Raw genomic sequence first — 60,323 nt, 5'->3', positions numbered from 1 at the left:
GTGCTGGTATCTTCTCGGCCAGTGGCCAAGTAAACGGGGTGACATGAAAATAGAAGTTCATCTACATTATTTGGACTCTTTTGCAGAGACTCTTTTGCTGACAGTCCTAAAATCAGTCTGGGTGAGGATTTCTGGAGAAGCCCAGTTAAGCCTTTCTGTGTAGAAAGGGGGTGCCACTTCAGAGGCTGCAGCTGTTTGGGATTCCCTAAAGCCCTGGCCACCTGTGGGTCCCCAGCTCCTCCTCCTCTCCAGCCTCCAATCTTTTAAGTGAAGACCTTCTATTGCAAGTGACTTGTGCACTCAGAGCTAGGAGAGAAGCAAAGGTCCTTGGGGACCACAGTGAAGGAAGGACAGGGTCTGTGGACACTGGGTGGGCCTGGTAAGTCCGGAAGCCACACTGGCATCAGCACGCACAAGGGCAGGTGCTGAGGACACTGGGCTCACCCTGCGTGCTGTGAGTGGGGACACCCAGGGAGGCCAGGAGAAGAGCTGCCCTTCTGGGACTTCTAGGAAGTCTCACCTCAAGCAAGCTAGAAGCCACCCTTGAAGAAGTGAGTAGTCAGGTCTGTCTCCGTCCTCCAGCGGCCAGTCCTGGTTGCTGGGCCTGCTCGTCCGCTCTCAGAGGAACTGGCTGGCGTCCAGTGCAGTGGACGTCCGCGGAGCTGGGCATGAGAGGCGGGGATACCAGGACTCACTCTTCCCCTGGACCCATCTGCGGACACCCAGACCCTTCCTGCAGCTGTGCACCCGGGGCTGTCTGCGGCTTTCCACCTCCTCCCGGGGCGGAGCACCCTGTCCATGGAGACACTAAAGACCCTCCTTCCCCAGGGCTGCACCCCACCCTCTGCAACAGACACGGGGTGAGAACCTCAAGTGGGCCTCGCAGGAGGTGGCGCTTCTATGGCCGTCACCCACGACCAGGGAGGTGCTGACCACACGCACTGATCACAGGAGAGACACAAGGCAATGGCCAGGCCCAGTGCTCTGGGCCTTCCTACTGCACGTCGCCCCTGGTCCCCTGCGTATGGGGATGGTGCCGAGCGCCTGCTCACCTGCCTGCTGTGTAGCATGGAAGAAGACGAACAGAAGAGCCAGGTGTCCCCAACCCCAAACCCCCAGGACAGAGCCCACGAGGCTGGTGTCCCTGGGTGAGAGAGTCCACCACAGAGATGGCCTCCATGCCACCTCACCTCCTGGAACAGACTGCCCGCACCCAGGGCTGCCTGTCCCCAGCTGTGGGGAGCAGAGGTCACATGGTTTTCCACCTCGGAGGTGGGACTTCTCCCTCCCAGGCCATCTTGCCTTCCCGGTCTCTGAGACAGAGGAGCCGATCTCAGGAGGAAACAACGGGCTCAAGAGCCGATTCTTGGAGGAGGGTTTGCTTGTCTATTGATCAAGGGAATGACGAGCTCGGGGCAGGAACGCAGACGTCTGGGAGAGTAGGGAAGGACAGGGACCAGAGGGACTGGGACCCGACTGTGGCCAGAGGAAGGCCTGTGGAGAAGGGCGTGGTCCACACCTGCTGTCCACCTCACCCACAGAGGCAGAGGGTGGCAGGTGGGGGTCCTGCAGCTTGCCCCTCCCCGTGGGGGGCTAGGCAGCTTGGAGAATCTGGGGTGGTGAGGGAGGGTCACCTTGCCCTTCAGCCCTTCCCTAGGAACAAGAGCAAGTGAAAACTGGCCCCAGGGGCCCTGCCAGGCTGACCCGGTCTCCTCGTTTTCCAAGAGCTCAGGGGTGCACTCCTCGCCATCTGTTCTGGGGGTGAGGGTGGCAGAGTCCGGGCACCGCAGAGCTCTCCAGACCCTCCTTGGTGGACACTGGCCTGCGGGCCAACAGGAAGGATGCAGGCGCCCCACGGGGCCAACGCTGGGGAGGCTGGGTGGAGGGGGCAACAGGACTTGGGGACGATGGTCACGCTGACTAGGACATGCAGGATGGCAGGCTCCAAGGGGCCCTGGGGCCCCCGCACTCTGGCCAAGCGTCGTGGCCAGAAGGTTGCAGGACCCGCTCTGGGTCCAGCTCCTCAGCACCTCTGCAGGAGCCCAACAATGCCACGGCTCCTCACCAGCCTTTCCCGGGCCACACGGGCACTGGGAAGCCCTGCTCTGAAAGGCAGACCCTCGGTCCCCGGGACGTGCCCGTTTCCAGTGGGCAGTGCCCTGCCCCGGACTCCCACTTGAATCCTTGGAATCAAAGATGCGGAACATGACGGTTTTCATTTCTGAAAGAAGCATGTGGCCATGTGGAACACGGGACCTGGCTCAAGGTCACGCAGGTCAGGCAGGTCACGCAGGTCACACAGGTGCAATCTTGGCAAAGGACACCACAGGTAGGACCTACAATCCCCACTGTGGCCCCTGTTCTGGGGTCTACTGCTGTGCCCGGCCTATCACAGGAACACGTCCACACTGCCGACACACACACCACACGCACACACACACCTGCACACTTACCACTCCATACACCCACACACACTCACACCTGCACACTTACCACTCCACACACCCACACACACTCACACCTGCAAACTTACCACTCACACACCTACACACACTCACACTGCACACTTACCACTCACACACCTACACACACTCACACCTGCACACTTACTACTCACACACCTACACACACACCTCCAAACTTACCTCTCTACACACCCACACACACTCACACCTGCACACTTACCACTCCACATACCCACACACACTCACACCCGCACATTTACCACTCACACACACCCCCACACACCTGCACACTTACCACTCACACACACCCACACACACTCACACCCGCACATTTACCACTCACACACCCCCCCACACACCTGCACACTTACCACTCACACACACCCACACACACTCACACTTGCACACTTATCACTCTACACACCCACACATACTCACACCTGCACACTTAGCACTCCACACACCCACACACACACTTGCACACTTACCACTCCACACACCCCCACACACTCACACCTGCACACTTAGCACTCCACATACCCACACACACTCACACCTGCACACTTAGCACTCCACATACCCACACACACTCACACCTGCACACTTACCACTTCACATACCCACACACACTCACACCTGCACACTTACCACTTCACATACCCACACACACTCACACCTGCACACTTACCACTTCACGCACCCACACACACTCACATCTGCACACTTACCACTTCACACACCCACCCACACTCACACCTGCACACTGACCACTCACACACACCCCCACACACTCACGCCTGCACACTTGCCACTCACACACACTCATGACACACACACCTACACACTTACCACTTCACACACACACACTCATGCCTGCACACTTACCACTCCCACACACTCATGACACACAGGCAGTCCCACAGCCCTGCTGCCAGGGTGACAAGGGGCCTCCTGAGGGTGCTGGACAGGGAGGTGCCCCCCGAGGCGCTGGCAGTGCCCTGTTGGCTGAACAGAGCCCAGGAGGCTGGTGTCCCTGGGTGAGAGAGTCCACCATGGAGACGGTGCAGCGTGCTCCTCACTGCCCAGCAGGCCGCCCGAGACCAGGCCCTTTGTGGAGTATCACAGGGACACACAGCTCCTGCAGATGGTGGTGACAGTGACCACCCAGGGGTGGGAGCTAGCGGGGGGCCTTCTCATCTCAGGGCCCTGGGAACAACTCACGTGTGCCGCTGGTCCAACTGCCAGGGTGCCGAGCCCTGGACCTGCCCACCCGGGGACGGGTCTCCTGTTCCCCACGCGGGGCATCCCTCGCACAGAGGCCTCTTTTTTCCCGGGAGGTGGGCCCGCCTGCTTCTTCGCACAGCCCGCCTGGCCCTCAGGCTTCTCCCCAGCAGGCTGAGTGGACCTGGGTCTGGTCCTTTCTGCCAATCAGCTGGACAGGTGGGTGTGATTGTGTCAAAGAGGCAGGCTATGAAAACAGCACTGGGTACAGGCTGCTGGCCCTCGCTGCCCCAGCCGCCCGGGCAGCAGCACCCTGTGCAGGCAACTGAGGGGCCAGTGGGGCCCTGGAGGACGGGTTTGCTTACCCAGGGCCTTGGCCCCTACACCAACCCCAGGACTCGAGAGTGCGAGGCCGTCACCCCAAGACATGGTGGACCACAGTCCAGGCTCACACCCACCCACCCACAGGGCCAGTGCAAACTAGGAGCTCAGGCCCACCGCGTCTGGACAGCGACAGCACCTCAGCCCCTGTGGGCAGGCACCCTGGTCCACGGCTGGAGACGAAGCCTGGGGAAGACAGTCTTGCCCTGGGGTGGGCGGGGCACAGAGGCCGTGCAGGCCTGGACGGAGGCTCTGGAGGCAGAGCAGGCCCGGGAGGCGAACACTGGACCCCGCAGTGTGGATTTCCTGGTTTTTAACACACCCTTCTGCACACTCTCTCCCCAAGGACCTCAAAACACGCCCAGGCAGGCCTGCTGCCAAGACGAAGCCCGCCACAGGAAAAGCCCAGGGGAGCTCAGTGCGCGACAGAGCGGGTGCCCGCCGCCGGGCTCTGGCCCAGCAGGACCCAACACCCTGCTCTCGATGTTGATTGATGTGACTGAGGCGCTCTGTGGGGAGCATCTGGGATCTGTGCCCTGAGCAGCCTCAAAGGCACATTCTGAAGGCACGGCCAGCTGTCTCAGCAGAGCTTCCTGGGCACCCTGGGGCCACTGAAACCAGAGTGTCCATCCCCACCTCTCCATTCCCCTGGCCAGAGCTGATAAGGCCCCACTACAAAGAGCCGCTGGGGGAGAACCAGTCTTTCTCATGGAGCAGGTTTCTGAGCGGAGCCACTCCACGGTCTGGGAGTGGACGGAGCACGGTGAATCCCACTCCCACGTCTCACCCTGAAGGTACATGCGTTTTCAGAACAGACAAGGATGTGTGCAGCCCCCCTTTTGCACAAAGCTTGAGGGAAGTTTATCTTAAAATAGTACCATGTGGGGGATTCAGGAGTGGTGAGGAGAAATTACACGTTGAATCCTCGTCAAGGCTGGGATCCACCGAAGCTCCCAGTCAGCCTCTGCGCCCTTCTGTGACCAGCAAGTCTGTGCAGAGCGGGAGAGGGAGGGTGTGTCTGCTAAATCCCTTATTTATATAGCCACAGCCCAGGCGTTCCGGAGCCAGCCCTCTCCTCCTGGGACTGGACTGCTGCTGGACCGGCCGGGGCAGCCCGCCAGAGTGCTCCCCAGCTCTGTTTCCACCCCACGTCCAGCCGGCACCCTCTCTTCTGGGTCAGCTCCTCCGAGGTTCCTGTGGCCTACACAGGCCTGGTCTGGGCTGCTGTGGCTGCCTCCAGAGCTCTGGGGCTAACCTGGGCTTCTGGAGGGGGGAGACCCCCAGAGCTGCTCCTGAGGAGGCCTAGCCTGGGCTTCTGGAGGTCCCCACTGGCCCCTCCCGGGGCCTGTGCTCAGGCCTGCTCAGCCCTCGGGGTGGTGGTCTGGAGACGGCTTTGGCTCCTCTCATTCAAGGAGCTCCAAGGAGCGCTTTCTCTTCTGATGCGCCTGAGCTGGTGTGCAGGCTCCCGCTTGGGCTGGGGACCCTGACTGTGGCCTGGCCTCTGCGGGCCACAGCGCTGGGGAGAGCCGCTGGCCGGTGCTGCTGGGAAGGCCCTGGAGGTCTGGCCCAGCTGCCCTGTCCTGGCCAGCCAAGGCCTCAAGGACAGGAGGCTGCCCTGGGAGCTGTGCCACCCGGAAGGCCTGGGCTCCACCCTGGGTTCTGTCTGTCTCCGTCTGTGCTCTTGGGAGATGGTGGCTGCTGGGCTCCCCTTGGCCCCACAGAGAACTTCAACCCCACTCCTGAGCTGCCCCGTCTTCTACAGCTGGGGCCTGGATCTCCCCCAGGACACCTGACCGCAGCTTCCCACACCATCGACCGGTCCCACTGCGCGCCAGGAGCCTCCCCTAACTGCTGGTCCAGCGGCACCAGGCCAAGGGAACAATGAGAGCCTTGGGCCACGCTTGCTGGCCCTGGCTCTCCCCAGAGCACCGGTCACCCTCCCTAAGCCAGTGTGAGGTACAGCCACCCCTGTCCCTCCTGGAAGTGGCAGCCACCAGGGGCTGGGGTCTCACTGGAAACCCACACCTAGGGAGCTGCTGGGACAGGTCGCAGCCAGGAACGCCCCTCCACTGCCCGCCCCCCCCCCGGGGGGGGGGTTAATGTTTAACGTGTGTGGAGGGCTAGGCCCCGGCTGTGACTGATGTGTAACATGAGAAGTCTCATCTCCAGGGTCTAAACTGCACAGGGCTGCAGGCCGGGGGCGGGAAGCTGTCTTGGGCCCTGGTGTCCTTTGCCCAGGCCACCTGTGTGGTAAGCAGGTCCTGCCTGTGCTCTGTGACGGTCTCTGAAAGACCACTCAAGCCTGGACCTGGGGTGGGCAGGAGAAACGGGTAAAATGCCAGCACATGCCACCTGGTCAAAGCCCCAGCTTCCCGGGCGGGCAGGGGCAAGGAGGTGGGAGCTTGGACGGGCTCGTGTGTCCCCTGAGACACACAGGTCAGGTGCTGCACTGGACTGGTTCTTCTGTGCATGCAGCACTCAGACTGAGAGAGTGGCCAAGACCAGGCACAGAGTCAGGTCCTGGTGCTGGGTCCCCAGGCTGCGGCACCACAAGCTCCTGGATGTCCTTTATTCTCACAGGAACCCTGGAGGGGGCCAGAACCCTGAGGGGAGAGACACTGTCTGCCTGAGACCAGCAGGTGCTGGGCTTCAGCTTGACTCAGACTCCAGCTCAGAGCAGGAGCCTGACCCCATCTTCCTGTCGCTGGTCTGACCCCCTTGGGAGGCACCTCCCGGTCTCCCGCAGGGGAGGACACGTGTTCAGAGGCTATCACCTTCTCCAGGGAAGAGGGTGGGAGGGCAGCAGTGCTTCCGCCTGGCCAGCAGTCTCCATCCTGCATCCCACAATCCTGACAGGGACCGGAAACGTGCCTCTGGCCCAATGCACCATCACCCCCACCGTCCTGGGGTCCCCTTCCCAGGTCTCCTAAGGCTCCTGATCCCCCTCCAGCCTGGGTCTTTAGAGCCTTGGGGTCCTGTGCACTTCAGGGGCCCTCATGCCCCATGTTCTTCCCATTCCGGGGCTCTGTCTTGCTCACCGGGAGCTGGCCTGAGAGACGCGCTGGGAGGGACATTGACTGGAGAGGCTCCAGGCAGGCGCTAGGCGAGGCCTGAGCACTGGGCGCTGGACCAGGTAGGAGGGCCCAGGCCGCACTGGCTCCCGTATCCCGCATGCTCGGAGGCGTTCCAAAGCCTTCTTTGCTCATGGAGAGAAGTCCGGACCGGGCTTGTCCACACCTGAGCGACAGCAGTAGGTGGGCAGGTCGCTGAGCTGCGTGTGGGACCTGCAGCGGGCTTCCCGCCCGTCCTGCCGTTCCACACGAGAGGCGAACCTCTCCGCTTGTCTCCTTGCCTTCCCCCGAGTTGGCTCCGTCATTTCTAACTGAGTCTCACACCCGAGGCTTGCACTCCCTTCCCAGTGCTGGAGGGCAGGAGGCTCTAAAGCAAGATCCTCTGTGGCTGCAACTGAAGTCAGACAGGATGGAAGCCAGGGGCTGGGAGGGGGCCCCGGGGGCCAGGGTCCGTCCTCCGCCCTCCCAGGGCACGTGCTTGGTTCTGCCTGTGCTCACGGGTTGGGGTTGAAGTCAGCACCGGGGCAGTCCTCCCTTCAGAGTCTGCACCCCACAGAGCACAGCCAGCTCTGTCCTCTCCACTCCCCTCCGTGGTGGCTGTCAGGGACCAATGAGGACCCAGGGCCTGTGAACAGCCATCAGAAGTCCGGGGTGACTCAGAGACGGCACTGCTCCTCTGACCACTCGGAGTTAGACGGCAGGGACATGCCACGCGCACACTGATTTCTAGGCGTCCTATCTACACCTGCCTTTCAGCCAAGCCCACAGGAGCATGCCCTGCGGCTTCAGGGCTTCCTGGCGGTGCTGGTTGTTAGAGCAGAGCAGACACCTGGCCACAGGACCCAGCGGCCAGGAGGCCTTGGACTGCTGCAGCCATCAACACCAGGCTTGGCGGGGCACGCAGAACAGCGCTTCAGAGACAAGCATCCTGCCGCCATCAGACACAGAGGCCTGGCCTCAACCTTACAAAACCTGTCCACACTTTTGACTTACTAATAGAACACACGTCTCTTTGCAAGCACTTTACTATTTCACTGAAGTAGTAATGAGAAATGAGAGGTATCAGGCAAAGCCTGCACTGGGGGTGTGGACACTTAGAGGGGTTGCAGATGAAGACCAAGACCCGAGAAAAGAGCCCATCGTCCTCTGAGCGCAGACACATCCCACCTTCTCTGCATTTCTTTTTAAAACCATGCAGACTCTGTGGTCACCCTCATTTCATAAACCAGAAAAATGAGCATCTCTGGGCTCAGCCCCTCCTGGGCCACTCTGGGCAGTGTCCACCCTCCTGCTCTGCTCTCTGCGGCCAGGGAGCGGAGGCTGGCCTCAGAGCCACTCCTCTGGTCCAGTCGCTGGAGCCCCAGTCCCGCTGCGCAGGCCGTGAGGGGCCTGTGTCCTGCCCTCCCTCCCTCCCAGGCCTCCCTCCCTCCCGGCCTCCCTCCCTCCCAGGCCGCTGGGGTTTAGAAACCACTTTTCCTTCTTATCCACGCCTGACTCTCAACTCTGCTGCTTCACAAGTTCAATACGCTGTTTGGTAAGGAAGGCCTCGGGCTGCAGGGCGCAGCAGGAGGAAGCTGGGAAGAGACGGAGTTGGATCTGAAACCTGCCCAGACGACCGCGGAGCAGAGAGGGGCGGCCTCCCGGGCAGGGCGCCGCTGTGGGTGCCTGGACAGGGACTCGCCGTTCTCCTGCATGTTGTCCTCTGCCCTGGACTGTTTCTGGTGCTCTATGTGAGCGAGGGCCTGAGCCCTCTCTCCTGACGTGACCCATGGGGCACCGCGCCCTGCAGGCCGGTGAGGTGGGGCGGGTGGGTGTGGCGCTGCCTGGGTGGCTGTGCGACTGGCCCTCTGGGCATGGCAGCCAGGTGTCATGGGGACCAGGGGACTGTGTCCAGCTGGGTCTCAGTGTGGCTGTGCCTCTGAGAGAGCATCTTCTCTCCCCTGTGAGAAGGCTGTACATGTTCTCATTTGTCCCAAGCACTTGGAAAGTTCCAGAAGGTGTCCTCATTGGAGTTCTCCTAGAGACACGGCCCAGCACTGCCGTACCCCACACAGAGCCCCTCGGTCTACACACTGGACTGAAGAGTCCCTGGTGCAGGTGGGAGATGACTGCAGGGACGTGGAGGGCAGGTGTGTGCAGCCAGGCGGTCTGGACCTGCCAGTCCTGGTCACCCTGCTGCCTCACAGCCTGACAGTGGTGACAGCTGGCACCTCGAGGCTTGCCCCCGCCCGAGGAGTCGGTGGTCTGTGTCTGTCAATCTTGGATCCAGGGGTGGCAGCCGTGTCCTGCACCCAGGCTGCCTTGTTCCGCCTCCCGGGGGGTTTCCGGAACCTGTGCCAGGGCCCCTGCACAGTGGGCTGACCCAGGAGATGTTGAGCCGCCGTGGGGTCGAGAGCCATGATGCAGGCGCCAGCCCTCAGCTGCCCCTTGGCTGCCCCTCGGCCTGCCGGCTCCTGCAGGTGGGGGGACGCTGGCAGCACCTGCGGGCAGGCGGGCCAGGGACCCCACGTTCCGCTCGGCAGGGTCCATCAGGAGGCAGGGCAGAGCTGGCCTCTTACAGGCCTGTGGAAGGCCACTGTCTGGAGGGAGGCAGCCCTCCCCATGCTGGGTGACCACCCAGGCACCCGCCAGGCAGAGCCAGGGTGAAGATGGGTGTGCCGCTGGGACAGCGTGGCTTTTCTTACAGAGCAATTGCATTATCTCACAAAGACACAAACACCAGTTTTGCTGAAATGAAGAACTAAACTAATAAATTTTATGAGTAATTATTTGTGCATAAATAGTGGAATCAAGACAGCAAGCTCTACGGAACGTCAGCAGGCGAATGCTCTGTGGTGAGGGAAGGTCTGGGCCTGCTGGGCTGGGCTGCAGCCAGGGAGCTCCTCTGGAGGTGACCCCTGCCCAGGGCCTAGGCCTGAGTGGCCTCTGTCCATTCTGCAGAAGCTGCGTTGTGTTCCCAGCCTGCTGCCCAAGCCATGGAGGAGGACCAAGAATGACCGTACAGCGCGGCGAGCTTCCTCTCCTCTGTGCATCCCCCTTGGCCTGCAGAACCCTTGCCCACAGCCCAGCCCGGGCACCCTCTCTCGCCCTCTCTGGGGTGATCCATCTGACAGAGGGCTCTGGACCCACTCTCTTCTCCAGTCACCTGGGCAGTGTGAGCATGGAGATCGTGGGCAGTGGCTGGCCTTGCTGGATGGGGGTGTGGACTGTGAGCAAGGCTGAGGGCGCAGGGCTCCCAGCACTGAGCCCACGCTCCCGCCCGCTCACCTTCCAAAGACAGTCAGCTCTCCTACTTGGGGAGCCACTGAAATAGACAACAAAGTTGTCTCTCAAATGCACATTTCTACCCAGAAAAGCCAGCCTCTCTGGAATGGGGGTCTGAAATTGTCGCCTGTGTTTCTGCATATTGAACAAGAGCCTCGTGCACCGTAGCTCCTGCTTCAAACCCAGAGGGGGATGCAGCCTGAGTCCCCGGGAGAGGGTGAAGCCAACAGTAGAGTCCACCCAGCCCAGCTCGAGGCCAGCTGCTGGCGGGCTGTCGGTCACTGTGCCTCCTCAGTTCCTTCCTCTGAAGGGGCAGGTGTGCCTCTTCCTGCCTGTAGGAATTTTTAGACTTTAGAGAAAGGCCTTTGTGGGTCGATCATGTCTACCCTTAAAGGGTGAGTGGGAATCCCACCCTGGACCTCAGATGGAAGCCTCCATAGAGGCTTGCTTCAGTGAGGTCCACAGAGGCGGACAGGCACATGGAGAAGATGGTATAGAGACGGGGAGACCCGGTTCCTGTCCGCCCAGGGGTGAGGGCTGGGAGACCCTCCCCAGCCCTGAGAGAGCAGCTCCCCAATCCCGGTCCCAGATGCCAGGCTCCAGAGCTGTGGACAGCACTTCTCAGTGGTGGCGCTTAGCAACGGCGGCCCTCGCAGACCCACAGAGGACAGGTTCTACCATGCCTGGGAGATGGGGAGTGGGCCAGGCAGCGTGCCACCAGCCACACGGAGTGCGGTGCAGTGGCCCTCATGTACCAGTCCTGTCCCTGGGGCCCACACACACCTGTCACGGTGTCTGTCTGTGGCCAGAACTGGCACCCCAGCTCACTGGAGGAGGCTCTGGTCACCAGGCTGCCTCTGCCCAGGCAGACTGGGCCCCACCCCCCAAGGCACTTCCTGGTGCTGCGAAAGAAAACACCCTTTTATTATTCAAATACAGCCTTCAGCTATAAAAGCAGAACCTTAGAAAAGCAGAAAACTAGAACAAAAAGCACTTTCCACCCTGATGAAGTGAATCTATTAGCATTTCTCACATGCATACATTTTCTCTTAGCTGGAATTTCATGTGACCACGGTTTTCTATTCTGATCTTTCACTCTGCCATCTCATATTCTTGAATATCATTTTCCATTTTAATTTTCTTATTGAGATATCCAAATCTTCCCTCCAATGTCGGCACCATCTTGTGAGCCATGGACCAGCCACAGTCTGGGCAACCTGCCCTCCTCCAGGAAGCAGGTCGGCTGTTTTTCGGGGTGATGAACGACACTGCAGTGGGGTGTGCACAGGGTCCTGTGGACACAGAGCCCAGAACCACAGGGACCACAGAGGTGTGCCGGGGACCCTGGGTCGAAGGTCAGCAACGGGGCTGCACCCCTCGCCCAGCCCCCTTGGCGTCCTTTCCCGCCCCCGCCAGTGCCGTCCTGACCTGCAGGGGCCTCCTAGGCTCCTAGGCTTTGGGGCTGTGTTGGGGAGAGAGTCAGGATGAACACCTCTAGACCTTCACCTCTAGGAGGATGTCTTGCAAACTGATCTCAAGTGGGACGCCTTGCATCGAAGGCCCACGGAGTCTGCGACGTATGAGAACTTCACCGTTTTTAACCATTTTTCACCAGCGTGGCCGGTTAAGTAGCTAATGGAAAGGTGGGACTGGGTGGAATGTCGGGGGCCCTGGGAGTTCAGTGCTAAGAACCCAGCACTGTCAGTCACAGCGGACTCTACCCTGCAGGGCTAGGATTCTCTGCACTGGGCACAAAGTGGACACAGTGGTGTCCCTGAATCTAATTTCTGAAGATAACACATCTGTTTTCATAAATGATACATAGAAAGTGCTAAAGTATGTGAGGGATTTTCTCTAACACAGTAATTATTTACTTTCTTTTTTCAAAAAATTATTTGTTTTAATTAGTTACACTGGACAGTAGGATGCACTTATGCACTTTGATACATCATACGTAGATGGGGTGTGATTTCTCACTTTTCTGAGTGCACATGTTGCAGAATCGTATTGGTCACGTGTCACATATATGCACACAGTAATAATGTCTGTTTCCTCCTACTGTCTTTCCCAACCCCACATCCCCTCTCCTTCTCTCCCATCACTTCCCTCTGCCTAATCTAAGGTAACGCTATTCTTCCCTAGTGCCCCCCGCCTTATTGTGGATTAGCATCTGCATATTAGAGAAAACATTCAGCCTTTGGTTTTGTGGGATTGGCTTATTTCACTTAGCAGGATATTCTCCAACTCCAACCATTTACTGGCAAATGCCATAGTTTCATTCTTCTTTAAAGCTGAGTAATATTCCATTGAGCACATATACCACATTTTCTTTATCCACACATCTGTTGAGGACACCTAGGTTGGTTCCATAGTCTAGCTATTGTGAATTGAGCTGCTATAAACATTGATGTGGCTGCATCACTGTAGTATGCTGATTTTAAGTCCTTTGGGATAGCTGGGTCAAATGGTGTTTCCATTCCCAATTTTCTGAGGAATCTTCATACTGCTTTCCATTTTGCAATTTGTTCAGTTCCTTAGCCCATTTATTGATTGGATTTTTTTTTTGGTGTTAAGTTTTCTTAGTTCTTTATATATGCTAGAGATTAATGCTTTATCAGAGGTGCATGTGGTGAAGATTTTCTCCAAATCTGTAGGCACTCTCCTCACATTATTAATGTTTCCTTTGCTGAGAAGAAACTTCTTAATTTGAATCCATCCCATTTTTTTATGCAATTTGCCAGAATTTTATTGAGAATTTTTGCATCTATGTTCATCAGGGATATGGGTCTGAAGTTTTCTTTCCTTGATGTGTCTTTGTCTTTGCCTGGTTTTGGTATCAGGGTGATATTAGCCTCATAGAATGAGTTCGAAAGGGATTTTTCTATTTCACGGAATACTTTGAGGAGTATTGGTGTTAATTCCTCTTTGGAAGAATCCTTCTGGTCCTGGGCTTTTCTGGGCTGGTAGGCTTTTGATTGCTTCTTCTATTTCACTACTTGAAATTGATCTGTTTAAATCAGGTATGACCTCCTCACTCAGTTTGGGTAGGCCATATGTCTCTAGAAATTTGATGATGTCTTCGATATTTTCTATTTTACTAGATAAATTTTTCAAAATAGTTTCTAATTATCTTCTGTATTTCCGACATGTCCTTTGTGATATTTCCTTCTTCATCTTGTATTTTTGTAATTTGAGTTTTCTTTCTTTTTCTCTTTGTTAGCATGGCCAGGGGGGTTATCTGTTTTATTTATTTTTTTCAAAGAACCAACTTTTTGTTTTGTCAATTTTATCAGTTGTTTCTTTTGTCTCGATTTCATTGATTTATCTCGGATTTTAATAATTTCCTGTCTTCTACTGCTTTTGGTGTTGATCTGTTCTTCTTTTTTCTAGGCTTTGAGATGTAGTTAGGTCATTTATTTGTTGACTTTTTATTCTTTTAATGAATGTACTCAGTGCAATAAACTTTCCTCTTAGTACTGCTTTCATAGAGTCTCAGAGATTTTGATATATTGTTTCAGTGTTCTCATTTACCTCTAAGATTTTTTTATTTCATCCTTGATTTCTTCTACTATGCATTCATCATTTAATTGTGCATTATTTAGTTTCTATTTTTTACATGAGCTTTTATGTTTTATTTTATCATTGATTTCTAGTTGTATTCCATTGTGGTCTGATAGAATGTGGGGTATTATCTCTGTTTTTTTTTCTTATTTCTGTTTTTTTGTACTTACTAAGAGTTGCTTTGTGGCATAAGATATGATCTATTTTAGAGAAGGATCCATGTGCTGCTGATAAGAAAGTATATTTGCTCATAGATGGATGAAATATTCTTTATATGTCTGTTAAGTCTAAATTATTGATTATATTATTTAGTTCTATTGTTTCCTTATTTAGTTTTTGTTTGGAAGATCTATCCAGTAGTGAGAGAGGTGTGTTAAAATCCCTCAGTATTGTTGGATTGTGACTCTTGAAATTGAGAAGGGTTTGTTCGATGTACATAGATGCTCCATTGTTTGGGGTATAAATATTTATAACTGTCATGTCCTGCTTTATGCATACTTCCAATAAGAAGTATGAAACGTCCTTCTTTGTCTCTTCTGATTAACTTTGGTTTGCAGTCTACTTTATCTGAGATGAGGATGGATACCCAGGCTTGTTTCCGCAATCCTTATGTGTGATCAGTTTTTTCCCAGCCTTCCACCTTCGGCTGTGGATGTCTTTGCCCACGAGCTGAGTCTCTGGAAGACAGCATGTTGTTGGGTCTTGCTTTTTAATCCAATCTGCCAGCCTACGTCTTTTGATTGATGAGTTTAGGCTATTAGCATTCATCGTCATTATTGAGATATGATTTCTGTCATTTTGATTTATTTCTGGATTTATCTTAGTTTCTCACTTGTTGAATGTCCCTTTAGTGGAGATTCTCCCTTTGCCGGTTTTTACTTTTTTTTCCACTTCATCCTCATGGAGTATTTTGTTGAGAATGCTCTGTAGTGTAGCTTTTTAGCTGTGAATTCTCTAATTTTTGCTTATCATGGAAGGTTTTAATTTCATCTTCAAATCTGAAACTTAATTTTTCTGGATATAAAATTCTTGGTTGGCACCCATTTTCTTTCAGAGCTTGAAATATATTATTCCAAGACTTCCCAGCTTTGAGGGTCTGGGCTGGAAAATCAGTTGAGATCCGAATTGGTTTCCCCCTATATGTAATTTGATTTTTTCTCTCACGGCCTTTAAGATTTTATCTTTTTTCTCTGTGTTAGTCATTCTCATTATAATGTGTCTTGGTGTGGGTCTGCTGTAATTTTGTATATTTGAGGTCCTGTAAGCCTCTTGTATTTAATTTTCCATTCCATTCTTTAGGTTTGGGAAATTTCTGCTACTGTATCATTGAAAAGATTGTGCATTCCTTTGGTTTGTATCTCTGCTCCTTCATCTATTCCAATAACTCTTAAATTTGGTCTTTTCATATTATCCCATAATTCTTAGATGTTCTGTTCATGGTTTCTTACCATTTCTCTGTGTGTTCAACTTTATTTTCAAGGTTATATATTTTGTCTTCACTGACTGAGATTCTGTCTTCCAAGTGGTCTAGTCTTTTGGTGATGCTTTCTGTTGAATTTATAATTTTAATTACTGATTCCTTCATCTTGATGATTTCTGCTTTTTTTTCATGATCTCTAACTCTTTATTGAAGTGGTCTTTCACTTCCTGTATTTTTTCTTTGATTTCACTCCTTATACTTCACATATCAGTTTAACTATGTACAATTTGAACTCCTTCTTGGACATTTCTTCTACTGTATTATCGGTGGCTTCTGTTGTTGATGCATCTTGGTTTGTTTGGGGCACTTTATTGCCCTGTTTTTTCATGTTGTTAGTGTGTTTTCCATCTAAAGTATGGATCTAAGGCAGGGTAAGTTCTACCCTGAAGACCTATAGTGTCCCTGAAGTTTCCAGCACCTCACTGTTACTGGTGAGACCAATATCAACAGCACCCAGTGCACACAATATATAGCCTTAAACTTAATAGCTCCCACTAAGGCATCTACTGCTTTCTCTCATTAAACCACAATGATGAGTTCAATAACTTCTATAGTGTGAACAGAATATCTGTTAAAATGATTTACAATTTCAAATGGTGGATGAGAGAAGAGAGGTGGTGTAGTACACACTATTCACAGGAAGAGTGGAAGAGGAGCCGGCAGAGATTGGCTGTTGGTTGGAGAAAAGGGGAAAGAAAATCCAAGAAAACAGACAGAGAGAGGAAGAATACAAACAGAGAAAAAAATAAAGACATAAGAATACCACAAAACTGCAAAACACCAATCATATATCCTTGTCCTCCACACACTGATGCATAAAATACATCCTGTTCCAAATATGGCAGAGAGACCAGTGAATCAAAAAATAAAATAAAATGAATCTTGCTGGAAAGTCGCACTGTCTCTCGGTGTTCGACAGTTTCTCAGCCCTCTCTCAGGTGTCTCTCGGGATCACCAGACCCAGATCAGTCCTCCCAACCCAGTCTCTGTCCCACTGGTCTGGGCTTCAGGCACCTCAGGCTCGGCCACCTGCAGTCCCAAGACCTCAGGCTGCTCCTACTTGCAGAGGGACCACCAGACACACTCATGCCAAGGAGCAACCCGAGATGCAGCAGCAAGACAAGGGCCGCCAGCTCCCTCAACAGGAAGCCCCCAGGCTCCCCAAACCCGCAGGCACCCACACTGGACCTGCAGGTCCCAGCTGGAGTCCCCAGGCAGAGGCTCTGGTGGTGGTAAACCTGCTGGCACCCAGGCCCCGGCTGGTGTCCCCAAGTGGGTGCAGCCACCTGCAGCCAAACCCGAGTCTCCCCACAGCAGTTCTCTGGGCCGTGGTGGCAGAGGAAGTGGCAGGGGAAGTGGCAGTGGTTGTTGGCAGCAGGCAGCGGGTCAGCAGCAGCGGTAGCTGCAATGGCAGCTGTGGGGGCAGCGTCACCAGGCCATCTCTGGGGGTCAGCAGCAGTGTGGGCCTCAGTTGCCTGGAGGCCATGGTTTCTTCTGGGCAGCAGCAACCAGACAGAAGACCTCCAGCGACCTCAGGCTGGCCGCAGCGGAGTCAGAGGGAGCAGCAGTGGGGGTAGCAGTGCAGGTGGCGGTTACTTACTTACTTTGATTCTCGAGCTCACTTTGTTTCTATTTATTTATTTAGCTAAAATATTTTATTTCAATCATGCTAGAAGCTACAAAGGATTTCTCACAGCCAGAAGGTGAGTCCTCAGCTCTCAGCAGGAGGGACGAGTGAGTTCCTCTGCCTCTGGGTGCGCCCATTGGTGCCTCCCTGAGTCCCCATGTCACAGGACACAGCCTGCCTGCTGGGTCTCCTCACTGCGAATGGCCACCCACGTCTGTCTGGAAGATGACCACACTGGCTGGAAGCTGCTCTCAGGCGGATGGATGCATGGACGGTGTCCTGGGCAACATTCGGCTCACGCTTGTTCTGGGCACTCCGCCCTGAGTCCACCCTGGACCGTCCACCCATGGCCTCAAGGGGCTTCTCGTCCATCACTGGTGCTCTGACTTGTCACTGTGTTTTCCATTTTGTTTTGTTTTTTGGCTGTGCTGGGAATCAAGCCCAAGACCCCACCCATGCTTGACGTCTACCACTAAGCCACATCCCAGCCCTTTTTATTTTGAGAATGTTGCTCACTAAGTTGCCCAGGCTGGCCTTGAGCTTTGCAGTCCTCCTGCCTCAGCCTCCTGAGTCCCTGGGTTCACAGGCCTGGGTCACCGTGCCTGGTTGTGAGTATGTAAATTACTTCCTTGAGTTATACCTGCCCCAGAGCCTGCACATTGCAGTCTGCCCACGTGCCTTAAGAGCCTGGGGACTCTTCACCCCACCAGGAGGCCATGTCCTGCTCAAGGCCCTCTGTTGAGCCCAGGAGACCAGGCTTCCACGTCTAACATTGTCAATTTGCTCTTCATTCTAAACCCAAAGCTACTGTCAACCTCATTTATGAAAGGAAGTCGGTTCAGCCCAGTTGTGACAGCAGCCTAAGGCCACACGCTGGCCACTGGCTGCCCCACGGCTGCTCGGTCCTGCTCACTGCTGAGGGAGGGTCAGCCCGCAGCCAGGGGAACCATTAGGAATCATGAGCATTGTATTCACTTGCTCCAAACCTCCTTGAGAGTAACAGAGCAGAAATCAAGGGTCCAGCTCAGGAAACCAAAATGCCTGTTGGCCCCACTGAGAGACGGGGAGAGACGGGATCCTCAGGCCCCTCTGTGGTGGGCTACTGGAGCTTCCCCAGCCCACCAGTGAGGGTCTTTGTGAAATCTGGTCTCGGCCAGGGCTTGCTGAGTCAGGTTCGTATGAACCCCTGCCTCGCAGGTCCAACTGGGCTCTCCCTATGGGAAACCTGAGGACCAGGGCTGCCCTCAGGACACTCCTGTGGGGGGGATTTAGACACAGTCCCCACCCCAGATGCCCCTCTTGGTCATTTCCTGCTGCTTGGCCATCGCGTCCTTCTGGCCCCTGCTGCCTCCCGGGGATCCCACTGCATGTCCTTGATGCTGTCAGGACGGTCCTGCCTGGCGTCCCCCTCGCCCACTTCAGTCAGTGTCCCTGGAACACTTTTCCTTAATGACAGGCAGTAGAGGGTGAGAGGAAGGAGGGTGGACAGGAGGGGCAAGCTGCTGAGGAAGACAGACAGACACACAGCGGGCAGGGCAAGGCCGCTCCTGGCTGCTCTGCACTGTGGTCACTGAGACCCTTTCTGCCCACTGGTTTGGGGTGGTGTGGTGTTCTGGCTGGTTTTCAGGGCTGTGGACAGGCCTGCAGGCTGGGGCAGGGGGCACCTGAATGATCAGGAGTCAGGCGGCTCTCCAGGGGGATGAGCAGAGAGGCTGAGCCTCCCAAACCCTCTCACTCCCCTCTGCAGAGCCTGCATGGGAGCCTGCTCAGTGACAGCCTGCCTTCCGGAGGTGACAGGTGACGCAGGACACGACCCGCCTCACAAAGAGCAGGAGGGGGTGCACTTTCCAGGTGGTTCACTGGAAGCTTCGTGAAAGCCCCAGTAGATGCTACAGCAGATGTCCAGTGAGCAGAAGGAGCCACCACGTCCCCAGGATGCCCAGCTGGGGACACAGCGCCCCCGAGCACCGTGTGGACTTGCCCAGGGCCTCGGCGGCCAGGCCAGGACGACCAGCTGCCTCAGTGGCCTCGCAGGCCAGGTCCTGGCAAAGCCAGTTTCCCATCACCTGGGGCCCACAGGAGGAGAGCTGGACCGTGCGTCTTGGAATGGCGCGCCCAGGAAGCCGTGCAGGAAGGACGGGAGGTCCTCTTCTCAATTCTAAGATGCAAATCAACTTTTACAGTGTCAGGCCCCTCAGACTGCACCCAAAGCTGGCTGCTTGTTCAGGAATATTTGACAACTGGGATAAATCTACTAGTATTTTCAGTAGTTTTCTTAAGAGCTTCTTCCCAAAATTAGGAAGGGGGGTCTGGAAGTGTGAGGACTTTGGTGCTCCCAACCCTTTTCCAGCTCTGGGCCAGGGTGCACTTTGGAGCAGCCTGTGATGGCCCAGGACAAAGCCTGGTGTGGGCTGTGCAGGCTGGGACAGTCTCCGAGCAGCTGAGTTAAAGTCTCCATCTTGCTCCTTGAGAGGCCGAGGGGAGTTTTCTTTGGAAAAAACCCACACCCAAAGGAAGTCGTTTTCCCACCGTGCCTGGACGCCCTGGGGACCCTGCTCCCACCAGGTCTCTCCTGCCCTCCAGGCCAGCACAGGAAGGAGGGCGCTCTCGGAGCACCCGGGGCCTGCCGCACAGGGACCAGGCTGCGGGTCAAGGAGACGCGTGCTTCTCCGGGCGAGGACAATGGCAAACTGGGGTTTATTCGCAGGGAGAGCTTAACATGAGCCCCAGTTCACAGCGGCACCAGCAGAGTTGGCCACATTCCCACAATAACGGTCTCTGGAGGGACGGCTGAGGCTGAAGTAGGTCAAGGGAGGAAAGCAACCACTGGACTACAGGACGGAGACGTCAGAGGGGCTGCTGGCAGAGGCCACTTGTGTCCTCTGTGACTTCACAGTTCTCCTGAGTCTGCTGGGAAGAAAGATCTCCCCACAGAGCATGCAGCCATATCCCAAGGCCAGGGCCTCCCACGGCTCCTCCAGTGGCCACTCAGGAGTGAAGCCAACCTGCAAACCCACACCTGTCCACGCAGAGGGACGGGCCATCAGGAGCCTGCCTTACACCATGGTCATGACCTTCAGGGCCGCCGGCTGGAACCTGCGGATCTTTTTCTTCAGGGCCCTGGAGGCTTTGATGCGGCACAGCTTGGGCACTGGGGGTAGGGGAGGCCTTGCACCCACGGGGGCCCGTGGGGGCTGCTGGGGGACTGCCCGGGGCCAGGCCAGCTCCCCCCGCCTGGCAGCCGCGACGTCCACTCCCAGGCGGCGGCTGTGGCTCTGGAAGCAGTCCTCCGAGTCGCTGCTGCTGGACTCCCCGTCCCCAAAGCGGTTGGCAGTGTGGTCGCTGGCCGCCTCCTCGCTGCTCTCCGCAATGGTGGACTGCAGCAGCGAGGCACACTCTGCTGAGCACTCTGCGGAGTCCGACTGGCTCCTGGAGCAGGCGTCCTGGCGGGCCAGCGTGGGCCGGCCTTGGGCCTGTAGGCCACCTGCTCTCCTGGCCGGGGACCTCGAGGGCCCCAGGCTGGGCTCCTGAGCACTGGCCAGATGGGCCTCGGCTGAGATCTCCATGGTGGACTGCCACCTGCGCTGCTTCCTCCTGGCGGCTGCACAAAGTGGGGCTGTCTCCAAGGAGGACAGGGCTTGGGACGGTGCCCGGTAGCTCTCCCGCTGGGCCACCAACAGGGGGACGAAGAAGGGCACAGGGTACAGAGTGGACTCAGAACAGGACCGTCCAGGAGCAACCCCAGCCAGCCCAGGCCTCCTCCTGAGCCCTCCCTCCTGGGGCCTGTGTGTGGGGCCACACTCTGGGGACCGCTGGGGGGCAGCGTGGACACCCCAAGGTCTCTCTGGCAGCAGTGGCGCCTGGTTCCCAAGCCTCGGCATCTTGTCGCTGGCCTTTCTCCTGACCTTCACAGGCTTGGTCTTGGGGTGGCCTGTCTTCAGCCCCATCCGGGAGGCTTCGCTGGCGGTGCAAGGTGGGTGGACAAGATGGCCTGGGGCTCTAGGGGGACTTCCACAGTCCACGCTCCCAGAAGAGGACGAGTTGCCTGGGCTGCGGTCTCCATGGGGCTGCTGTGCCTGGGGGCAGGGAGAGGGGCCCACAGAGGTCTCCCCGAAGGCACAGAGGTTCCAGGGCTCAGGGCCCTTTTCCCGGGGGTGTCTGGGGGACTGGGTGTGCAGGAGGGGTGCAGGTTCCTGCTGCCCAAGGCCGTCTCTACTGCTGGCCCTGCTCTGAGCTGCCACTCCCAGATCCCCTCTCCCTGGGGAACAGACCAGCTTCGCAGGCTGACCTCCACTGTCCAGTCTCTGGGCATCTGGCTTCTTGGGGGATGGGGATGCTTCATGTCCTGGGGGTCCCTGCTCCCCACCAGGTCCCCTGGACGCGGCCTCTTGGCTTCGCAGACGCAGCAGCCTGTCAATGTAAGCTCCAGCTGGACCTGCCTCAAGGACTGGCCTTGCTGGGGTGGTGCTCAGGTCCCTGGCGCCCAAAAGAGGGCTCCTGGGGGGCAAACGGCTATCTAGCGGCGGGGTCTCCTGAGTCAGTGCAAACAGGGGGCTCTGCAGGGCCACTGCGTGCAGGGGGCTGGGGTACAGGTACACCTCCCGGCCCCCCCTGGACACCAGGTCACGCTGGTACTTGGGGTCCAGCTTGGGGGATGGCACATCCATCCCCTGGCAGAGGTGAGAGGGGGATGTGGCCTCCTGGTCAACTCTCCGGAGCCCCACGTCCACTGGGAGGACGCGTTCAAGATCTCCTGGAACAGAACACCGTGAACAAGGGCATCAGTGACCAGGAGTTCACTGACGTGGCCTGCGGGGGCTCATCCGCAGGACCTCCGCACCACCCAGGACGTCAGGCGTGAGAGCGGTCTGGCCGTGGGCGCCCGCTCTTCCTCCATGGCCCTCAGTCCCTGTCCACAGTGAGCTCAGGCCCTTGCTTTGGGTCTGCAGGCTGCAGGGGCCGAGGCTTCTGCAGCAGCACACGTTCCACAGGTGGCGCACTGCGGCGCCTTCACCAGGAGAGCCACAGCTGGCACCAAACTCCGTCTCACACCGAAACAGAAGGAGGCCAAATGGCATCTTCCCTCCTTTTGGATCAGGGAGGAAGCTAAGGGGGAGCAGGCTCATCTTTCCACCTTCCCCAACCTCAGGCAGACCAGAGGGTTTGGAAGGATTGCCTTTTGACTCTCTGATATGCATTTTAAGTCCTAAGGAAACCCACACATTAGGAGACTAGGACGGCGTGTCCATCTGCCCAGATGCAGACATTGGATTGCTCCTCTCCCTGCAGGGCAGTGCCCAGACAACCCAGGGGGTCTCTGCTCCATCCCTAGCAGGTCTGAACAGGCCGTCCTTGGCTGCGCCCACCCCTTCTGGCTCTCTCACCTGTAGACACTGGCCTGGGCCGGAACATGCCTCTGGGCTGGCCAGGGTCCCCTCCACTGTCCAGGAGCCTGCCACTCTCTTTGATGGGCTGGGGTCTCCATGCTGGCACAGTGGTCTCATCAGCAGACCGAGGTCGCCAGTCCCCCATGTTGGGCCTGACCATGGAGACTGCAGGCAGCAGACTGCCCAGGGAGGGGGACAGGCGGTCACTGCACACTGAGGCACAGGAGGTGGACAGAGAGCAGGAGCCCACATCACTCAGCTCGTAGAAGCCTGGACAGAACAGACATATGCAGGTCAGTGTGCCCTGGGCAGTCGATTCTGCCTGAGGACCCCGGGTTCCTCTCCCTCCCACTCCTCCAGGGCCAGGGGGGAGCCTGCAGAACCTTCCAGCAGCTGTGAGCACGGTGGAAAGGGCAGAACCGCCTCACCGGCCCCCACCCCTCCCTGCCCTGGCCAGCAGTTCCGACAGCTGTGGTAGCTGCCCCATGGAAGGGGAGGTCTCTTCCGCAGGTCCAGCCTGAGCCAGGCCTTAGGCATCTCCCCGTCCCCCCAGCGCCTGCGAGGGGTGATTTCAGGACACCTCTGCCCTGGGCCATGGGAGTCGCCACACAGCCCGGCCAGGCTGGGAAGCGTGGTGGCCGGCAGCACCGGTCCTGCCCCATGCTGCCATTGGAACCTCCCAACAGTGGTCTGAAGACAGACCTGCTTTCCAGTGCGGCCTGGGATGGAGGCGAAAGTGACCAGAGCCACAGAGACTGTGGCTGACCCCTGTGGCCTCTGAGATGTGGTGGGAAGGGGACTTCCCTGTCCCCTTGGACATGCTGTGCAGACTTGAGGCTGACAAGTCTGTGGACTGGAAGGCGTGGGTGCCCAGCCAAGCAGAGCTGACGGCTGAGCCGGGGAGGGAGAAGCTCTGGGTCCCGTCCAAGGCAAACTGCTGCCACATGCAGGTGCACACGGAGCTGTACCTCCCCTCACAGCGCCTTGCTGGGTCCTCTCTGATAACATGGGCTTTCTCAGGCCTCTAGCTGCCGCCTAACTTCCAGATCAGCCGAGCCACAGGCCCAAGGCCAGCACTGCTCACCAGTTCAGACAAGGTCCCCGAGAGGGGTGTGGGCACATGGTGTCACTCTGATGCCCACCAGCCTCTGCAGCCCCCGGGGGGCAGGCCTGCGGGCGGCCCCTCCCACAGCCCTGGCCCTCCTACCTGAGCTGGGCCTGCTGTCGCTGTCAGGGACCTCGACAGAAGACCTGTGCACGCCCAGCTGCAGCTCACTGATCTGCTGGTCCAGCTGGTCCAGGTGGGTCTGCAGCCCAGTGTCCTGCCGTCGTAGCTGGGACTAAGAAGCAAAAAAAAAAAAAAAGAAAGAAAGAAAGTTGAGCAGGTGCAGAAATGAGGCTCTGTGGGCAGAAAGGCGACTGCAAGGCAGCATCTATGCCGGGGGCTCATCACGGTGGCTGCCCCTCACTCAGGCTGAGCAACGTCTGTGCTACTGGCACACACTGAACGAGGCACACATAAACCACTCTCCTCCAACGAAGACTTGTAAAATGCTTCGCGATTTCCAGTAAGGCTTTTCTTCCTAAGGGGAGGCAGGAAAGCAGCTCCCTGGGAGGGTGGAGCAGCATGGGGACCCCACCACCGAGCAACCAAGGGAGACATTCACCCTGCTGCTTTGTTTCTGCTCCAGGTAAGAATTCACCCCCAATTACAGTGACCCTCACAGTAGCCCCTGGGGAGACGCAGCTGGGGATGGTGAATCTGTGCCCTCCTGCCACCTTCCCAGGGTAGAATGTCCCCAGGAAGAGAAGAGACATCCTGCATCCTGCCTCCCTTCCCTTTCCCGAGAGATGGCTCTGGTTGCCACAGGTTTGAGAGAATTCAGGGAAGAGACTCTCAGCAAGGGCCTCGGGCACCACAAGAGACAAAGAGATCATTCAACTTGCATGAAAGAAATGGTGAGGTCTTCACTGCCCACAGAGGCTGTCTCCTCCAGCTGGGCACCTGGTAGCCACGTGAGTTCTTAGGAGCATTAACCACATGTGTGTGTCCGCCTGCCCACCTCACCTGCCAGGAACACAATCTATGTACACAGGTGAATACCATATATGTCTATATCCATGGTTCTACATCATCTAGCACTGAGAAGTTAGTAAATGTTGACTTCTCTCAATTACAGAATTTCAGCATGTTTTCCAGGCTGACTGCAACATTTCAAATAATTAATAAATGGGTTTATCCTAAGAAAGTGATGGATTGCATTTCTTTGGGGTACGACTTTAGTAATTTCAGCATTACAAGAAATCTTCACAGGGGAAGGAGGGAGTCACAATGTCCTGCTCACAGGACAGGATTACTTCTGCAGAGATTTCCCAGTCCTGACCGACACCCCCGCATCACCCCAGGTGAGGTGACACACAGCTTGGGGGGGACTATGTAAGTCAGCTTAGCTTTTCCTCCAGGAGACAAATCAGAGGTCCTGGAACAACCTCCCAGGTCTGAATGGAGTCTCCAAGCCACAATATCATCTGTAAACAGGAGCGTGGCAAAACCAGCCTTGAGCTGAACAGAACTCTGTGCTTCCAGAACTACCCAGACTGGTCCAAGTGTCCTGGTGTCCCAGCATGCCCATTGTCACAATAGCAGAATGCTTCCCAGCACTACCAAAAACGCCCTGCAGCACAGACAGGCTCAGCCCCGTTACCTTCTTGAAAAAACAAAACAAGAAAGATTTACTGAAGGCCCAGCGTGTATCTGTCTTGCAAATGATTTTTCTTTCCTGTCATAAAGCCACATAGGCTCCTCTCTTAGGTCTCATTTCATCTCTAAAAGCATCTACTTCTCCTCAATCACGACCTCCCCTGCCTCTAGGGAGGCAGCCTGCGGACCCGATGGCCTCCCCTCCACCTGCAGCCCTTGGCCACAGTCTGCCCGGTGTCTGGGTTGGGGCTAGCTGCTTTGTGATCAACACTGCTGGCCAGCCTTTGCAGGCTGGTATCCGACTCTGGTCAAGGCACACAGATGACTCATCACGTCCTTAGGCCCCGCTGCCCACCTGCGGGGCCACCACTCAGGCTCACTCCGCCCTGCTAGCCCTTTCCACCGTCCCTGACTTGGAGTTCCTTGGCTGTGTTTCCTTCCTCTTTCAGGCCACGGCCCTTTGTGCTCCAAGGTGACATGCTACCAGGGCTGGCCCGGCCCTGCAAGCCCAGCCCAGAGCACTCTCCGTGGCAGCAGGCCAGGGCCCGTCAGCTCTCACTCTCACTGCAGGACTTCAGGCCCACTTGGGGCCATGCTTCTCAAGATGTGCTGGGGGCTCTTGGGTCAGAGTGCCTGACCCCTGGTCGGGGGCTGGTCAGGCAGGACATGGCACATGGGTGGACCACCCAGGGTCCCAGGGTAATCACCTGGCACACCTGCAGATCCTGAGCTTGCAAGCCTGGAGCCCGGATGTTAATAATAGCCCAGGGGCAGAACCATTTCCCAGACCTGGAAAAATCAGGCTGTCTATCCCAGGTGGTTCTCTAAAAATGAGATCTGGCTAAGCCCTCTCTTTGAAATGCTGACTTTATGGCCCACAGGAAATTATCTAAGCTGCACTTGCTTTGCCCCCCATCAACAGTTCTGCATTGTAGTCATCACAAAATTGTATTCACGGAGCAGAAATTAAAAGTGCCTTAAATCTCAGGCTCTAGCGATGGTATCTAAGCCACTTCCTTTCTTTCCTTGAAGGCTAAGAATGTACAATGGCAATATTTTATGCATGAAGGACACAGCTATGGCCCTTGTCCTGTAGAGGGGTAAACATCACCACTGAGTTAAAAAGGGCTCCATCAATCAATAGCCAAGGAGCCAGGTTCCCTGATGGGATTCATGGACGACAGTACTGTGACCTGGGGGAAGCCCGGCAGGTCCTGTGGACGCCTGCCCTCATCCTTGATCCTGAGCAAGCTCTCAACCCTTCCTCGGCTCTCTGAGCATTCACCAAGCAAAACAGTGGGTCCAGGAAGCACCCAGCATCACATTGGCACTCACAGCTGCGGGGCCCACTCCTGCAGCTCGGAACCCTGGAGCCTGCCCGCAGGAAGGACTTGCTGCGACTACCACGTTTAGAGCAAGTCGTGACCAGCACAGCCAGCCGGGGGACGTCCTCCAGGGTGAGACTCACTGTGTCCCCATGCGTTTCCTGGCTTCCCTCCGGGATCACCAGTGGGGGACATCTTTCTACTTAGGTGCTGCTGTGGGGGCTCAACCTTACAGGAACGAGAGTGGCAGCCACTGACTGGGAAGGACCAACGCTCTTCAAGACACGGACAGGTAGAGCATCCCTGGTTCTGCCCAGACTGGCTGAGCTACTGCCACCTGCTGGGTCAGAGGGCACAGGGGCCATTAGCATAGAAACCTGGAAGAGGATGAAATAAATATTGAAATCTCTCCTTTTGTTCCATAAACAAAAGTCACTGGTGGGTTTATTCAGCAGAGCGTTCTCTGCAGCTCTGTGACCTGTGACACTCCACTCAGTGTGAGGTGGAGCTCATCTCAGACAGTTTAATCCCCAGGGACGCTAGAGCACGTTCTCACTTGAGAATTCCTGCAGGATAAGGCTGCTGCTCCAGAGAGACGCTCTTCCTGTCCTCACACCTGGAGATCCACCTAGGCTAGGTGAAGCCAGGGAGGGGCGGGCCGCTGGTTACTGGTGTGTTTAGCGGTTGGACTAAAGCCTTGGATTGTTTCCTTCATTACAGAACTAGTATCACTCCTAATTGTTTTCCCTGTAAGAAAAATGTAAAAGTGTTAAGCACTGGCTGATGTCACCCAAAGTCAATTATCCTTCTCTTTTGATCACATAATCCGTTCCAAGAACAAAGTTTCAAGTCAGAGTCTGCATGTTCCTTCTGGTCCCCACATTAAAAAAAAAAAAAAAGAAAATTAAACAAAAACCTGTTTGATCTCTTCCAAAAGGCTACTTGTAATTAGAGGCCCCGAGTCCACAGCTTGATTGGTGTGTTACTGAGGCCAGGTTAATCATCAGCCACACCCCCACCTCCTTGAGAACATTCACGAGTGCGTGCAACACACCCGAAGGCTGTGTGTGCCTGGCTGAGGCCACAGAGAAGCCAAGACACAGCTGGGCACTAACCCACACGCAGGCCCCGGGGGTCAGCAGGTGCTGGAGCAGTGTGAAGGAGCCACTGCCCGCCAGCTCCCTCCTCTCCCGTGGGGCAGCTGGTGCAGAGAGAGGCTGCAGGGTTAGGGGACAGGCCCCCTCTGGCAGGCTTCACCTGTGTCTGGCAGCAAGGGAAGGTAACAGGAGTCCAGGGAGGTGTCTCCAGTCACTGGACTTCCTGATTCTTTAATCCAGAAGCATTTGCCCCCGTTAAGGACACGAATGAGCTAAGCTGATTGGAACGCTGCTGAGGCCTCCTGGGGAGGCCTGTTGAAGAGGGTAACTTTTAACAGGGCAGATTGGATTTCCAATGTAAAAGAAACTCCACTTGGAAAAATAGGGGTAACTCAAACAGACATCATGTATAGCATTTTAATTGATGTTTTTAAAAATATTGCAATACTGCAAAAACTCTTTTGTTTTCAATAAATTAAATGAAATTATACACAACAGTCATAACCCAAAGAGTAGTAACTGGAGTGTCTTCAAGGGTATAACAAGGAATTGGCCCCTTGGGGAGTTCAGGCAACACACAGGGTAGAGAAAGCTTCAAGGGTTTGGCTCCCACCTCCTCTTTATGGCTCAGGTTGCCTGTTACGGGAAAGATGCCCTCCTCAGACATAGTCAGACCCACGACTTCCCCCACCTGTTTCCTTATGGCGGCGGGACCCCTTTCAACCTGAGCACAGTCCAGGCCAGACCCCATTCAACCTGAGCACACGTCCAGGCTGGACCCCATTCAAGCTGAGCACACGTCCAGGCTGGACCCCATTCAAGCTGAGCACACGTCCAGGCTGGACCCTATTCAAGCTGAGCACACATCCAGGACGGTTCAGAGCGCGCTCTGCACTATTGTCCCTAACCCAGCGCAGCACAGGAAGGACCGGGTACCCTGGGATAAGGCCAGGATGCGCAGGCAACTCCAGCCAGGGGAAATGAAGGCACTGGAGTCCTCCCAGAGCAGCACTGCAACCCGGGCGTGAAGGCAACCCCAATCGGGTCTGCGTGGGACGCATGCAGCGGGTGCGCTTCCCACGCAAGCGGGGCGAGGGCGGACAGTTCCTCCCGCTGCTCCCAGGATCACAACCCGCGGCCGGTTACCCCTACGCACCTACGCACCCGGCCTGCAGGTCCCACTCGGTTGGCACAGAGCTGCATCCCAGTTAAGCACAAGGACGGCCCCTCGGCCCATCAGACAGCCCCTCGCCCTCTGCCCATCCCGGCCGCCGCCTGCGCAGGTAAAAGCGCTTCCGGACCTGCCCTTACCAGCTGCTCTTGCAGAGCGGCCAGCGCCGCCTCCAGCCGAAGCTCCTGGCCGCTGGGGCGGCGGGGACCAGCGGGCGCCGGCTGCATGGCCAGGGCACCCTGCACTCGCGCCTGCTGCGCAGCGCGCAGCCCCCGCAGCTCGTGCAGCCCAGCCAGCGCCGCGCGCAGCCTCGCGCCCACTCTGCGGCGGTCCCAGCCCGCAGGTCCCGGGGGGCCGCCCGGCGCCCACATCCCGCCGCCGCGCGTCTGAGCCTGCGGACCGCGGCGCGCGCCGCGGCGTCTCCTCTCCCCGCCCCGCTCCGCAGGTCGCCAAGGTGGAGAGGGACCTATCGCTGGCCGCGGGGGGCGGTGTCTGCAACGCCCCAGGTCACAGCGGCCGCCCCCAGCCCTCCCCGGCCGCCCCAGCGAGCTGGGCTGCTGGGGGTCTGCGCGCGATCCCCGCGCCTCGCCTCGGAGGGCGGCCAGGCGTCGGAGAAGGAGGAGCCGGCGAAAGGGGAAGAAGGCGAAAGTGGGACAAAAGGAAGGTTTTGTTTGGATTGAAAAGAGTATCACATTTTAAGAGGCCTGTTCCCATTTATAAACAGTTGTAAAGTTGGAAAATAAGGCCTTAGCACGTTCCCGGGGGATACCTGAACTTCGGAAGCCGTGACTTGCCTTTTATTTTCAGAGGGTAGCTGGATGGAGTTGTAAAGCCCACACCCACCGTGCCATTCACTTAGTTAACGCGCGCAACCCAGTAGCCTCAAGCGCGTTTGTGGAGTTATGGGACTGTCCCAAGATCACTTTTAAAACATTTCACCACCCTGAAGCCCTGTCCCCCCCACTTCCTTTGTCACACCCAGACACATCTGCAATTGTGGACACTTCATGGGAATGGGATCACGGTTAGGGCTTAAATGGCTGGCTTCCTTCAAGAGCATGATGCTTTCCAGGTGCCCACATGCACCTATGGACACAGCACCTTCTGCTTCTCTGTTTTCTGTTTCTGTGACTTAGCTTGTTTCCACCTTTCAGCTATCCAGAGGGATGCAGCCAGGACACTCCCGTACAGGTTCTGGTGGGGAAACACGGTTTCATCTCACTTGGGAATCTACTGAAGAGATGGACCACGGTTGCCTGTCAGGCTTAACCTCTGGGAGAACTCCTACTGCTTGGCAGAGGGGCCCACTGCTCACGCCCTCACTGACAGGTGAAAGGGTGTCATTTCTATTTTTCTTTTGTTTTTCAATATTTATTTTTTAGTTTGGTAGGACACAATACCTTTATTTTATTTATTTATTTTTATGTGGTGCTGAGGATCGAACCCAGGGCCTCACACATGGTAGGTGAGCTCTCTGCCGCTGAGCCACAACCCCAGCCTAGGGTATTATTTCTCTATGGGCTGCCAACAGTTGTCTCTGGTTGCATCTACCCAGTGGGCGTAGAGTGGTGTCTCAAGTGGGTTGAGGGGCAGAGGATGCTGAGCAGCTACCCCTGAGGACCAAGGATGCTGGGCATCTCTGCAGGTGCTCATTTGTGTCTTCTCTGGAGAAATGTCTGATCAGATCCTTGCCTGCTGGGAAACTGAGTGATCTTCTTATTTTCCAGAAGCACATCTTAGACTGATGAGATACATGATTTGCAGGTCTTTCTTCCATTCCTCGGGTTGCCATTCCACTTTCTTAATGTGGCCTTTGCAGGAAAACATATTTAATTTTAATTATGTCCAATTTAATATCTTTTGTGCGTGTGCACTGTTGCCTAGTCCAAGGTCAAGCACTTAGGCTGACGTCTTTCATCCGTGTTGAGTTGACTCGGATGGGAGGTAGCTCTTCTGAGCATGGAGGTTTACTTGACCCAACACCATTTATGGAAAAGATGGTTCTTTCCCGTCTGGATGGTCTGGGATGTGTGTTGATGATCAGCTCAAGTAGAAAAGCGGTTCCTGGTTCCTCAAGCCTCTTGCACTGGTGCATTCTCCGTCCTTATCTAGGGCCATGCTCTCTCGATTACTGCAGCTTGTAATGAGTTTCAAAGTCAGGAAGGGTGGGTTCTTCAGTTTTGCTTTTCTTTTCCAAGATTGACTGTTTAATGCCCTTTGTGTTTCCACTTGACTTTTAGGGCCAGTTTGTCCGCTTCTGCAGAGCAGCCTGGGATTTGATGACGACAGAATGGCTGCAGAGCCCTGGAGATGGTGCTACCTTAAGTGGAGACTGACTGTGGGTGCCGGCTCTTTCTGTTTGCTCCGCCTTTTAATTGCTTTCTGTAGTACAGTTTGGGTACATGAGTCTTGTACTTTAAAAATTTTATTTCTCCATATTTTCCTTTTTGGTATTAATGTATAAAATGGTTTTTAAGTTTCATTTTCAGAAAGCTTGTTGCTAGTGTCCAGGATTTGGTGATTGATTCTTGTATATTGATTCTTGTAGCTTTGCCATACTTATTTATCAGTTCTGGGAGATTTTGAGATTGATAGATTCCATTGCCTTTTCTGTCTGTAGCCATGTCCCTGGTGAAGAGAGATGGTTTTACTTCTTCCTGTCCAACTGAGTGCCCTTTATTTCTTTTTCCTGCCTAATTGTCCTGGCTACAGTCTCTAACATGATGTTGAAGAGAGGTGGCAAGAGGAACACCCCTGTGTCCCCTGACTCAGGGGACAGCATGGGCCTCCAGGAAGCATGGGTTCTGAGATGCCTTTCGCCAGCATGAGAACCCAGCTTCTAGTTCTAGTTGCTTTAAAAACAATTTTTTTTTTAATCATAAAGGTGTGTTGAACTTTCCAGATTATCTTAGGATCTCTTTGTTTTCCTCCAGGGTCTTCTGTGCATCTAGCCTAGTGTTGAAGAAGACGGACCAGGCTGAGCACTTGCAGCACCCAGGTCCGAGTTCCTGTCCTGTCTGTGTAGTGAGTATGTCCAGGAAGAGCTCATAATCATCCGTGTGCGTTTTCTCTCAGAGAGAAAGGCGGGTTGGGGGAGACTGGGTGGGAACCCTCATTTGTCATCTTAGTTGACTCTTCAGGACATCTCAAGTGTCCTTGGTACTCTGTAATATTACTTAAGTTTAGAAGCAGCAGGTAAATCTCTCTCTCTCTCTCTCTCTCTCTCTCTCTCTCTCACACACACACACACACACACACATATACACACACACACACACACACACACACACACTCAGCCTCTGGTACTGGATGAGACTGTGTGGAGTCTACAGGTGGATCTGGGGATGATCCCTCTACCATGTTGGCTTTTTATCCTTGTTCCTGGAACGAACCTTGGTGTACCAAAGCTTTTCCTGGTGTCTGTGACTGAAACCTTCTGAGTAGCAGTCTATGTGTCCTTCAATGATTTGTCCCCCCTTTCATAATGCTGTTTGCTGAGGATACTTTCAGTGTTACCTTTCCAAAATCCATTCTGTCTTTGTCGACTTTGATGTATAGAATACCGATGCATCACCTCACAGCTCCGTGAAATCCTTACCCCTTACAAGAATTTTTCTCTAGATTGTTTTGGGTTCGTTTCATTCACATTTGAACCATCTGTGATGACAGTTTTCTTTCTTTCTTTCTGATCTGCACACTGTTCTCTCGTTTTTCCTGATTTATTGCAGTGGCTGAGGACTTCAGTAGCATGTCCAAAGATGATGGTGTCCAGTGTCCAAGTGTCGCTTCCAAAGGCAGCTTCTGCTCTTGTCCCGCCAGTGATGACTGTGTTTTGTAGCCACCCTTTAGGGTGGACACATCCAGATTAACGTTTGACCCCACATTTGGGTACTGCCAAGATGGCACTCGTGAGCCACCCACCTGTGGGTGGACTTCCTCTATGTGGAGGGATGCTTTCTCTTGACTCAGGATAAACTTCTATTATTTCTTTGATAAACTCCTCCTTTTACGGCCCGTCCTCCTGACAGGCACCTGGGCCCTCATTGCGCACTGATGTGACCTTTCTGGTGCCAATTGTCCTGTCCTATTTTCTACCTCATTGTGTTTTTGAGTTTCCTTTGACCTTATTCCAGGGCTGATGAGTTTCCCCTAATCTGTGGCCAATCATATTTGCACTTTTACTGGGTCCTTGCTCATCTCTGGCTTTGCTCATCAATGTGGCTCCAGCCACGTTGGTGTGACAGTGGCTTCTGGAAGCCCCTCTGACGCCGACTCTGCTTGGGTCACTGCTCTTGCGTGATATGGCCTCTGGTTTCAGCCGTGGGCTTTCCCGAGGCCCCCGAGTACCCCTCCTCTCCTCTCACTTCAACTCCACAGGAGGCTGTGGACTCCTGGGGACGCTGGCCTCCCCCTCTTTTCCTACCGAACACAAGCTGCCTGGTTAATAATATCAATAACAATGTCCATCCACATGGTGGTTTCAGACTAGGAGGTAGAGCACAGAAGAGAAATGAAGAAAGCATTTAGAAGACACCAGGAAAAAAGTGCATTTAAAATTGAGGCTACACTGTGGTTGCAAGCTACGTGACGTGTGCAGGGTGTTCACAGGGTCCTTACGGAACCACAGGAAAGAAGACATCTATCCATGTTGGCGATGCTGGTGGGACCCTCCCTGCTGGGTAGTTTCGTTTCCTTATTGATCAGTTCGTTTGTGCAAGGATCCAATACCGTGATGCTGATCAGATCACACACCCCCTTATCCCCCAGGTTGGCATCGTCGGGGCGACTGGGGAAGCCCCCTTCCTGTGCCTCTGGGGTCTTCCGCGGCATCTTCCTGGCAGGCAGTCGGCTGTGTGGTCGAGAACCTGAAACAGTGTGCTCTTGGTCACTGCAGGGACTTCATCCTGAAGAGGTGACCAGTGGGCCGTTCACACAGGAGCTTTTGAGGACGTTCACGCAAGCACTGGTGGGAACGAAGTAGGAAACGTCCACGTGGAGAAGGTGCACACGTGAAGAGGACGCTCCTAAACGGAGAGGCTTTCCTCTTTAGGCTCTGCTCTGGGGACACGGCTCTCCTAGGTAAGAGTAAGTAAAGGTCATCTTGTTAATGTCGCCATGAATCATCACCAGCCAATCTCCTGGACGTGCCCTGCAACTGCTGCACAGTGTGCCTGGCTGAACTGCCCCCGCCTGGCTCTGGGCAGGTCCCAGGCTGGGGCTCCGCCCACTCTGCAGGGACCTGGATGGGACCTCCTGCTCTGGCGCCCCCATGTGGTTTCCTTTCAACATGGCCCTGACCCACCTAAGCTCCCAGCCCCAGGCACAGGAGGGGTCCCCTGGGTCACAGGGGCCCTGTGGCCTCCATCAGACCCTCCCTGGCCTCTCCCTGCCCAGCCATCTCTTCTGTTTCTGCCTGCCCATGTGGAAGGCTCTGGGTGCCCCGGGCCTCCCTGCGCCCTTCCACCCGCTGCACAGGGTCCTTAGGTTTGTGTTCCCTTAGCATTGCCCTGGGCGGCTCCCGGACCGTGCTGCGCTCCCTCCCTGGTGTCCCCTAGACACTGAAGCTGTGTCTGGCTCATTGCAGCTGCTTAACATTTCCTGAACAAATACACCGTGGTTTTGTTTATCACTGAATGAAAGAAAAATTTTAAAAATTATATGATGGTCTTCCAACTGCGTTAAATGGATAACTTCAGGATTGCGGAAGGCGACGGGGCCAAGCAGTTAGATGCTGTCTGAGTCCATCTGAATCCATGCGTGTTTGTGTGCACTAGGGCATGTGTGGTGTGTGTGGTGTGCACCTAGGGCACATTGTGAGGGTGTGGTGTGGTGTGGTGGGTGTGTGCACTAGGGCACGCGTGGTGTGTGTGGTGTGGGTTTTCAGCATGCAGGAGAGCAAACCCTCTCTCTGGGAGTCACAGGTGCGTCTGGGGAAGGGAAGCCGGGCCAAGGTGCCCCTCCTCTGTCCAGGTTTTCACTGGGGCCTCCTGTGCGGTCAGCAGAAGGGTGAAGCCGGAGACTCCTTGACCCCACAGAGCTGCCCAGTCACTTTGTCTTGGAGCCTCTGTCTAGGCAGTAGCCGAGAGGACTGAAACGCAGGAAGCTGGCTGGTGTTCTTTGCGAGGACTTGTGAAGAGCATCCTGCTCCTGTGTAAGGGTAAGGGGACCACACACTAGTGAGACGACAGCTAAGGCACCTGGCTTCCTGCGCGCTCCTCCAACCGTGCTAAATGAATAATTTGAGGATTGCTGAAGGCGATGGGGCCGAGCAGTTAGATGCTGTCTGAATCCATCTGTCAGCAGCAGACTTTCCCTTCCATGAGCTGGTCTCAGGAAGTGTTGCTGGTGCCTTGTGGTGTCCCCACTGTAGACGGCAGCAGCCGAGGCGCCCTCCTCTTGGCTGTCGGGTTCCTGGACCTGCAGGCCTATGGCCTGAAGTTCCACCATTAGCAAGGATAAGAAGGTCCCCAAGGGGGAGGAGAAGCTGGCAGTGGGGTGTGGCCACACCCCAAGTGCTCTGCCCTAAGATAGTGGTGAGTGGACGGAGCTGGACACAGGCGTGGAGGGAGAGCTGGGCAGCTCTGCAGAGGGTGTGTGGCCACGAACACCCCGGCCTGCGGGCCCGCAGTGGCTGAGCGGAGCACCCTCTTCCATGCAGGCTGCACACCTGTACTCCCCCGTCCTGCTGGGACTGTCAGATGTAGCTGGTGTGAGGCCCTGGGTTTAATTCCCTGAACACAAGAAAATTAATTGGAATGTTAATGATCGGTGCATAAGAACATCATATTAAGGCCATGGGGTAATAGAACAGAACAACGCAAAATGGAAGAAATCTGGGTCCACATAACGAAGGCGAAGGAGCGCAGTAGTGTGTGGGGTCATTAGTCGCAGACGACGAGCTCCAGACACTGCCCAGCGTGCGGACCCTGGGATGAGGAGCGCGGCCACCAGGCAGGATTCCTTCAAGTGGGAATTACGGGTTGAAAAGAGGCCCCTTGAAGTCAAGGGAATAAAGCAGAGTGGCAGTTGCGGGGGGCTGTGCTGCGTGTGGACTCCCAGGCTGACGCCCGTCCCGAGTGTGCACCAGTGAGCATTCCACAAACACACACCAACCCACTCTGGGCAGCTGATCCTGGTAAGTAGCACACAGAGGGCCTCGCGTTGGCCAATTCATGGAAACGGCAATACCTTGAACAGCCTGCCGCTCCGGCTGAGAGGCCACCACACGCTGATCCCTGAGAATCAGGCCTGGCTCACGGTAGTGTGGGGTGCACCGTGGCCTGTGCCAGTGATTTCTGAAGGCTTTAGGTCACGTGATCCGGGTCTCGCCTGGCCTGCACGCCCAGAGATTGAGGTTCTGAGTGGTCCTTCGTCCTGGGGCTGCCGGGCCACTGCCCTGCGTGCAGACAGGACCCACAGTCTGCTGGGAGGACAGACCCACTTGTTGGTCACAGGCTATACCTGAGCTTAGTTTATTAAAGCCAACCAACCATGAAACAATCTTGTTTTCCTGCGATGACATAAGCATTCCATGTTAATTAGGTAGAATTTGGGAAACACTTAACAGATACAAGAAGGAGGGGAAAAAATGTTAAAATCTCAACTCCCAGAGCCGAACTGCAATGGTGGATCTCAGGGTGCATTTAGAGTCTTTTGCAGAGACTTGGGGTTATGTTAAAATGGGATTCTGGCACATGGGGTACAGCCCCTTGGCTGGGCATGGGTGAGTGTGGCCTGCCTGGCCAGGACCGCGGTCCAGCTGTGCGGGCACTAATGCAGTGCTCCCTGGTGGGCTCTGTCCCCTGCTGCCCTGGCTGTGCTGCCCCCAGCCTCCTGTGATCACCTGAGCTTCACCTCCGCTTCTGTCCTGGCTGGCCAGGCTGGGGTGGCCAAGCCATGGCTCTTGCCAGGGATCCCACTGGCTTCCCAGGAACAGGGGGAGCACATCTCCCAGCCCCGGCCCTGTGGCCTTGCCCGGCAGCTTCCTTCCCTTGGCAGAGTTGCCCCAGAGGAACAGCAGTTCCAGGTGGCCTGGCCTGGGCCCTCCTCCTGGCCAGTGCCAGCCAGGGCTCAGCCGGGCAGCCCACTGTCCCCCTGGGGCCCTGGCAGCACTTCTGCGGGGGTCCCAGCTCCAAGCCCCACCTCCCCTGGCACGGGTTCCTCACGGGTTCCTCCCGGAGACTGAGTGTTCTGTTGTGCAGCTGCCTGGGGGCTCCTGGGCCCCGGTGGGGTGGGTCTCCAGGGTGCAGCCTGAGCCCTCCCTGGGGGCGCTGCAGTCCAGCCCTTGCCTTCTCTCGGGGCGGAGCTCGTGTCCCCAGCAGTGCTGCCCCACCTGCAGGAGGTCCTGGGTGTCTGGCCCCTCCCCAGGGTCTGGGCCAGCTCCTGCTCTTCCTTCAAGGCCTCTCCTGGGCCCCTCCTGTTAGGCTCCCTTCCGGCTGCATCCCGGGGCCCTGCTGCCCTGGGGCAAGGCTCAGGCCACTTGAGGTGACCCCTCTCCACCTCTCTCTGCCTGTGAGGGTCCCTCAAGCCTCTGCACCTTCTTCATGATTTCACTGGGTTTGACAACTTGAGGGGACTTGGAGTGTCCCCAAAGGCTCGTGTGCTGAAGGTGTGGTCCCCAGTGCAGCCACATTCCGAGAAGGGGCAGTGATGGGGTCGTGGACTCTGACCTCACGGGTGGATCAATCCATTGACGGCTGAGCGGTCTGCTGGGAGCTGTGGAAACTGAAGGGGATCGGGCATGGGGGGGCACAGGTCACTGGGGAGACCTGGGGACCCTGCCTTGTCCCTGGCCCGTTCCTTGCTCTCTGCCTCCTCTTCTCAGGCCCATTGCAACGCGGCCAGGCACTGTGTGGGGAGCTCTGTGACCTGCACAGCCCCCGATCTTCAGGTCCTTGTCCCAGGTGTTTGTCAGAGTGCTGAGAAGTGTGCCATGGGGCACCGCTGGGTCCTGTTTGCCCTCCCTCCGTCCTGGCACCTCAGGGGTCAAACCCATAGGTTCGGGGCGTTTTCTGCTTCCTGTCCCGACGTGAAGCTGTTCCTCAGTGTCTGCGTGTTTGGGGATGTCTGAAAGCAGGTGCCAAGGCAGGCATTCGGCCAAGTTCACAGTGGCAACAGGAGAGCCCGCCTTGCAGAAGCAGGTGAGACCGGGTCCCTCCATCCACGAACAGGACGAGCAGAGCTCAGAGGTGTGCATGGGAGGCTCCGTCACCAGTGTGTCCTCTGCAGATGGAGAGAGCCAGGGCCGTGGGCCCACAGACACTCCATGGCTGTCCCTGGAGGACGGGGCATCAGCAAAGGGCACCCAGCCAGCTTTCAAACAGGAACTTCCTCATGGGAGGACTATGTTCGTTGTTTTATAATAGCAGTCAAATGAACTTTCTAAGATACTTCCATTTGCTAAAAAGTCAATTAATTTGTTAAAGCCATGTCCTCATTCCATGTTTCCAACTAGTATGTGCTCTGGGTGAGCAGGCGAGACCTGGGATTGGGCCTCCTAGCCTCACTACCTGCTTGGCCAGTGCAGGTGGCACACCACAGCAGTGCAGCCTCCACCAGCCTCCACCAGCCTCTGCCAGCCTCCACCAGGCCTCCGCCAGGGCAGAACACCAACGGAGCCCTTAGCCACGCCCTTGCCCAGCACCAGCCCTGCTAGTGCTCTCACTCCCCAAATCCACACTGTTGGGGCTTCTGCTTGTGTCTTGGAAAGAGCGATGAGGGTGGGGACGGCAGGGTGGAGGGTGTGTGCTAGGAGAGTCACAGGTGCTCTCACCGCGTGGGAGAACGTTCCGCGGCTGCTTTCCAAGCCTTCCTCCTGCAGGTTCTGGCTGTTGGGGGTCCTTGAGACCCGGGAAGCGGCGTGGTCCCTGCCGGTCCTTCTTGTGCAGCAGCACATCCTTGGTTCGAGAGCGCGGCGTGGCCCAGCCCTCCATGCCGGCAGGGTTCTGCTGAGCGACAGCCAGCCAGGGCCACCAGCTCGGTGACATCAGACAGACCCGGAGGCTGGTCTCTCTGTGCTCTGGATCCAGGTGCCGAGCTCCAGGCCGGCCTCTCGGAGGAAGCGTTTCCAGGGGCTTTTTATTTTCCTTTTATTTTCCCGTGGAGCTGACAAGCTTGGCCCACAAGGGGCTTCGGTGACCTCTGAGCTCCACGCTGCAGCCACAGGTGGCTCAGCAGCCCCTGGGCTCCAGGGCAGAACTCTGTCTGGAAGTTTGGGGTCTCCAGAGCTGCACGCTGCTGGCTGTGTGCCAGGAAGACTGTGGGGTGACGGTGACGCAGGGCCACCTCCGTGAGGAGCTGCCTGCCTTCTGCAGGGCGCTCTCGTCTGGTTTGAGGGATCAGCCACTTTTATTTTTACTTCAAGGCTCTGGGGATGGAACGCCAGGCCTCAGAGGTGCTGGGCACACCTCACCCCCGCTCAACAGCCACTCTGATGGGACAACGGTCTCAAGTCACCATCCAGGGGACTCTGAAGGAGCTCACGGGGACTTTGTGGATTGTGTGCTTGTGAAATCTTGCTCTTCTGATGAAAAAATACACCTCTTGGGTGGAACTGGTGAAAGGATAAAAGAAACTGAGTTAAAGTGTAAAGGACCAGGTATTGTTAAGTCTCTAAGCTACACTCAAAGCCTGAAATTCCTGTAGCTGTTAGGACAATTCCCGGGACTTCCCAGTAGATAATCCCCCCTGACCACTTAGTTGCTGAACAACTTGGACCCAGTGCAGCTCAGCACATAGGCACCTCAGGGCCCAAACCAATCAGTTTGAATGTCCACCCGCTTTAGGACTGACCTATCACCCCCGCCCAACCTGTTCCCGCCAATGAATGTACTAATCGTGTCTCAGGGTTGTTGTTTGATTTTCCTGAGCCTCATGATGATTTGCCCTGATGTATGCAAAGCCCCCGCCCTCCCCCAAAAGTGTACTTAAGCACTGCTCAACCCCTGCTCGGGGCTCTTGGCCGCTCTCCCTTCTTGAGTGAGCCCGGAGCCCCAGCGCGCTGGATCCTCAATAAACCCCCTTTTGCTGTTGCAGGAGTCGGTCTCTGGGTGGTCTCTTCCTCTGTCGTTCGCCGGTCCCTTACACTGGCTGGAGTTGGAATCTACGTGCCTCCCGGTTAATCTCAGTGGTTCTCTTTTTCTTTCTCTTGGTGTTGCTGGGGCTGGAACCCAGGGCCTCACACACTCTACCTGAGTTACACCCAGGTCTTACTCTTGGTTTAAAAAACTTTTAACTGAGTCCTGTCAGTGGACAGGTTTGTGGGGTCCGACATGGTGCTTGGATACGTGGACCTGCCCTGCCGTGGCCACAGGGTGACTGGTGCTGGTGGCCGCTTGGTGGTGAGAGGGTCCAAGCCCCGGCCTGGCTTCTTGGGAAGGCAGTTCCCGCCTGCACAGCCGCCTTCTGTGCCCCAGAGCCTCGGAACCAGCACTGTGTCCAGTCGACCTTGGGCCTGTGGGACGTGGCCCACCTCAGCCAGCAGATGGAGGGAGAGGAGGGGAGCCCGTCCTGGTGTCTGATTGGTCACCCTACGGGATGTCAAAGGATGCCCCCGCCCAGTGCTGGTGGCTCCATGGTAACCTGTGCCCAGCTCAGCGCTCGATGCCTCCTGCTCAGGCAGGGACACCCCCAGGCAGGTGGCCCAGTGCTGCTGTCTGAGGACCTTCTACCGCAGCCCGGGTGGGCCAAATGTGCATCCCCAGAGGCAGGGCAGCAGGGGCAGCTGGAGCTGGGCTGAAGGTGGCTCCTTACCCCCACAGTGCTCAGTAAGGGCCAGCACTGTGGAGCCAAGGGACGATGGGGCTGCTGTCAGACCGGTGGAGGCCTCGAGCCTTCTCCAGGCACAGCCATGGTCTCTGCCCTCCTCCTTGCCCACCTGGGCTGCGGGGGAGAGCATCACTGGGCCCAGCACTAGGTCGCCTGGAAAGGGCCTGTGAGCTGGTCTCCTTTGGCACTTCCGGGAAACCTAGGCTGGATCCTGGAGTTCCCACACTGCCAGAGCCCTGCACTGGGGACTTGGTGCTTCTGAGGCCACCTGTGGGCAATGTGTGTCCCTCCAGCTGCTCCAACTGTGCTTCCTGCTGCCCAGGAGTTCTGAGGGCCTGGGGCAAGGGAGGGGCTGTGTCCCCATTCCCGTGACCTTCCTGGGCTGGCAGCTGGTGGATCCTGGACCTGGAGAGGCTGGCAGAGCAGTCTAAATGCCCGTGCTGCGTGCCAGTCTCACTGTCAAGGTGCGTGGGGCACCCAGTCTTCCCAGCCGAGGGAGTGTCTGATTTTCTGATGGAGCCCTCAGCTGCGCTTGAGGGGCGTGTCCTGTGGTCATCTTGGCTGTGGCTTACTCCAGGGCGCAGCTGTGAACCTCAGGTCACACTTCCCGAGGGACAGCACCCCTGCAGGAAGTCCTGGCCCTGCCACTGGGCACCGAGCTGGCCGGTGTGGGAAAATCGAATTCCTGGGAAACTCTGTCGCGTTGCCAGGGGCTCTTCAGTGGAGTCTTCAGCCTCTTGGGTTACTGTGACCGAGGGCGACCTCTTGAGAAATTACCTCCAGACCTTAACAATACTGACCATGCGCTGCATCTGCAGGGTGCGGCTCCTTGTTGGCTTGGAACATGGGCCCGGTTTCTGCTTCTTAAACGCCCCTCACGTGCTGAGCTCCCGCAGAGGTGGTGGAGTAAACGGCTCCAGGTGCGTGAAGTCCTCCGGGCAGGGACACTCTGTGAGCTCTCAGTGAGTACCGGCTGGCTCTGGCAATGCTCGGATCAGCTGGGATAGGAGGGGCCGGTCCTCCAGAGGGTTGCCACCCAGAGGACACAGGGAGTCCCCAGCTGCTGCCCTGCCCTCGCCATGCAGGGCACTGGACCGGCACTCTGAAGGGACCTCAGGAGAAACAAACTAGGAGGAGGGAAGGAAAACAGGCAGGATGGACGCGGTCTGTGGGAGCTGTCACGCTCAGGCGGGAGGTCACGGGTCGAGAAGCCAAATGGGAGCAGGACCCCTCTGTCACACTCCATCAGTTTGCCCTCCTGCTCCCTGCCAGCGCCTCCCCCCCAGCCCTGCCTACTCCCTGCCCCCACCAGCCCTGCCTGCTCCCTGCCCCGTGGGCCCTGCCTGCTCCCTGCCCCGTGGGCCCTGCCTACTCCCTGCCCCCACCAGCCCTGCCTGCTCCCTGCCCCGTGGGCCCTGCCTGCTCCCTGCTCCCCCCCCCAGCCCTGCCTGCTCCCTGCCCTGTGGGCCCTCCTGCTCCCTGCCCCATGGCCCTGCCTGCTCCCTGCCTGCTCCCTGCCCCCCCCTGCCCTGCTCCCTGCCCCGTGGGCCCTCCTGCTCCCTGCCCCATGGCCCTGCCTGCTCCCTGCCCCACGTCCCTGCCTGCTCCCTGCCCCATGGCCCTGCCTGCTCCCTGCCCCGTGGGCCCTCCTGCTCCCTGCCCCATGGCCCTGCCTGCTCCCTGCCCCGTGGACCCTCCTGCTCCCTGCCCCGTGGGCCCTGTCTGCTCCCTGCCCCACGTCCCTGCCTGCTCCCTGCCCCACGTCCCTGCCTGCTCCCTGGCCCCCGCCCTGCCCTGCTGGCCCTGGGTCTTTCCTTCAGGACTCAGGGGGCTCCCGCTGCAGAGGTCACCACCTCCATGCCCTTTCTCATCCTGGTGCGCTGTGGACCACCCACCTGGCCAGGTTGGAGGACTTCCCACTTCTACGTGCTTGGAAACACAGTAAGAAGCTGTCTTAATTTTTAAAACCATCAAACTAGGCGCAACAGGACAAATGCTATCTGATTCCACCTCCACGAGTCTCCCAGGGGGGTCGCCTCCTGAGTGTGACCGTGGGAGCCCAGGGACTCTGTGTCGGGGCTGGAGCCTCTGGCCAGAAGGGTAGCTCTGGGGACATTGGCTGCTGACAGTGCCAGCACACCCGGTGCCACTGACCTGCACAAGAAGGGCTCACATGGCAGAAGGTGCCCGCGCTCTGTCCATCTGGTGATCTGGGGCCACGAGGGGCTCACTGACCCAGGTCAGCTTTGCAAGGGGCGGCCCCCGCAGCGCTGTTGCAGCCACATGTCCTGGCCATTGCACTGTCACGATCACTTGGGCCCCGTGAGAGGAAAGCGGTGTCATCCCACAGCTGTCCCCATGCCGCACTTCCCAGCTCTAACACTTCTGCCACCTCGGGGTCACCACGACAGCCCCCAGGAAGGCGAACCCAACCAGCCCAGCGGCCTGGCCCAGAAGCCCCAGGTCAGACCCAGGTGGCCTCCTGTAGGAAAGTGCTGTCAGCTTTGTGTCCTCGGAGGAGATCTGCAGGGGCCACACACTGGACACAGGACCCCCAGCCCTGCCCACGAGCTGGAGCTCCCGGCCAGCCACATCTGCAGGACGCCCCAGCTGCTGAAGGGCTCCTGGCCGTCACAGGGGAACGGCTTGTTGGCAGGCATGTGAACAGCACCTGTGGCCCTCACCCCTCGGCTCCCAGGGCCCCTGGCGGGTGCCCCTCTCCACACAGGCCTTGCCAGGTGTCAGCGGGCACTGAGCTGACCCAGGCCAAGGAGGCCAGGCTGGTATCGCCATTACCCAAGAGGGCTGTGCCACCAACGAGGAGGAGCAGCTCCCCACCAAGCCCTGGGGACCTGCCGCTGGAAATGGGCAAACAAGTACAGTTCCCCAAAGGCTCTCCTCAGTGGAGAGAGTCTCTTTTCCCAGAGAAAGTGTGATCCCAGAAGAAGGCAGGGAGTGAAACCTGACTTGAAAACAGATCACCCACTCCCAGGCTCATCGAAGGCGTCCTCAGAGGTGGCCCTTGAGTGTAAAGCAGTGGGCATCCTGCCCGCCGTGGCCCCCTGCTTGCCAGGTGCTCCCTGTGTCGTGTCTGTCCTCAGACCCCGGTGCTGGCCAGCGGCTTGATGGTCAGCAGTTTCAGGAGGTGTAGAAATGTTGCAGAATAAATGGCCCAGAACTGTGTCCCTGGAAGGGGGGATTGGAGCTACGCCCCTGCTGTTCTCGGTGGGAACACTCCTCGATGTGTGGATTGGACACGCGCCGTCCCTCTTGCATCTTGACAGGGACCCGGGAGGCGTGGTCTACACTGCACACCTCTAGCAGAGGATCCTCGCCAGGAAGGAAAGCTCGGCCCAGCTCCCTGTGCTACCTGGACCAGGGGGCCCGGCTTCCCCACTGCGGACCTGGCCTCAGGGTCCCCCGCCATGGCTCCCTCTGCTGCTTGGGCTGAATGTCACCTTCTGGTGACGTGTGGCTGGCAGAGGAGCATCCCCTGTTCTCATAATAACGCCATCTACGATGCAGCTTTTAAAGATGAATTCTCCCAATTTTCTATCATAAAACAAAACATGAACGAATGACACCTCATTAGGGAGCTCCAGAGCGGAGACAGCGCCGGCCCTGGGAGGCGTCCAGGCCAGCACTTGGCACCTCCCTGGTCTGCACAGGGCCACTGCCAGGCAGAGCGCTCTCCATGCGCATGGGCAGGGAGGTTTTCATGCTCAGCAAACTTCCCCTTGGGTCAGGTTCTTCTTAATAGGCCAAAAGATACAAATATTTCACTTTTTCAACCTGTTGTCCGGGAGCTTGGTAAACACAGTCGTCAAGCCACAGTGACATCACAGGCAGCTAGGGTCAATGGACAGTGGCCCTGCCATGTACCAGAGCACGCTCCAGTTTTTACAATGTTCTCCTTAAAGCAGTCGATTAAAAATCAACCTCAAGACAGGATTTAAATTGTCTTTTATTAAACTTGGGAGGTTGAGTTTTAATAAAAAGCCTGAGTTTACGTGAAGAGAGGGACAAGCACTTGGGGTGGCAGCAGGCCCCAGGGTGCCGCTGTCACCAGGGAGTGAGGTGCTGCTCCTGGGCACCAGCAGCCTGCCGTGAGGCCCTGCACCTCCTCAGGAATCCTCCTCCCCTTGCATACAGGAGGGCCACTGTGGCTCTGCACCGTACCAAACCACCCATTCAGAGCAGCAGTCTGATCTGGGGGAGGCGTGGGCAGGCCCAGCCTCCCTACAGCCTTGCTCCCCAAACCAGAGCTGAAAGCCTCTGAAATCCCCAGACCCCAGTTCTAAGGGACCACCTCCGGGGCCTGGCCTGGCTTCTTGGAGGGCCGTGGCTTCCCTCTGCACAGAGCCGCCCTCCAGCGTGGAGAGGGCGCCCCCTGCTGTGCCCACGGGAGGCTGCAGGGTCTTCCAATGGAAAGGAGGAGCAGATGAGAGAATCGTCCCCAGGCACCAGAAGACACAGCACGTTCCTTGTGAAAACTGGGGTACGACTCTGGTGTCCCCAGGTCCTCACAAGCTGGGGACGTGCCCCTCAAATCAGCCTGGCCCACTGTGCTGCAGCAGGGCCTGGGCAGGGCTCCCGAGCTCCTGGCACACTACCCTCCTTGCCTTCGCCTCCCCAGGCCTGGCGCCTTTCCTCGGCGCCTCCTCCTCCCCGCGCTCCGCCCTCCGTCAGGTTTGACAACCACTCTTTTCTGACTTCAGACGAGTTCCTTAAGCCCCAGGCTGCGCGTTCCTCGGCTGTGAAACAGGGCAGGAAGTGTCCCTGGAAGATCGCAGGTACCTGGGGCACGGCCCTCTGTAAGAGCTGACCAGCTGGTCCTCCCTCGCCCATTCTCTCGGGCATCTTCTCCAAGGGGCTCATAGCAGCTGGCCACTGGTTGCGATGGTGTCTGAGGGCCCTGGGCAGGTCAGTCTGCACCTGCAGGTCAGGCCAGGACCCAGGATGAGGCCAGGGCCGGCAGCAGTCACTTTGGTAGACACCTTCTAGAGACCCTGCAATTGGCCACATCAGCTCCTCAAAGTGCCAACTACGACGCTGTACGTTTCTTGTCACCAGGAAACGGGCTCCCTAACTCCTCAGCTGCTTGCTTGCCCGGCCATTCCTATCACCACTTAGCTTTCTTTTATGAAAATAAGATCTAGACTAATTTAGGTGGGAATGGGCATGAGATGGGCACGACGTCTGGTTCTGACTCACCCGGCTCTTCTTGCAGGCAGCTCTCCCGACTCGGCTTCTGTTATGAGGAGACTCGCTCAGTAGCATGTTTCTCAGCCCTTCAATGAGTGACTGAGCACCTACGTGGGCCAGATGCTGCATCTAGAAGTTGAAAATCCACCAGAGACAACAGCGAGGGTATGCACACATACCCTCCTTGCCTTTGCCCTGTTGGAGAGGTGTGACGGTTTGGACGTGGTGCCCCCCGAACCTGTGTGAGACGAGGCAAGAGGTTTGGAGGAGAAGGTTATAGCCTTAACCTAGGCAGGGAATTGACCCCTGATGGGATCAACTGGGAGGTGACCAGAGGCAGGTGGGCACTGGGGGCGTGGCTATGGGGTACCTATCTGAATCTGGTGAATGGAGTCTCTGCTTCCTGATCACCAGGTCAGCCGCTTACTTCCAATTCTCTTATGGCTCATTTTCAGGATACAGGAAGGTCCCATCTACAGCTGGGGTCCCTCCTGGGCACCTGGCTGTCCCGAAGGGCTCCTGACACCCAGCTCACAAATTCCAGGTCTCCATGTGTTACCGCTGTTGACCGGTGACAGTCCTTGCTTCCCTGATGTTGAAGAATAACACCAAAGAAGCACGCCGAGGCAGGGTCAGAGTAGAGATTAGAAGTTTATTAAAGGACAGCAGAAAAGACTTCTCCCGGAGGAAGAAGGGGACCCAGAAGGTGGAATCCGTGGAAGTGCGGTTGTCTCCCCTTTTTATAGGTTTGGAATGTAGGTGGGAAGGCCCGAGGGGTGGGATACGGTGGGCCAAAAGGGCAGGAAGGACTTTTGGGATGGGCTTATCACTTCTCTGGGACGGGCCATCTCCAAATCTGTTGGGGGCTGTTGGTCAACACTTCTTTGAGGTGGACTTTGGCCTAGGGCCTTTTCGGGACTTCACTGACATTCCATGAGTTGTCCTGTTTTCCCTGAGTCATTCCCAGCATGGCCTCCGTTTTGGATTTCACTGGATATTAGACCCGATTTACCTAACTACACTGACTACCTAACTTTAAATCTGGCTTCACATGGACAAAGGGAGTGGGATTTTGTGCGTGAGTTTGAAGGTGCTGCCGGAACACGGGGCCCACCTCTGCTCACTCGTCCCGCCAGCCTCGGGGTGAGGTGATTCTCTGCTAGTCTTTTATTTGTGAATTTGCATTATTTCAATCTTTATACACAAGGTGAGGCTTTTGAAATACGTCACACCCTTTTAAAATTATAACATTCAAAATTTCACAAAATCCATCACGACTGCCAGGCACCTGGGGGATCCCAGACCGGGGCACCTGGTTGTCTGACATGTATGGGGAGTTGGAGAAGAAGGATTTCTGTGCCCCAGACCCTCTCTAGGGTCCAGTCACGTGCAGTGAGGGCTGGGCTCCTCAGCTGGACGGCTCGTCAGCTCTGGAGTTGTTGAGATGGCTGGGGGCCAGGGCACGCAGGGCCAGGGGGGCCTTCCGTCCTGATGGGAGGAGTCGGAGCTCTGGGTCTGCTTCATGCCTGTCCTAGGCTGGCCTCCCACCCTGGGGTCGGAGTGAGCCCTGGGAGAGGCCCTTTGACCCCTTTGAGTGCAGGTCATACCCACGGAGTGTCCACCCCTGCTGGCTGTGACGGGGACCTTCTCCACGGCCCTGTGCACACCTCAGGAGCTTCCTCCATGCGTGCAGATGGGGAAATAAGAGCACTCAGGCCACGCTCTTGTCCCGCGGTCCCGGGTTCCCTGGAGTCGGAGTCATCTAGTGGGTGGCCACCGACATCTTTGAACAGTGTCCACACGGGGAATTTCAGTGAAGTCCGTGCAAACACAGCTGCTCAGGGGCTTTAGTGCCAGTCACGGTGGCCCTCTACGTCTCCACCAAGAGGCTGCCGTAGGAGAATGCTGGGTGTGCTCCCCTCCTGGCCAGGGCACAGTGGACGGAGGCGCCCACACCTAGAAATGAGGACTCTCTGAATGTTCTGGGAAACTCCTGAGGGGGTCAGGGACTTAGAGAAGTAGGGAAATCACGAGGCTGTTTAGATCAAGCTGTGCCTTCAGCTGAGCGTGGGCCGCAGCGCGTGGGGTCTAGCCCCATGACGAGGGTCCTGAGGAACAGGCCGCTCTTCTCTTTCTGACCAGGGCAGCTGAGGACTATTTTCTACAACAGGGAAGAGAAGAAGTTGGAGTCTCAACTTTTAGAGGGAAGAGAATGAAATTCATTCTTAAAGCTGTGTTTATTTTTGAAATAGTACAGACTTGCACAGGAGTTGGAACCACGATGCCCCAAACTGTGTGGTTGTGACAACAGGAAGGAACAAATGGCCACCGGCCCGCCTACCCCAGAAATTCTAGCGTGCCTTCCTGTTCTTGGATGTGCTCCTGCGCACCCTGAGGGCCACACCACTGAACAGGATCCTCCGGTGGAGCCCCGCCCCGGAGAGTCTCACCATGGCCTCAACAGTGACCCTCCTGCAGGAGTCCAGGTCAGAACCAGCTCTGGGCCTGGCTGGCCTCTGGCCTCTGCCCTGGTGGGAACCCTGGTCTGTCTCTTCTGTGACTCGGGCGCTCTTGGGGATGACAGGATTTTGCAGGACGTTGGACCCAGCTCAGCCCACTGTGTCCCCCTGCCCAGGTCCGGTCAGCGGGGGCCTGTTCTCTCTGCCTCCCCCGGGGTGCATGGCTGTGGTGTCTCCGGGCTGGGGATGGCAGTTCTGGCGGCTGGACAGGGCGGTGCCCACGGGCTTCCTCGTCGTGAAGGTGTGGAATCCCTTGCGCTTCTGGTTGAAGTGAAGCGAAGCTTCAGGCAAGCTGAAAGTCGAGAACGTCCCCAGCTAGCAAAGCCAGCGTCACTGAGGGGGAAGACCCGGCGCTGTCCAAGACCAGGGCAAGCACAGTGCCCCCCTCGCCACGTCAGCCAGGGCTGCTGGAGGTGCCAGCCAGGGTCCCGGGGAAGGGAGTGGCATCATCTCTGCATTCATCTGACTTCACCTGTGCCGTTCGCTCACAGAGAAATCCAGTCAGGAAAAGTGAGGGGAGGTGACGCACCGGGACCTATAAAATCTACTAGAATGAAGATGTTCGGCAAGTTACAGGCGACATTGTCAATATTCAAAATAAACTCTGTCTGTAAAATGCTGGCACCAGATGCTGGGAAGTCACCATGAAACTGCGACTCCCCTGACGGCAGCAGGGACGAGGGGCGACTCAGGGCTGGGGGAGGTCCGCGCAGTGACACGGGTGGCCCGCTTTGCTGGAGAGGCCGACGCCCACAAAGGAATGGAGGGGCCTCGTCCGCGGTCGGCTGCCCCTATCGCCAGACGCCAGTTCCCCCGCCACCCTGCGGGGACCTCGCCACAGGTCGACAGGCCTCCGTTCCCTGGAGACGGGAAGGCTCTCCCACAGCAAGACACCTGCGGGGGGCGGGGAACCACGGACAGGACAGGGACGCTCCCAGTGAAAGACCCACAGTGTGGGCGCTGGTAGGTCCACGTGTGTGCTAGTCTGCACGTGTGCTGTGCTCGTGCGCACTAGTGTGGGTATTGACGTGTGTCTTTCAAGTGTGGCTTAGGGTGTGTGTGAATGTGTGTGCATTTATGTGTGTGTTATTGTGTGTGCATGTTTGTGTGTTAGCAGAAACAGTTGACTATATGCTGAACCAAAAAATACAGACAAAAATGTCTGGGTCTACGCCACGCACCCCGGACAGCACTTAGCTCACAACAGAGCACAAGTCTAAAAGGAAAACCCAGACCAGGAGACTCGAGAGGAAGCAGAGGCAGACTTTGGGATCCTTCATTAGCACAGGACCCCTCGACACGACATGGCAGCACAACCGCACACAGCACACACATCAACACAAACACACACACACATTCCCACATACACACACACACAAACCCACAAGAACACCAAAGAATGCACTCACACATACACAAAGATAAAAATGCACATTCACACAAACATGCACAAACACAAAAACATGTAAAACACAAATTCCCCACAAACACACACACAAATGAAAATTAACATGAACACAAACATAAATTAACACACACAACATGCACACACACAAAAAGTCAAAAAACACACAGAAAAATACACACACATATACAATGGCACCAAAACACACAGAAAAGAACACACATAAAAACGGAAACAACACCCCTACACAAACACAAGTGTGTGTACAAACACATTCACACATAAACATAAGCATGTACATACATAAACGCAAACACACAAAACCCATACACATATGTACACACAAACATAAAAAACAAAAACCATGCACACACAAACAACAAAAACATGCACATTCACACCACAAACATGCAAATACAAGGACATACAGCACAGATGCACAAACACATTCACACACACAGACACAAACAGAAAGATATACACCAGCACACACACAAGCACAAGCACTCACAGAACACACAAACTCACCAGCACAAACAGAAGCCAGATCATACATGTACACATCCCACAAATGCACAAACACATGCATGCTCATAAAGCACAGAGAGACAAACACAAAACACAGAAGGACACACAAATGCACACACACTGTGGATGGTTTGGATGTGAGGGTCCCAAAGCTCACGTGTGAGACGTTGCCAGAGGGCTGGGAGGGGAAATGATGGGGTCACACCTCACCCTAGTCAGCGACTAACCCCGATGGGGTCAACCGAGGGGTGACTGGGGGCAGGTGGGGTGTGGCTGGAGGAGGTGGCACTGGGGGGGCCTGTGGGGTACATACTCTGTATCTGGAGAGCAGAGTCTCTCTCTGCCTCCTGATCACCATGTGAGCTGCCACGCTCTCCGCCATGAGGCTCAGCCTCACCTGGAGCCCCGAGGGATGGGGCTGACCCTGTGTGCTCCAAGACCTCTGAAACCTGAGCCCCTAGATGAACTCTTCTTTCCTAAAGTTGTTCTGATGGGTCTTTCAGTCACCGCAGTGAGAAAGCTGACTAAAACATGCTCAAATAAGTTCAAACATGCACACAGAGATACAGAAACCCACACAAACACAAAATAACACAATACCAAGAAGTGAATACCCGCTCACACAAACACACAAGCACTTATGTATTAAAACACATGAACAGTCACACAATCTCACAGAAACACACATATACACACAAGCTCACAAACATGTACAAATACAAACACGAAAATGCACACAAACACACTTAGCCATGCACACATACATTGACATGCGCATACACAAAGACTTGGACTTACACATACCAGCATACACATCCAACACATACAAACACACGCAAATGCACAAAGATTCATACATGCAAACATACACAAAGAAAAATACCTGCATGCATACCCAAGCACACACACAAATGCACACATGCACAAACACAAGCTCACAGAACCATACACAAAACCACATGAATACATACAAACCCACATAAATGCAAGCACATAAAAAACACAAAACACAAGTGCATACAAACAAACAAAAATACAGACAAATCCGCATAAAAACAGACACAAAGGCACACACGCACACGTGAACACAGGATCACACATAAAAACACAAACACAAAGGCACACATGCACACGTGAACACAGGATCACACATAAAAACACAAACACAAAGGCACACATGCACACGTGAACACAGGATCACACATAAACACACAGACACAAAGGCACTCACAGACACCAGTTCAGAAGCCCTGGCACACACACAGGCACACACACTGGGAAGCCAGATTTCTTTAAAAGTCACAGCATCTGCCCTTTGAAGATGCTGTTGGGGACTGAGAGCGAGTTCAGCAGGGGAGGGACCTCGCAGGCCATGGACTGGCGGTGGGCGGGAGAGGGCAGAGCACTCCTGGAAATCAAGCAGAAAACAGCCACCGGGAAGGAGCGGCGTCCACCCGCAAGTCTCCAAGGTGGCCGTGGGTGGCAAGCTGCGGCCGAGGTGCCAGAGGCTGGGGCGCAGGGCGAGGTGGGAGCAGGCTGCCTTCCCTGCGACGGGCCACACACTTGAGAACAGTCAGGGTTGTTCGCTTCCAGGTTTGGTGTTTGCTGTTTTCTTCTTTATTTCATTTTACATGTAAAAATGTACACTTCCATGTTGAGAGGAAAGGAAACGACAGGTGGATCTTTTCCGTATTCAACAGGAGTCCGGCCCTGCTCCAAAACCAGCACCTGGAGAGTGAAGTCTTACCCCACGTTGGTGGAGAGCCAGGAGACCAGAGCCGGAGCCCGGCGGACAGAGGGAAGAGGTGCAGGGGTGCTCTGCCGGTCTGTGGGCAGCAGGAGCCAGGTCAAGCCCACACCCGCACCTGCACTTGGCGCCATGCCGTGGAGCTTGAGGACATGGTCTCGGGCGGCCCCACCCCATGGAACACAGCTGGGTCCCGGGCAGTGTCTTGGCCTCTGAGAACCACCAGGGACTTGACACCTGGTCACACCAGGGATTCTGATACATTTGGCCTTGTGAGCCTGGCCTCCAGGACTTTAACGCTCCCGGCTGTCCCAAATGTCACACTCCCATCCAGGGCCTCTCCACCAGCTCCTGGCCTGAGCCGGGGGGAGCTCCGCTCACATGCATTTCCAGGTGGAGGGCAGAGTGGCTGTTTGTGTGGGCCCTGATCCCCTCTGGCCTTGAGACAGAGTGACTTTGCTCCGATCACCGGTCAGCGTGTCCTGACATCCCCTGGACTTCCGTCTTCCAGCCAGGACCAGTGCGCCACCAGCAGGGATGAGAATGTGACAAGAAGGTGAGCAGGGGAAACTCCTTTCCTGTGAGGGGCGGGGCCGGGCCTGGCCTGCGGGATGCACCCAGCTGGGCAGAGGCCAGTCCTGCTCTGGTTGGAACCGGACACCTGCTGTCACTGAAGCTGCACTCACTGGCAGCCCCACCATCACACCAAGCAAAATCATTATTTTTCTTCTTCATCTTGAAGACGGTCTGCAGACCCGAAGCCTTTGGCAGCCTCACGTCCACTGTTTGCAAGATTCTGGCAGAAACTGGCAACGTGGGGAGAGCCGAGTCTGGATGACTCGTCTTGCAGGAGAGAGCTCTGACGGTCAGGAAGCAGAGGGGACATGGTGCTCCAGTCAGGAACTCGGGAATCGCCATGCACTGTCCTCCCTGTTCCCCTCTGGCCCTGAGACAGAGGACCTTGGGGCCGTGCTCCGACCCCTCTTCAGTGGTCTGCAAGCAGCCGGTTCTGAGGCAGGAAGCCGTCTGCCCTGAGGGGCAGGCCCTGGGAGGGCTGTCCTGCTGCACCTTCGCAGCCTGGCCTGGGTTAAGTCCACAGGGCCTCAGGAGGCAGAGGTCCAGAAGGAAGGGTCACTTCTGGACTGGCTTTCTGGGACACCAGGGGACCTGCAGAAACCCCTAAAGTCAAAGAATCTGCTGAGAGGAAGCAGAGGGGCCTGTCTCCCGGGTAGGGGGCACCATGAGCCAGGCCCTGGGTCAGGCACTGCCCTGTCCAGACAGGCCATCCGGGGTTCTTTGCTGTGAAGAGCAGAAAGGAGGCCTCTGGGAACCCCCTGGTGACACAGGCTGCAGGTGTCTCTCTGCCCCACCCGTTTGTGGACCCCCTGAGGTTTCTAGGACAGAACCAACTCAGGACACAGCCACCACGGGGGGTGAGGAGGCCCCCGCCAGGCTAGATTTGCTCTCAGGACTTGAGGCTGGGTGGACAACACACCAACAGGTGGCCAGTCTGCCTCTCGGCACGCTAGGCCTGAACCCATGTGCACCGCAGCTGGTCACCTCTCCACACGAGGGCCTCACTTCTGTTGTCTGTGTCACAGGTCCACCCTGGGGCAGCCAGGTGCCGCCTTTTCCCCACCCATCCTCTGTTCTGGGCCAGGAGTTCTGACCACCTATGTGCCTGTGGTCCCCAGGCCTCACTGCCTGCCCCTGTCCACTGCAGTGTCAAGAACCTCACCTTTCCTGGTGCCCCACACCCACAGTGCCACCCACGAGGGGACAGAGCCATCTCTCCTAAAGGAACAGGATGTATCTAAAGCTCAGCACTGCAGTCTGCTGCAGGCACCTCGAGAAAAACAAGCACGCCGTGGCTTCTTGCTACGCGTTTCAAGGCTGCGCTGACTTTGAAAGGCAGGGGACCAGCTGTCCTCCTGAGCTGTGATCCTATGGCCTACGCATGGGGGAGCAGTCCTGGGTGAAAAGCCCCACGTGGGGCAGCTGGAGAGCTGGCTGCTGTGTGCACAGCGCTCAGTGCCGAGTGTGTTCACAGAGCACCCCCACGCAGGCCCACCCACGTCCCGGCAGCTGCTGCTGGTTTCCCACCCTGAATTCCAGATGCAAGGCTGTGTGGTTTGTGTATCTGGCCATCCATGGAATGTCCCCCTGGCTCTGCGGCCCAGGTACCTCTACGGCAAGGAGGACTGAATGATGAGCCTGGTCGCATTTGGAGTTTCTTTATTGATCATAGGAAACTCTGCTTCTTTTTATTGTTGCAACAAAACAGACCCAAACTTGGTGCTTGATGCTCATGAATGGACAAGGAGGAGCTGTGACCACCTCATTTAACATTCATGAGAGCACTCGCCTGGAGGTGACCTGGGGTCTCAAGCTGGGTCTTGAAGGTTCACCGGGCAATACCTGGCCTTGCAGTGCCACCATGTGCCACCAGGGGGCACACTTGGCCCACGTTGCAGCAGGTCCTCAGCTGCCCATCTGAATTGGTAGCAAACCCTGGCTAGACCCTCTGGCTCTGGGGTGAGGGGTGGGGTGCTGGGGAGCAAACTCTGGGCCTTCTTCCTCCTCCCTTTGTTCCTGAAGGTTTGCAGGCATGTGGCACACCAGGGTCCGCAGAGCTTTATGATTTAGAAAAATGCCACACAAAAGAATCGTTATTTTGCAACACTGGCTGGTAATGAGTACTGTGGTCAGAAAACGCAAGGCTGCCTGACCTCCTTCCTGTCATTTGCAAAACAAAGAGGCAGAAGCCACACTGGTGCCCAGTGCAGAAAGTGGACCCAGCAGGACAGGGGTGAGGCTCCCTGGGATCAGACACAGCCTTTGGGTAGCAGCAGAGGCTGCAGTCCCCACCCTGGGCAGTGTCCCTGTCACTCCCACTGCATTGCTGCAGGGTCGACACTAGAGCTTTGGGGAGCAGGTACTGGACCTTGTGGACGCAGGTTCTTGACTGAAGTGCACCCCTCCATCCTGCAGGGCCAGCTTCGAGAAGGGCTGGGGACTTGGAATTGTTGCTCAGCCTAATTTCTACAAGGGACATCTGTGTGGGCATCACAGGTTTGAGGTCTGCAGCTGACCTATGCTAGGAACAGCCTCTTGCCTCGTACGCCTGAGAAGGGCTGATAATTTGAATACATTCATTGTTTACAGAGCTTGACAGGAAAATCACTTCCCTTCCAAACGTGAATACAAGTGTCCTGTGTTTGATGCCTCTTTTGTCCCCATGGCCCCTATAATATGCTGTGGTGTTGACTTGGGGCTCACCAGAAAACTGACACCCAAAGACGTTACACACTTCACTGAGAATCGGAGGAAAATCTACGGTCGTGGACGGTTCCAAGTCACTGGAGATGGCTGAACTGTGGGTATTTCCCCACAGCAGGTCCCACCCAGGCCTCCTGGCCAGGAGTGTGGCCTTCAAGCCTTCCTCTTGGACAGTCACCCCACCCCTGCCAGGAGCGTCCAGTTCTCCTGGTCTTGCCTTCGTCTAAAATAAGCTGGCCTGCTGTTTGTCTGGGGTGGTGTCTGTTTGTCTGCATCCATCTTGACATTTCAAAGCAGAGTTTAAATGTCATTATCTTGAGAAGGACTTTCTGGGGGCCTCGCCCTCCTCTCCCAAGTAGGACTGTTTGGGCTTCAAAAAGCCTTGGTTTTCCAAAGTTTGAATAGGAACAGGGCTCTGCCGTCTCCGTGGGTCCCTCGTAAGGCTGTGGGAGCCTGCTGTGTCAGCAGGAAATCCTGCTCTGCTGGGAAGAAGGGCTGCTCCTCTGTCCCTGGTGGCCTGGTGGCCCAGCTCAGGGCGAGGAACTCTGAGTGCCCGTCCATCCTCCAGGTCTTTCTGGAACAGATGGGTCAGTCTCGGTGCCGTCCCCTCCAGGACCTGCTGCTCCGGCCTGGCTGCAGCCACTGCCCACTGTGTCACTCCCCAAGGTGGGGTCGGCGTCACCTCGTGGGTGGAGCCCGGCCTTGGCTCCCGCCTGTGGCTCTGCCTGCTCATGATGGGGCCCCCTCCTCTTCTCCAGGTGTGAATGCTGGCTCTGATGGGGAGGCGGGCAGCTCTCAGGAGCAGGTCACCACCACTAGATGGCACGGGGACCAGGAGCAGGTGTGCCCAGGGCTCCACACCCTCAGACGGGAAATGGATCTGGGGGCATCCTCCTCTGCGCCCCATGAAGCAGGTGCTGGTGCCGAGACTGTGCCCTGCTACTCTGAACCGACTGGCGGTTGCAGTAAAATCCGTTTTCCCTCTATTGACTGATGAGTTTTCCAGGTTCATGGCCAGCATGTGCACCGGCAGCTCTGCTGGGCAGTGTTGCTGTCCACACGTGGCTCTCAGGGGGCTGGGTGAGGTGTTGGTGGCAGCAAGGAGGTTTCATTTCCTCTAACTGCACTGATGGAGCGGGAGGCGGGGCAGATCCCAAGGATGTGAGCTGCGGAACAGGGAGCAGGGTTCTAGAGCCAGAGGCCAGACACCAGGCAGCTCACACACAGGAGTGCTCGCACACGTCCAGACACGGGCACACACGCATGCTCTCACGCCGCGCACACACACCCACCTCAGGCGTGTCCCTGGGCACGCCCAGGCACACTGGCAGCCGTGGAGGCTGACCTGCTGCCACATCACAGTGTGTGTGCCAGTCACCTGCGCAGCCCGTGGTCACGGGGACAGTGCCTGTGTCTAGAGGGCAGACCAAAGATGCCTCCCTCAGAGGCAGAGGCAGGAGGATGGTAAAGAGGCCAGCCTGGCGGCTTCGTGAGACCCTGTTTCGGAACAACGAGGGCTGGGACGTGGCTCCGCGGTGGAGCATCCTGGGCATGAGCTTCTGCTCCCGACAGGCCGGGGGAGTCCCTGGGGAGGCTTTCTGCACTGACCCCTCAGCCCCGCAGAAGCCCCTTCCCCCAGGAGTGGTCCTGAGGCTGAGTGCAGGGGTGAGGTGTGGCGGGCCTCTCCCCAGGAGGGGCTTGCTGTGTGCCTTCCTGGCCTCTGGGGACCAGGTGCCTTTGGCTGGAGGTCTGCTCCCTCTGAGGCTGGTGCTGTCCATCCTGGGCAGGGGGCCCCTGGCCGAGCGGCAGAGCTCTTCCCAGTGGTCCTTGCTGCGCTGCAGGTGCCCGCAGAGGGCCAGCGGGCAGAGCGGGTGGTCACTGATAAGGAAACTCAATACCTGGCAAGCGCCAGGTGACGCTCCCCGGGTCCACATGGCTGGACGTGGCTTGATGGAAGTGGAGGTGAACACAGAGATGATTGTCAACAGAAAACCACCGTCACCGGCCTGGCGTCATTGAACACCTGCACTGGCTTAGTCACCGCGCTGCAGGGCAAAGCTGGCCTTAGCCAGAAAGACCAGCGTCTGCAGGCTCTCTCCCCAGAGCTGCGTCAGCAGGAGGGCTCCCTGGCTCTGGGTTTAGGTAGGTGACGGAGGATCCTTGGGGGCATCAGCTGTAGCTTAGGCTGGACCTGGACCTGGGGTTCTGACAGTCCCCTCCCTTCCAGGTGGGGCCTGGAGGCAGAGCCAGGGCAGCCGCTGCACTGAGAACTAGGCAAGAGCCCTTCACCTGGTGTGTGCCCACGCCACTCCCAGGGCTGGTGGCCCTGAGGCCCTGGGCACCTGTGCCAGGCTTCTCCAGGTTGGCCTCTCACTTGGTGCCAACTCCCTGTGCACCTCGGCCCCAGACGTAGCCCTGCACCTTTGCTACCCTGAGCCTCGGGTCCCACGGCAGGCTAGTCATCTGTCCTTGTTTTTATTACACACTCTCCAAGTAAGTCCAGGACAAGGAAGTTGTGGGACAAAGGGACACATGATGCTGAACTGCCACTGACGGCAGATACAGAAACACTCATGGCAGCAACGTCCAAGTGGTCTCTTCTCCTACGGTCACGAAGCAAGGGGGGCAATTGGTGCTCTCTCCCTGGAGTCAGAGGGGGGTAGGACCGGCAGGCCCAGGTTCTGAGGAGGAGCACTCCTGACGGGAGCCAGGACTGCATGGAAGCCCAGGGTGGACACAGCTGTGGAGGATGCTGGCCTAGGCGTGCCCTGCTGGGCCTCTGGGCCCCTGCTGTGACGGTCCTGGAGATGTGGGAGGCACGGCACCAGTGGGGATCTTTGATGACATCAGGGACCCCACCCTCGCAGTGTTGGCTCAGGGTTCTGGGAAGAGCCTTTGGCTGGGCCCAGGCATGGCTCACACGGTCAGCAGGTGCGCCTGCGAGCCAGGTAAGGCAGAGCCCGCTCGCAGGGAGGCCAGGGGCTTGTCAGCACTCCTCACTTTGCCTCCAGAAATGAAGCTTCGCTGGGAGTGGTGGCCACACCTGCAATATCGGCCCTTTGGGAGGCTGAAACTGGGAGGATCTCAAGGTGGAGGCCAGTCTGGGCAACTTAGTGAGACCCTGTTTCAAAACCAAATTAAGGGCAGGGGATGTAGCTTCATGGCAGAGCACCTCTGGGTACAGTCCTTAGTACCAGAGAAAGCGAGCAAACAAAACATCCGGAAATGATATTTTTGAAAGGGGTCCCTTCTTTCAGGTCCTCTGCTGTGGCCCCCCCAAAGCCCCGTTCCTCTTGTGGAGGTTGGAGTGGGCAAGCTGGCTGCTCCAGGACCCCCTTGAAGCCTGCTGGCTGGGTTCCTTGCGCAGGGACCCGGCACAGAGCTTGGCCAGGTGGCTGAGGCCCATGTCCCTACTGTCCCCTCGGGCACAGGAGCAGAGCCTCTCAGGTCACTGCCTTATGTCAGAACCTGACTGGAGGCTGAGGCAGAGGCTTCGAGGGTGTGCCTGGCACCACACGGAGCTCCGTCCCTGTCCCCAGGCTCCCTGGCCCTGGGCATGTGGGTTTCAGAGGGCAGCGCTTGCAGGAAAGGTTCTGATGCCAAGGAAACTGAGCCAGAGTTTGAGCTCCTGAGTCAGCACCTCAGTGACTCCCCCTTCCTGGAACAGCAGGCTCCGGTGGCACCTCGGGCCAGCCGTGCACCACCACAGGAGGCCTGGCCTGTCCCTCCAGCCAGTACCGTGGTCTCCTCCCATGCTGGGCTGTGGGGGTGGACAGGGAGGGGGCTTTGTATCTCCACCTTTCAGCTTTGAGAGCGGGCAGTGTGGGGGGATCAGCTCATCTGTGAAAGGAGCACTGGACAAGCCTGCTTCACAGACGGTGCTGCTTGCCGAAGCCCTGTCTCCTGGCCACCTACAGGTGCCCAGGGTCTGACGGGGGAGGCCTGTGGGCCAGCAGCCCTTAGCACAGGAAGCCTTGGCCCACCGAGCCTCGTTCCCCTGGAGCGCTGGCCTCCGCAGGACACCACGTCCACTTCCTAGCCCCTCACCCCAGCTCCCTGTGCCGTCTTGCCACTCTCCTGGGCAGACACAGTCCTGGGTCCACCCGAGGCTGTGTGACAGGGACACGGGTACAGCACTCTGCCTTTCTGTTTTAGGCAACACCTGCAGTCGGGCCCAAGAGGCTCTGTCACCGGACCTGGAACGGCTCTCGGCCTGCGCGTCCCCCGGGTGCCTGAGAGCTGCCTTCAGAGTGTCCGACTCAGACCAGGAAGGCGCAGCGCTCCCAGGGGCCTGCCTTCACCTGCACAGGTCCAGAGCCGGGTTCTTGCTTGAAAATGGCCTCTGGGTACTGAGCATCTCAGAATCCAGGACGGCTTGTTTAACTTGGAGTCACTTCTTAGCAGAGGATTGTTCTGGGGGCACTGTGAGAAGGACGGGGACCAGGGGCAAGGTCCCTCCTCACCTGGCCTTTCCCCGTTGGGAGCGGGAAGTAATTCAGTGGGGGAATTCCTGGCCTGCACCGCGAGAGCCACAGGACTCGGTTTGGGTTCCAGACCTGACTCCCTGCCCACCTGTCTCTGGGAACCTGTCTGTCTAGAATCCTCCTCTCCGGGTCCGGCAAACGCCATCATGATCCACACAAAGGTGTCCCTAGACTTGGTGTGTACAGAGCCAAGCCTGCACATCTCTCCTCCAGAACCTCGAGAACTCTGACGTTTGCAATCCTGTCACAGGCACAGGGCTGCGGGCACCTCCGTGGCGCCCCGGGCCTCCCCCTGGGCTGGGTCTTGGCTCTGTGTCCAGGCCACCCAACACTGAGTGCCCTGCTGATGTGGTGACGTGGGCATCCAGACCCCAGAGGGTCTCCGCGCAGAGCTGGCATTCCCGCCACCGGGCACAGACCTGAGTCCAGAAGGGACTGAGCCTCGGCTCCCAGGTCCAGGGGCCACCTGGTGGCAGGGACACTCGGTGTCAGTGCAGCCAGTCTCCGTTTAACAACTTGAAAGCTCCGTGTCTCAGGGTGACCGAGTGGGGCGCAGGGAAGCCCGGGCTCCTGCTGGGGCCGTTTGCGTCTCACCTGTGTGGTCACTGATGTTTTCAAGGTGACCTCCGTTTTTTGTGC

General features: G+C 56.7%; 1 protein-coding gene and 1 long non-coding RNA gene across 4 annotated transcripts; one reads left to right on the top strand and one right to left on the bottom strand.

The window, feature by feature from the left end:
* Positions 1–17,061: 17,061 nt before the first annotated feature.
* Positions 17,062–29,298, bottom strand: Dact2 (dishevelled binding antagonist of beta catenin 2). Of its 3 annotated transcripts, XM_078018680.1 has the most exons (5): positions 28,892–29,298; positions 23,665–23,797; positions 22,455–22,727; positions 20,976–21,823; positions 17,062–20,735 (listed from the first exon to the last, which is right to left on the bottom strand). In XM_078018680.1, exons 1-5 carry the CDS (start codon positions 29,120–29,122, stop codon positions 20,127–20,129), a joined length of 2,094 nt encoding a protein of 697 aa, XP_077874806.1. In that variant the 5' UTR covers positions 29,123–29,298; the 3' UTR covers positions 17,062–20,126. The 3 variants fall into 3 exon arrangements, with proteins under 3 accessions (XP_077874806.1, XP_005321496.2, XP_077874807.1); XM_005321439.5 differs by having other exon boundaries at positions 17,062–21,823; positions 28,892–29,291; XM_078018681.1 differs by lacking the exon at positions 28,892–29,298 and adding an exon at positions 26,627–26,645 and having other exon boundaries at positions 17,062–21,823.
* LOC120889217 (uncharacterized) lies at positions 29,110–34,408 on the top strand. Its single transcript, XR_005733114.2, has 4 exons — positions 29,110–30,080; positions 30,992–31,089; positions 31,685–31,775; positions 33,646–34,408. It is a non-coding gene; the product is annotated as an uncharacterized LOC120889217 (long non-coding RNA).
* Positions 34,409–60,323: the final 25,915 nt, after the last annotated feature.

This window comes from Ictidomys tridecemlineatus, chromosome 8, assembly GCF_052094955.1.
Source record: "Ictidomys tridecemlineatus isolate mIctTri1 chromosome 8, mIctTri1.hap1, whole genome shotgun sequence".
NCBI classification, from domain to species: Eukaryota; Metazoa; Chordata; class Mammalia; order Rodentia; family Sciuridae; genus Ictidomys; species Ictidomys tridecemlineatus.
The sequence above is the reverse complement of the archived record's forward strand: the minus strand, read 5'-3'. Positions and strand labels throughout refer to the sequence as shown.

Coding starts and splice junctions, on each gene's coding strand:
- Dact2 (XM_005321439.5), bottom strand. CDS start 29,122: ATGTGGGCGCCGGGCGGCCCCCCGGGACCTGCGGGCTGGGACCGCCGC. Junction 23,798..28,891: donor CCGCTCTGCAAGAGCAGCTG/GTAAGGGCAGGT, acceptor TTTGCTTCTTAG/TCCCAGCTACGACGGCAGGA. Junction 22,728..23,664: donor CGACAGCAGGCCCAGCTCAG/GTAGGAGGGCCA, acceptor TGTTCTGTCCAG/GCTTCTACGAGCTGAGTGAT.